The sequence below is a fragment of the Dipodomys merriami genome, unplaced genomic scaffold, assembly GCF_024711535.1.
Source record: "Dipodomys merriami isolate MVZ:Mamm:240054 unplaced genomic scaffold, mDipMer1.0.p SCAF_426, whole genome shotgun sequence".
Classification (NCBI taxonomy): Eukaryota; Metazoa; Chordata; class Mammalia; order Rodentia; family Heteromyidae; genus Dipodomys; species Dipodomys merriami.
Genome location: NW_027205893.1, coordinates 293,219 through 365,307, shown reverse-complemented (window position 1 = coordinate 365,307; position 72,089 = coordinate 293,219).

The window sequence follows — 72,089 nt, the reverse complement described above, 5'->3', positions numbered from 1 at the left end:
AACAAAACACAAAATAAAAAGAATATACTAACTGCAATATGCAGTTAGTATACAGTAAAAATGTGTAGGTCAATAATAATCATGTACTTAAAATATGTAAATATATTATTTTTTTGAGTGCCAAGACTTGAATTCAGGCCCTAGAAACAGGCCTGACTTTCTTGTCTTCCAGAATGGTGATCTTCCCCATCCCCCACAGTGCTGCAGATTTACCCAGACCCTGAGTTCAAATCCCAGGCCTGCCAGAAGAAATGACATGAATTCTAAGCCAAGGAACCTCATAATTTTTTAAAATATTTTTAATGTATGTACATATGTATGTATGTATGTATGTATGCATTCATGCATGTATGTATGTATGTATGAATGTATGTATATATGTATGTATTTTTCTTTTGTCAAGCACAGGGCTTGAAATCAGGTCATGGCAATTCTGCCTCAGCTTTCATCACTCTAGCCTGTGGTGCAGCCACTGGACCCATAGCCGAACCTGGGTTCCTGAGACTCAAAGGCTGACAAGAAAAAAAATAATTAATGAGACACAGAAAAAAAAAAATAAAAAAAGAACTGGCAACTTGCAGATGGCTACCGGTTTTACATTTTTCTTCTTTGCAAGGTGACCATCCTGCAACTGAATGACACGGTTGAAGAATGTTGGTAACTTGGCATTGCTGAAGGCTGGTGGGCTACCAGGGAAGCCATAGGCCTACATGGAAATATAGTCCCTGTGTTTGAAGCCGGGTCCTGACCCTTACCAATGGAGGGAGATCCTAAGAGTCTCCTTCCTATTCATAGGAATACCGATGGAAGATTATGAATGGCAAGGTTGAATTAGTTGTTTCTGAATACTACTATATAAATAGAGTGATTTTAGGAGGCCAATGGATTTTAATGAATATTTTGACACATTCAAAGAATACTATTAATTACATGGACACAATAGTTTCAGGACAGTGGTTGATTTAACTAATAATTAAGGATGAAAACAATAATATTAATTACATGGAGGTATACTAAATACCCAAGAATTGATAGGAATGTAGCCTATGTAACCGAATAATGTATAGACATCTCTGGCACTCTATAAAAATCAATATTTATTTGTGTACTACCATCTGCATGTCTATTTATTCTAATTTTGTCAACTCCTGGAGCTGGATCTCAAGTTCTGGAAATCCTTGTCAGCTCAATATGCCTCAGGCTGGCATACTGACACTCATCCATTCATGAATTAGGCCTTGTAGGCTGTGACTTTAGATGCCAGCACTCACAAAAATTGAATCATGGAGTAAGAAGCCCATGGTGACACATGTTTTCCTTTTCTGTGAAAGTCCTGGGTATCAGGTGTGAAATTTCATACATAGGCAAATCTATATCCTATGTAATAAACGTAATAAATATTTCATGTGTAATATATGTCAATAAAATAAATGGTAAGTAAATGAATAAAACAAAAATAAAATGAATAAGTACACTATGCGCAATATGGGATCAACATACGGGGTTCGATTTCAGGGCCTGGAAGTGCCTGGCAGCTGAATTGGCTAGAGGCTGCTGTTCTGACAGTCAGCCATTCATGAATTGAGCCTTCTAGGGCCTGAGTTAGATCCCATCACTGCCAAAAAATGTAATCTTGGAGTGGGAAGCCAAGCATGACACATGTTTACTTTTTTTTTGAAAGTGCTCGGTGACAGGTAGTATGTATAATTCAGATGCAAATCTATATGTAATATATGCAAATCTATATGTAATAGGATGTTGTAAATGTAAAAAATGTCATAGGTGGAAGAATTGTCACTACAATAAATGAAAAACAGATATAATTAGTAGTGAATCATTCTAGGATGAAATTAGACACAAAAACTATAGGATGTGGATTAAGTTTAATATTTTATTAAGTATTACCAGAATAAAAATTGCATGGAAACATAAATACCTAATAATTGGTAGTAACACATGATGCATAATTTAATAATATATAGATATCTCTCTCATTCTATAAAATATGAAATTATGTGTATGGCTATATGTACATATGTGATAAACAATAACAAAATATTGATTAATTTAGTTAATGCTTTATTAATTGTTAACTGGGACACATCATTAAATGGAGACAGAATTTAATAAGTAATAATTGGTAGTAATATCTATAATTAATAATATATAGACATCTTTATGTGTATATAATGCTTATATACATCAATCTCTATCTATTTATACCTCGTTCACTCCTGGGGTTTGGTGGTTGACTGCACACCTAGTGAGCATGAAGCCCTGGGTTCCATTCCTCAGTGCCACATAAACAGAAAACTCAGAAGTTCTGCTGTCTTTCGATCAATTGAGTTCTACCCTTGAGCACAAATGCTTAGGGACAGTGTCAAAACCCTTACTCAAGCCCCAGGACTGCCGCCAAAAAGAGGTATAATGTTCTAACTGCAACTATAAAAGGATAGGACTTCAAATACCACATGACAGAGCAAGCTAGGAGTCTGGTGCTGACAGCTGCCACCTAACCTGACTTAGCAAGATATAAACTGCTGCAACCCAGCTCCATGGGTTACCCCCATCATCTTGGCTTACCCTGGCTTACCCCTGATATACTGGCCGCTCTGGGGCTTTAATACCTGGCAGGAAGTCTGCTAGACTCTTTGAAATATGGCTCAAAGTGGTAGAGTTCTAGCCATGTGCAAATGTTATTAGAACAATAATATCCCCAAGCTTTAAGCTCAAGCTCCATGACTAATCCCCTCCCCAAAAAAATCCCACTATACTGTTAGGTGTGAACTTGTGTGGTTTGTGAAATGTTCCTCAAAGAATGGTGATATTGATTAGAGCGCCCTCAGTCTAATGAGAGCTTGTGGGACAGAGCTATGTGCGGAGTCCTCCATAGGGTACTCTGTGCTGAGTCCTGCACATGGTGCTATGTGCTGTGTACTTCACAAGGTGCAGTGTGCTGAGTCTTGCATTGGGTGCTGGGTTCTGAGTCTTTCACAGGATGCTGTGTGCTGAGTCATGCAAAGAGTGCCATGTGCTGTGTCCTTCACCAGGTACAGTCTTTAATTGGGCCCTTGTAAGATCTCCCCACTGAGATGATTATGCAGACAAGAATATTGAGGCTCAGATATGTCTCCATGACAGGGACAAAATTACGTATTACTGAAGACTAGTGAGTTGTCTACTTCAGACAATTGTTCTGTTTTGTTTTTTCTGTCATGAACCTTGAAATATGGACCTAAGCTCCGACCCTTACCTCTTGGGTTCATGATTAGCACTCCACCGCTTGGAGCCATGGACCCCATTCCAGCAGATGCCACAGCCTAGGGGTCTATAGCTGAGGTCTCTCATCCTGCCTTCTCAGGCAGTTGAGATCTGAGGACCTGGGTTCCAAATTATCCCAGACACAAAAGGTCCCATGAGCCTATTATCTCCAATTCACCACTAAGAAACCTGAAGTGGAAGCTAGGTGCTTGTCACTCATGCCTGTCATCCTAGCTACTCAGGAGGGTGAGATCTGAGGATCATAGTTCAAAGCCAGGCTGGGCAGGAAAGTCATTGAGGCACTTAGCTCCAATGGGCCACCAGAAAAGCTGAAATGGTGTTTGGCTCAAGTGGTAAGCACAAGAATTGAGCTGAAGAGTTCAAGGACAGCACCCAGTCCCAGACATCAACTCCTACAATAATAATAAAAGAGAGAAACAAACTAACAAACCTGAAGCTTAGGGCTTGGAATGTGCCTTAGGGGTAAAGTGCTTTACAAATATGATACCCTGGGTTTGATTTCTCAGGACCACAACAGTAAAAAAGGCCTGAAGAAGCTCTGTGGTTCAAGTGGGAGAAGGCTATGATTGTACAAGAGAAACTAGGTACAGTGCTCAGGTCCTGAGTTCAACCTCCAAGAATGGTGTATGTGCCCATGCCCCTGTGTGCCCGTGTGCATACACATGCACACACAGAGAGAGAGAGAGAGAGAGAGAGAGAGAGAGAGAGAGAGAGAGAGAGAGAGAGAGAGAGAGAGAGAGAGAGAGAGAGAGAGAGAGAGAGAGAGAGACTAAAAGTAATGCTGTTACCCCAAATGGTTAAACACCGGGCTTCTGCACTGAGCTCATGGTCAGTACCCTGGCCCCGTGTTCAACCCCAAAACCTAGCCACCCAGGGCCCAACTAGGAGAGGTCAAATGTTTCAAAACCTGATGAGATTCACCAGCCCTAGATGATAGGAAGCTTTGTGATATCCGATATGTGCTTGGAATTCCCAAGCTTCCAGAAACCTAGAAAAAACATCACAGGCCCATCATCATTGGTAATGAAACATTTAATTAAGTTCAGTGCCCTAGTTGTCTGCCAGCAGGACTCTTGAGCACTGTATCTGAACAGCAGAATATAGTCTCACAAAGGAAGGATAAGTGCACAGGACTTGGCCTGACACAGGGGGTGGTAAAAATGAAGGCTTCCTAGCAAACCAGAGCACTGGGGATAGAGATAGTTTGGGGTACAAAGTGACCTTTTTCTCCTGACCTTCAGAGCCTGCCCAAAATCATCCTCACTATCTGACCCAGATGGAGTTGTTTGTTACACAGCTGTACAGGAGTGAGGTCTTTTGTCTGCCTGTCCAGACAATGAGAGAGACTTCTTCCAGCAGGCCTGGGATGCAGAGAAACCCTCAGGCTACACTGGGAACAGTGAGGGGAACCCTGGATTATGCACTGTCATGAAAGCAGTCTCTGCTACTAAATCATTTTATTGAATACAAATTTCCTAGCTTGGTGCCATTCATCATAACTACTGTGGAGCTTCACCTATAGGAATGCATCCATACATACCAAAATACATGGAGATACAGGCTATTTTTGAGAAGGCAGTTCCTGGGGTTGAACTATGAGCCTAGACATTGTCCCTGAGCTCCTTTTGCTCAAGGGTAGTGCATTAACTTTGAATCACAGCCCAACTTCTGGGTTTTTCTGTGATCTCTTAGAAATAAGAGTGTCGTGGATTTTGCTATGCTGGCTGGATTCAAACTCAGATTCTCTACACCTCAGCCTCCTTAGGATCTGGGATTACAGTGAGAAGCCACAGGCACCTTCTTTCTTTTCTTCTTCATTTTTTAATCTGGACAATCTGACTTCTTAACAGGGTCATTCCAACGGTTTGAATTTATGAATTAACTACCCAATGTTCTTTATAGCTGTTTTCTCTGAGAAGAATTTTCTCTCCTCATCTTCTCCTCTCGGTCACAGGTTTGAAGCCAAAAGTTAGAAATGAGTGTCAAAAGGATGTGGGAGCAAATGTCCACAGGACACGCCAGTTCTGTCACTTAGCATTGAGCTGCAGTGAATTTGTTGTCTCAAGCTGAGAGGACCAAAAGCTGGAGCGATCCTCAAACTGTCTTCATTGCTCCTTTTGTTTATAAAATGATCTAATAATTATGAGCGTTGTGTGTCTCCAACTTTAAGTATCTACATGTTTCTCTTTTTCTCTAGTGCCTCTCGAGGTTTAGACTAAGGGTTTGTGTGGAGGGGCTCCTTGGTGTATTCCTGAAGAAAGTCGCTTGATTCCTGTTCACGAGATTGCCATTCAAATTCAGCTTGAGCAGAAATTCTGTGAGACTCTTATCTCCAATAAACCACCAGAAAACCAGAAGTGGAACAGTGGTCCAGCGAGTAGAGCTCCAGCTTTAAGAGAAAAAGATGAGCAGGATTCACAGGTCTGACCATGAAGGAAAGCCTGGGAGAAGCTTATGTCCAATTAATGACCAGATGGCTGGAAGTGGAGCTGTGGCAGTGGTAAATCCTCAGCCTTGGGAAAAACAGCTGAGGAATGCATCAGGCACTGAGTTTAAGCACTAGTATGGCCACAAAAATTTTCAGTGCCCTACCTACTTATTCTGTATACTACCTCCCTGAATGCAAACAGACCTTATGCAATGCTTCTCCTTTTATTTACTAATTTATTTTTCAGATATGCTCCTTGTGTATACTGAATCATTCTCTTCATTTCAGGCCCATGGCTTTTCTCTTCCAGGGTTCCAGCCCTAGGTACTTATATGATACACTGACGCTCTCAGCAGCCTTTATTTAGATTTTATTATGAGGCCAATGGAGGAACAGTAAGAAACCAGGCAGGAGAAGAGAAGATCAGGTTTCGTAGAAGTAACCAGTATTCAGAAAATTAAACCTGGGGATGTAAAATGGCAGCATACTTATGTAAAAAACTACCATTAAAAAAAGATGAGGGAGCTGGGAATGTGGATTATTGAGAGAGTGCTTCTCTAGCATGCAAGAATCCCTGGGTATGATTTCTCGGTAGTACATACACAGAATAAGCCAGAATTGGGACTGTGGCTCAAGTAGTAGAGTGCTACAGACAGTGCCCAGGCCTTGAGTTCAACCCAAGAACTGGCAAAGATATACCGAGGTGTTGGGACTTCATCTGTCCCACAAAAGAAGGACAGGGTACGAGGAAAGGTCAGTGCAGCGCTCACCCATTCCCTAGCCTCCCTCATCCTGGGAGACAATCAGACACAGCGGGGAGCCAAATTAAGCAGGAAGAAAAACTCGTTTATTAACAGAGAGCAGCACTTTTTAAAGCCAAAAAGGGCCGTTGGTGCCACGTGTGACTGCTGCTCACCACAGTGACTCAGGGCCCAGTGGCAGGATGCCTGCCCTGTGCCCTGAGAAGTCCCACCTGGGAGAGCATCTGTCCTGCCTCCAGGCCAGTTCAGGCCTGCCATTGTACACAACAACCCTTGTTTCCTCCTCTAACAAGCAGCTCAATAACCAACCACCATGGGAACCCAGTCTGAGAGGCACAGGCACAATGAAGGGGAAGCTGCCAAAGCAAGTGTTTGGAAAGGAGCAGAGATCACAGCAGGCAAAGCAGCCATGAGGATGTGTCTGCAAGGAGTCCTTAGCTGGGTTCAGGAAAGAGAGGCAAGCGCATGTGGGCGGGGCACTGCCATAACCAATTTGAACATCTAATAAAGCTGCCTCTGGTGGATAGATGGCTTCTGATTTGACATCGGCAAAAGAATAAGGGGCTGCAAATTCAATGAATAGTCTCTGGCCAGAGAAACAAGGTCAAACGCTTAAGTTTCTGCACTTCCAGTGGTTCCTGGTATCTCCAGCTGAGTGGACATCTTTCTGTGGCCAGTAGGTGCCACGCCACCTTCTGCGGAGTCTGTGTGAGAGATCTTGTTAGACAAAGAGCTTCAAGGAAGCATGCCTGCAGGAAGGGGGTGTTGGTTTCTTTGTTGCTTTGTATGTCCCTCCACCCCCACACACACTATAACCCCTGCTTTCACTGTATTTGATGTCGGTATAATTAGTGGAGGGGAATGGCAAAAAGCAAATCGTTTAAATAGGGATACGAGTGGACCAATTGCAACAATGAGATGTACAAGTCCTTATGTCGAAAAACGAACTTTACCACTTGGGGGGGGGGGGAAGGAGAACTCGGTGGGGGAGGTGGGGTGAGATGGGAAAGGCTATGCAGGGGAAACAAAAGAGAAGGCTACAATGCTTGATAAGAAATGTACTCATTATCTTGCCCATGTAAATTTAAACCCTCTGCATAGTATTTTTACAATAATAAAAATATTAACAATGCACATAAAAAAGAAAAAAGAAGGGAAGGCTATGTTGCTTCATGGTTCAGAGTTTTAGTTGATCTTGGCTGAGAGACAATAGCCAAGATTAACACATGATGGTGATTTTGGAGCAGAGAGAGAACTCCTGAACAAGTGTGTTTCTCATTTTCCCTCCTTTGATTCTAAGTTCTAAGACTTCAGGATAGTGCACGATCAGCATGTGTTTTTCCAGTTTACCTAAATTTCTCTGGGAACTCAGTCTCCCATACACCTAGTTGTGTATGTTATTGCTCTCCTGCATATTTTTCAATCCAACCAAAGTGACAATATGACTTAAACATTTCATTTGAAAGCAGCACCCAAACACATCTCCTTATACAAAAACGTTCCACTTTTGTCTCCAAAAGACATTCATGTTCAGACAGTAGCATAAATGGAGAGCTAACAGAATGCATTGCCCCTCTCCAAAACTCTTTGTAGCTTTGACTTCCAACACCATTCAAAATTCCAGCTTCAAAATGTCCACAGAGACTCAAAGAAAATTTTTAGCTGAGAGTTGCCATGAAAATAAAACAAAATAGGGCTGGAAAGGTGGCTCAGTGGTAGAGTACTTGCCTTGCATGCATGAGGCCCTGATTTCAATTCCTCAGCACCACATAAGCAGAAAACGCTAGAAGTGGGCACTGTGGCTCAAGTGGTAGAGTGATAGCTTGAGCGGAAATGCTGAGGGACCGTGTGCAGGCTGAGTTCAGGCCCCATGATCAACAAAAAAAAGTAAATATATTTTTTTATAAAAGCAAAACCAATTATATGCCAAGTATAAAGGCACATGCTTTTAATTAAAGCTACTCAGAGTGAAGACAGGAGGATCACAATTCTAGGGAAGCCTGAGTAAATGCACTAGACCCTATGTGGAAAACAAACTAGGATGGTCCAGGTTTAAGTGGGAGGGTGTTTACTAGGACAGTATGAAGCTTTGGTCCAAAAAAGAAGAGGAAGATAGGAAGAGAAGAAGAAGAGGAAACAAAGAGGTGGAGTAAGAGGAAGGAAGAAGAGGAAGAGGAGAAAAAGGAAGTATAGAAAGAGCAAAAATGAGGAGAAAGAAGAGAAAGGAAGAAGAGGAAGAGGTTGACAGAGAGGATGAGGAGCACCATATCTTCAATATATAATAACATAGTGTAAACATTCCTATTCCTAAACAAAAGAATTGGAGAAAAAGGAAAAAAAAGGATCAGTAACTCAATTAATGGACAAAGAATTTGACTTGAAATTTGTTAATCGAACAATGTGTAAACAGACAAAAGCATTAGCACCTGTAAAATCACTTATAAAATAGAAATGAGATGTCATTTCATACTCACCAGAATGGGTAAAAGATGTGCATTAGAAGGTTTGACAAGGATGTAAAGAAATTGAAGCTCTCATACATTGTAAAATAGCACATTCATCTTGGAAATTAGTGTAAAAATTCCTCACAAATTTAGTTATAGAAATACCAAACAGCCTAGAAACTTTGTACAGCCTAAAAACTTTGTCTATAATTTTTATACACTTAAGTTCAAAACAGCAATATTATCCATGACAGCCAAAGGATTGAAAAAAAATTCACGCTGACCAATAGGAAAACAGATCACAAAACATTTTATACTCATGAAATAGCCCATTATCAAGTAAAAAAGAGAAATGGAGAATTGATATTAGTGGAAACACTGACAACAGGCTAGATGGAAAGAGCCAGAACAAAATAACAAATAAAATAATTTGATTATAATGAAATTTTTGAATTATCAAAATCAGGCATAACAGTTTCTTTGGGGTTGGAAGTCTAAGGAGAATTCATAATAGCTGCAGACAGGTATGAGATTTCTTTGTGAATGATGAATATTTGAGAATATTCCAAGGTGATGATGATTGAATATACTTTCAGAATACAAAGAATCCCTAAATTTTATAGAATTAATTTAACAAATATAAAAATTTTCAATTACACATAAAATGATTTTTAAAAGGGATACTAGATAATCTTTAACCAGCAAAAGTGTTCTACCATGAAAGTAGACATAGAATATAGCAAAGTGGTAGAAAGCAGGAGCACGTAAAAAAAAAAATCAATGCATATGCTACAAAATTAAGAAAAATCAGAGAATAAGTGGTTGGGAGAGATGAATGGAAATGTTAAAAAGGGATTAAAGTGATCAAGATGCATTGTATTCACAAATTACTTTATTGAATGGCAACTCCTTTCTTCAACTATTCAAATAAAATATTTTAAAAACTAGCAAAAATAATTAATTAAACAAAAATAAATGATGAATAGATAAATAAAATACAATAAAAATAAACTATGGATCTATAACAATATAGGCCAGAAATTTAAAACACAGACAAGAATAAAGTAGTTTTGTTGGTGCTTCTAGATATATAAGGTAGAAAATTTTGACTACATCTAATTTATTGAGTTCTTTTGTCAATGGCATTAATTATGCCAGTAGTAAAAATAATCATGAAGTTCTGAAATGAGCAACACAGTATCTAGGATATTACTAATTACTAATGCAAAGATAGATGCAAAGAAAGATAATGCAAAGAAAGATGGAATAGTATATGTTTGTATGATTAGATAAAATGTCAGAATGATGTCTGTATGTAACATAGATATCACAGAAATAAACAATAGAAATTTAAATGTATAAGCCAGGGTATTACAACATGATTACAGCAAGTAATTTATCTTTCTTTTTCTGGAAATGAGAGAAAAATAAAAGCAATAGTGCATAGTACAACAGTCAAAAACTACCAAAAGTGGTCAAAGTCACAAATACTACTTTTAATCCTATAATAGGAAGGTAAAGTCACCCTCAAAATCACGTGTGGGAAGATAAACTAAGACTGCACTGAATTCTCTATACTCACATTTATACAGTGAAACATGACCACACATTCTTTTAATAAACTCAGCACCACCTTATGTTTATTAACACCTGCCTATGTTTTTCTAAACTGAAAAACTGGACCAACATCATTGCATTGCTATAGATTAATTTAGTGTTAAATAAATTGGTTTGCAGAGTTTAAGCAAATGGTATGAATTCAACAGTACAGTACCAGAATTGTATTCAACATACCAATTTTTAGCTTATTTTTGGAATATGATCTTGTGTTTATACTTAGGCCTTCCTGGATTGAGATCTTCCTATCAAAGCTTTGTACATAGCTGAGATGACAGACAGATGCCAACTTGACTAGCAATTGAATGAGATGTGATCATTGTTAAGTCTACAGGGAACCTACCCCCTATGCCCATCTCCTTCACCAGTCTGAACCCAGTAATCACCTGAATGTCCATTAACTAACTGTGTGTCAGAAAAGGATCCTTGGATCTGAGATTACTTCCTCCAAGTCTATTTTCTATTGTGACTTACTCATTTTAATTTTTTTCCTGAAATAGTCCAGGGGCTTAAAATAAGGATCTATGCACTCTCCTGAGCTTAATGTTGGATCAAAAGGCTAATAATCACCATATATGACAAAGCTTATATTAAAATGAAATGGTAAATTAATATATATGATAAACTGATAAGAGAACCTACTAATGCTTGTGTGTGTGTGTGTGTGTGTGTGTGTGTGTGTGTGTGTGTGTGTGTGTTTTATAAGAGCACACTTTTAATACTCTATTCACTATAAACAGTAGAAAATTATCTAGGATGTTATTTTTAGGATAGTAAGTTCTGTAGAATCGGTGACATAAGCTTCCACATTCCAGGATCTTGAACGTATTCTGTTCTTGTTTGTTGAACCATGAGCTTTGAAAGCAAACTCTCCTATATCTGAATTGCCAACAGGGAAGTAGCAGTCTAACACTACATACATATCATTGAATCTCAAGGTAATAGTTTTTTTTTCCACATCAATAAGATAATTACAAAGGGATGAACACACAACAATTAAGTATCTAGAGTGAAAGGGAAACAAAAAAGTAAGCTTTTTTTGGGGGGGTGGGTCCAGTCGTGGGGCCTGAACGCTGGGCCTGGGTGCTGTCCCTCAGCTCTTCAGCTCAAGGCTAGTACCTACCACTTGAGCCATAGCACCACTTCCGGCTTTTTTTCTGCTTATGTGGTGCTCAGGAATCAAACCCAGGGCCTCATGCATACAAGGGAACGCTCTAACACTAGGCCACCTTCCCAGCACCAAAAGTAAGCATTTTTTAACTCCATATGATAATTTCACAGGGGATGAAAGAACTACAATTAAGTATCCAAAAAAGAGCCATCACACCTTCACAGCATCCTGTTATATTGTTACAATTGGTAGCTCTTGTTAACTTCTCAGTATGCCTAATATATAAATTAAGCTTTGCCATAGTTATTATTGTGAATCTCTTAGCCTATCATAGTATTCTGTTCATTTGTAGACCCCCAAAAGATGACTTACTTCTTCTATTTAAAGACATGCCTTCAGCTTTAGTGTTCAACCATGCATTTTCAGTCTTCTCAATTATTAACAGCTCTTTTTCTGAGTATATGTTTTTTCCCCTTGTTTAGGAATTGGTACTGAATGTTAAAGAATCCAATCTAATAGAAAATGTAAACACCCCTATGCTCTAGGAGAGAGGTGTTTGTTTTTTTTTCCTCCCGGGATGGATAACAGGACCTATTAATAAAAGGCTGCTCTAGAACTTTGTGTCACTGAAACTAGTACTGCTTTATTGTTCTAGCTGTTCCTGGGGCTTGAACTTAGGGCATGAGCTCTGTTCTTATGGGATTTTTTTCTTCTACCACATGACCACAACTCCACTTTGGTGGTTAATTGGAGATAAGAGTCGCTTGGATTTTTTTGTTCGTCCTGGCTATGCATTATCCTCAGAACTCAGCTTGCTGAGTAGCAAGGATTACTGGTAAAACAACAGTGCCCACTGCTTTAAGTGTTGATTTTTATTGTTATTCTGAGCTCCAACTCCTTTCAGGGTGAAAAGCAGTCACTGGGGACTCAGTTTTGCATGGGTTTATTTGTATAGCAATTTTTAAATATTTATTTGCTCTCTTGTTACATTGTTGCTACTTTATCTTACCTTCATTTAGTATTGGTGTCTACATTTTACATTTTATTATTACCAACATATTTCATGAAAAAATGGGATTACTGCACCGAGAAATTCAAATTAGTACAGTATTAGTGGTTTGCCTCATTTGAGGAAGTTTCTCTGCCATAGAGTTCCCAACACATAGAGATTGTCTTCACTTAGAACACCAGGCTACCACTGAAAAAATGGGGCCTGACAGGAAATTGGATAGCACCAGTGGGGTATCTCCAGATAAGGGAACTCTTAGCCACATTCCAAAAACTCACACTGCCATCGTCAAGATCAAGAAACACACCAACCCGGCCCAGAGGCTTCTCTACATAGTGAGGCAGCAGTGGGGAGGTGGTAAAAATGGTGGAAAGTGTGTTCTCTTTCACAAACAAAAGGAGGAAAAGATCCTCAGATTCAGTGAGGTTGCTCTCTATGGAGGAATGCCTAGTAACTCCCAGGGCCCAGGTGGAAGAGTCATCTACACTAACCTCCCAGTAATGTTTCCCAGAGCTGAAGACTTCGTGCCCAAAAGCAGTAAAGTGGAAGGACTCTTCAGAATTCAAAACTGCATCGGGATTGTCGTGTCCAACACAGCTCCCAAGATCTTGATTCCGCGTAGCTTCATTGAAAGCAGTCTCCACCTGGTACTGGCTGAGCCTCTCTATCAATCCAGGAATGGGAGGGGCACTGAGCTCTGGCCTCAGAGGAAGAGGCAGGAAGAACAAGACTAACTCACAGCTTTCTAGGGTCAACTCTACATCCTGAAGCAGGTCTACATCTGGCTTCTGGTATGTTTCAATCAGCTTCTGATACATATTCCTCAGCTGATGTTTCTTCTGAAGCATTTGGGTTTCCCTTTCTCTGAGTTGCAGTAACATGGCTCTTCCTTCATTGATCAGTAGCTGGGAATGGTGTCTTTCCTCCTCCTGGACACCCAGCTCTAAAAACAGCACTCTAAAAACATCCTTAGTCATGCCTTGGAATAGCTTCACATACCAAATCCATCGGTTGATGAGTCTCCTCTTCTCCTGTAAATTGTGCTGGTTTTCCTGAGTCTTTTCCCATACAGCATGCATCTGCTTTGAAATCATCTCCCTCTGCTCCTCAGCAGCCCTATCTATGGGATGGTGTTTGTGAGCCCTGTGCTCCTGAGACTCGGAGCAGCTCCTACAGAGCAGGGCCCTGTCTACCTCACAGAACATCTGCTTTGTCTCCCTGTGTGTCCCACACATGTATTCCTCAGAGCTCAGAAAATGCCTGAGGCTGGCTCTTCTGGCAATGGCCACCAGGCTCCTCAGAACCACGTTGGTTTTGAGGTCTCTCTGCTGGCTTGGTCCCCTGCACACAGGGCACGTGGCTGGAGTCTGGGTCTCTTCCCAGCAGAGGCAGAGACAAGGTCGACAAAAACTGTGCCCGCACTCTAGGGTGACTGGCTCTATGAAAGTATTTATACAGATGGCACATCTCAGTTCTTTCTGGAAGGCCTGGGCAGTGTCAGGGTCCATCATTCCTAGAATCTAATGAGGTGCTGGTGGCTCACCCGTAGAAGCCTAGCTACTCAAGAGATTGAGAGCTAAGGATCAAGCTTTGAAACCGCCTGGGCCAAAAAAGTCCCCCTGACAAAGACTCTTATCTCCAATTAACCACTCCAAAATCACAAGTGGGCTGTGGCTCCAGTGGTAAATCACTAGCTTTGACCACAAAGTGGCCCAGGGACAATGCCCAGTCTTGAGCACAAAGTGACCCAGCAACACTGCCCTACCACTGGGTTCAATCCCTGCAACCGACAAAACAATACCACCACCACCACCACCAAACCAAGGAGAGAAGAATTAAAAGAGGAGTAGATTCTCTCACTCTAATCCTCACCTGGAGTATCCAAGCTCCAAATGGCCTCCTTCCTGCTGATGTAGGATCTTCAGCAATGCCTGAGTCTCAGACTTCCACTCTATTTATACTGAAAGAGGGTGGGTCCAGGAAAGGAAGTCTCTGATTGGTTGCTTAGGGAAGCTGATTTACATATCAATAGGAGCTGGAATTTACATCCTAGCAACCACACCTTTCACTTCCTCTTTCAAGGACCTACTTCTTACAATTTGTTTAGGTTATTTGAGTTAGGTGCAACGTAGGTTTGTCCAGGATTGGAAAAGTTTATTGTGTTTGTTTTATTTTGTTTTGTTTTGTTTTTTACTTCTGTGTATGTTTTATAATGGAACTATGCATTTATTGCTTTTCCACAGGACTGTAGGCCATATTACTGACATTATCCACTGTATCTTGTGGGTCTTCAAAAGTAGCTGAGTTCGTATTTCTTAACAGGTGATCATCCCATACTTTTATTATTTGTAATTTGTCAGGCCTGATGTTGGGCTGGTACTTTACCACTTAGGCCTTGTCCTCTCTGTGTTTGTGTTTGTTTTTGGAATAGAAACTTGTGTTTATTCTTAGGATCTCCTTGACTGAGTTCTTCCAATTCACAATTTGCACAAAGCTGAGATGACAAGAATTATCTCTTGCTTGAGTTGTGATCAGGATTAAATCTGCCCACAGACCAGCCCCTCCCACCTTTCCCATCACCTGCCTGATTCATAGCAGTAATCACGTGACTATCGTTGATCACCTGACTATGAGGGAACAAAGATCCTAGGCTCAGAGATCACTTCCTCTTGTCTATTGTCTATACTGACTCATCCTTTCGATGTTGTTTTTCTTGTTGTTTGTCTGTCAGTGCTGGACTTGAACTCAGGGTAGAGGATCTGTTCCTAAGCTCTTCTTCCACTCTATTTCTCTTATCTTTATTTCAAATATCATTTATGCCTTTTTATTATAAAATGATGTGGTATTATAATATACAATTTAATAACTCAATGCCGTTTTTGAGAATGATCTAAAAATTATCATAGACATAAATATACATATATATACATATAACTATATACATTGGATTTCAAGAGCACATTATCAATATTCAATTCGCTATAAATTTTATCCTATCAGAATATTCTCTTTAGGGTTATAGGTTCTCTAGTTTCCCTGGCATAACCTTTCCCATTTGTGGTTTTGTTATTATAATAAATTTTGTACCTTTCTTGCTGTTGATCCACTAGCTTTGAAAGCATAATCCCCTATCTGAATTGTCAGCAGAGAAATAGTAGCCTAACACTATGTTTGCATCTTTGACACTCAGGCATTGACTCTCAATCTTTTTTTAAATTTTTCTTTTTAAAAAAAATTTTGTCATTAGTGCTGCGGAACTCTGGGTCTGAGGGAGACCTCAGCTCTTCAGCTCAAGGTGAGCCCTCAACCACTTAAGCCACAGCACCACTTCCAGCTTTCTAGTGGTTTATTGGAGATGAGTGTCTACGACTTTCCTGCCAGGGCCAGATTTGAACTGAGATCTCAGATCTGTTTTCTGAGTAGCTAGGATTACAGGAGTGAACCACTGGTGCTGACTAAGTATTGTTTTTTACCTTCATATGATAATAACAGCGGGGATGAATGCACAATAATTGGGTACATAGAGTGAAAGACAGACACCAACAAAGAACCATCACAACTGGACAGCAAACTGTTGTATTGTTACAATTGTTGGCTATTGTTAACCACTCAGTATGCCTAATGAGTAAATTGACCTTTGCCATTGTTATTATTAATCTCTTTGCCTGAATTAATGTTCTCCTCATTTTTACCCCAAAAATTATGACTTATTTTTTCTGAAGCCATTCTTTCATCTTTAGTGTTCAACCCTGCATTTTCTTTCTTCTCCATTATTACCAGCTATTTCTCTAAGTATTCCAATTGATTTTATTTTATTTTAGTTTTAGAAATTAGTACTGAAACTTAAAGAATCCAATATAATAGAAAGTTTAACACCCCAATGGTCTAGTATAGAGGTGTTTCTGTTTTTTTCTTCCCAGGATGGGTAACAGGATCTAGTAATCAGAAGTCTGCTATAGAGCTTTGTGTCACTGAAACCAGTACTGCTTTTTTGTTCTCGAATGTACCTGGGGCTTGAACTTAGGGCATGAGCACTATTCGTGAGGGTTTGTTGTTGTTGTTGTTGTTGTTTGCTTTTTTTTCTCCTACTACTTGGACTACAGCTCCACTTTGGTGGTTAATTGAAGATGAGTCTTTTGGACTTTCCTATATGAACTGGCTATGAACTGCCATCCTCAGAGCTCAGCCTACTGAGTAGCAAGGATTACTGGGAAAACAACAATGCTCACTGAATTAAATGATTTTGTTTTGTTTTGTTTTGTTTTGTTTTTTGCTGTTATTCTGAGATCCACCTTCTTTCATGGTGAAAAGCAGTCACTGGGGACTCATTTTTGCATGGGTTTATTTTTATAGCATTTTTTAAATATTTCCTTGCTCTCTTGTTGCATTGTTGCTACTTTATCTTATCTTCATTTTTTACATGCTATGTTTTATTATATGTTACCTCCATGTTTCATAACAAAATGGGATTACTGTGCATAAAATTCAAATTAGTACAGTATTAATGGTTTGCTTCATTTGAGGAAGGTTCTCTGCTATAGAATTCCCAACGTATAGAATCTTCACTAGTAGTGGTTTATCATTGGAGAAAAAGGGTCTGACAGATAGTTGGAAATAGCCAATAGCGAATCTCCAGAGAAGGGAACTCTTAACCACATTCCAAAAACTCACACTGCCATTGTCAAGATAAAGAAACACCACAACCCCAAGAAACTTCTCTATATATTGTGTCAGCAATGGGGAAGTGGTAAAAAAAAAAGTGTAAAGAAAGTTCCCTTTCACAAAAAGAGGAGGAATACGTCCTCTGATTCAGGGAGGTGGGCCAAGAAAAGGGTTTGTACCTGAGTTCTCATTTAGGGAATTTGATTTACATATCATCTGGAGTTGGAATTTCCATCCTGTAAACCACAACTTTAACTTCCTCTTTCATGGAAATGCCTCTTACAATTTCCTTAGACAGTGACAAGGGTTGTTTATTTTGGCTAGGCAAAAGTTAAATTTGAACAGGATTGGAAAACTGTTTTTTTTTTTTCTTACCTTTTTGTATCTTTTATTTTTGTACTATGAATTAATTACTTTTCCACCATACTGTAGGTGACTTTTTATTTTGTGATTTTGAAAATTAGCTGAGCTTTCATTGTGGAGTTATTAGATGACCATCCAAGTCTTTTTATTTGTAAATTGTAATGCCTCCTGCTTGTCTGGTGCTTCACAACTTGAGCCATTTCAATCTTTTTATTTTCATCGGACTTCTAATCTCATAAAAAATACTGTATTAATTTTCTATTGGTAATGTAGTTCCCCAATTTTAATTTGTGCAAGAATTCTGAACTGATTTCAAAAATGAAGGAGATTTTAAAATAATTCATTAAAAAGCTATGAATATGGAGCTGTATATAATTCATTACTTTTGTTTAATTTTTCACACCTCAGTTGTAGAGTATGCTCAAAGGTGATTTCTACACTAATCTTTTTCTTTGAGGAATTTTTTTAATTAAAAAATATTTTAGAGATATTAAGGTTAGTTCAGCTATTTTTCTCCTTCATAAGGAATGTGATTTTAAGTTAATAAACAGAAAATCTAAGACAGATGATACATTTGGTATTTCGATCAATTTGTGTAATTACTTTTTAATTTAAATACTGAATAGTTGTTTCTGAATTTTCAATTTATTACCTGAGTCAAAGGTATATCATTACACATGCAGAATCTAATCCACTAAGTAACATATTAGTTTGAATTTTATGTTTTAATTCAACAATAATATTCAAGAGGTATCATTTCAGTAGGTTTCACTCAAAAATTATTAAGATATGCCATATGTATAGATATTTCATAATTCTATATTCTTATTTTTGGATTAGATTTCTGTAATCCATGAGTCTGTACTCCAATTGTGTTAGACTTCCTATTGTTCATCTCATATCTTTGCTTTGTTCCAGGATTTCAGCAGTAATGTTTTCTTGTTTTCCATGGTTTTTATTATTTTTTCATCTCACTATCACTGTTGTAACTTTTTAACAAACAAAAAAGAAAATTCACTATTGCCCAGCTCAGCATTCTTTACATTTTCAAAAAGCCAAGTGATGCTAGTGACATACAACATACATCATGAAATGATTGATATCATGTATACAATATGCTAATATCAAAATATTGCATAAAATGTAAAATATGTAATGTTATGAAATTAAAATACACTATTATTAAACTGTGACATCAAACATTTTCTATTATTATCATAATATAATAATATAAAACCGTGCCATCACTCTCCAACTTCCTTTGTAAAGAATTTACACTTTGTGGAAACCTACACCTGAGCCCCTTTCCTGGTAATGAATGGACTGTTAAATGTCTCTAGAATTTGGGCCAGCTCCCAGAAGCCTCTGGTATGTTTGGTTCCTCCCCTTTCTCACTCATTATAATTAGGCCTAAGAGTATGCCACCTAGTACTATGGCGACAAAGTAAGTTAGAGAACAAGAGCCCTATTCCCCAGCTGGAAGCCTCCAGGTCTTCATGCAAAAATGATCTCCAAGTTGTCATTTGTCTCAGTCCTGCAGCCATTATTGCCCAAACATGTTAGCTCAGATAGGTGCTTGAATAGCAAGCTGTTGTAGCACAATCTGCTCTGTAGTAGGGGTCCTTGAGATGCCAAGGTACCCCAGCCTCTCCTTGGGCAGTAACCACATAGTCTTCAAGCTTTAAATCTTTAAAATCTGTTGCTTCTTCATAACTTCCCTCTTCCTGAAGCCTGAGAGGTCTGAGGGTCCCTCATCCACAGGGGTCTGGATGGCTGCCAGGATCTTGTCCTGAAACTCAGGTGCCTTCATCTGTAAGAAGCAATAGCAGCTCCTTCTTCTTCTCCTTCTCCTGGAAGAGCTGGTTGACACACTCATCTTTCTTCTGATATAGCTTCATCCAGTACTTCCATCTGTTCTTTATAGAAATCTAGGGACTCTTCAATGGGGCTGATAGGTTTTGACAGCTGGCTGCATCCATGTTGGAGTTTATCCACTTGCCTCTAGTAGCCCACTTTTTCCAGGCAGCTTGTGGATGAAGCAGAATTTCAGGGTCTTCTTGGGCACTTGTGTGTCCTGCTTCCTTTCCCGTGGTTTCAACTTCTGGAGAAGAAACCCTACTGCTTCAGCTTTCTCTGTCTCTTGACTACCATATTAGCCAGGAACCCATAGTAGGTCTGTTGCTCCTGCAGCTGCTGGCTAAGCTTCACCTTCTTTAATTCATCAATGGATAAAGATAACAATCCCACCTAGTCTTTGGATTGTCTGTCCTCTAGGACAGTCACAACAAGTAGAATCACCCCCTTTCCTTTTTGCTCACTCCTCCTTCTCTAGTGAAAGCCAGAAAGCTCAGCTGGGGCCCATAGCTGCTCCTGCTTCTGTCTGGTGGTTTTAAGGCACATCACAAGTGTTGTGTAATTTTTGATGGTCCTTCTTGGTCCTGCAACTTTGTCCAGCAACTGTGTCTGCTTCTGCAGGTGCTGCAGCAAGGCCTCATTCTTTAAGGTCAGCTGCAAAGTGTAGGCCCTGTGCTGTTCACAGGTAGCTCTGAGCTCCTGCAGCTGTTCATGAAGCTCCTGAGATTCTGAGCCACTTGACTACATAACTCAGCCATCTCTTTCCATTCTTCTAACTTCTCCTCTTGCTGGTCCAGCTTCTTCCTTCACTTGGAGCGTTGAGTGCAGCACACGAGAGAGTTCCTCCTTCTTTTTCTTAGCCTGTGGAAGGCATCCTGCAGCTGGCCCAGCTGCTCTTTGATCTCTAGGTTATGCAAAATTGTGTATCTCATGGCCTCATTAATGTGTAATCTTCCCATTGTCTTGAAGAGCTTATACAGATCCCAGGCCTTTTCCTGCTGCTCCAGTTATCACAGCTGCTCCTGCTGCTTCACATTTTGGAGACTGAGGCTCTAGTTTTCCTGCCTTTGAATGTAACACTGCTTCTCACATTTCTGTTGCTTCTTCTGCAACTAATAGGTCTTGGCTGGCAGCTGTAGCTTGGTCTGAGTTCGTCCTGCAGGCTGCTGCTGGAGGGTAGCTCTGCCAACTGCCATTGAAGTTCCACCATGTTTATCTCTAGGTCAAACACTTATCACACCCATTGCTCTTTCTCATCTCTCAGTTGGTTCATCTGTTGAACCTTGTCTTTCCTCATGGACCTCTCCAACTTCAGGTCCTCTGCAACATGGTCTCTCTCCAGGCTTAATTTGGTCATTAAATCTTTCATGTTCTCTAGCTTTCTCCAGCCATGCCTTCTCTCTTATTACCTTTGTTTATCTTTTGGTTACTCTCTTGGGGTAACGTAGGACTTCTGACATATTGTTAGTTATTCCAGTGTCAGAGGAAAGGATACTAGCAGGAAAGGAACCAGAGGAAGATTCCAGGTCTGCGTGATCTTTGGTCTCACCCTTGGTTGATTTAGAGTCCACAGTAATGATTGTTATGAGGTTACCTCTTTTCAGTTTTCGTTTTGTTGGTGGTAGTGGGTCCACCAGGTCAATTCCTCTGCAGATACTCTTGCTGTTATTTCTTGCCTAAAGAAAATTTTATTGTGCATGCATTTCTGGTTTGGTTAGATATCCCAGTAATGGGATAGGGAAGGTGGAGGGGCCATGTTCCAAAGCTTTCTGAAATCACTTCTATTCTTGCAATCACCCACTTACTACAGGATCTCTGAAATTCACTCAGTCACCACATGGCACCTTTACTTCCTTCACCTGCTGGTAGTGGTATGAGCCAATAGAGGAAAATGCCAATGGTACTAGGCAGCACAGAATGTGGATGTGGCCTCGATTCTTGTATCTTATTGTTCAGCTAGAAACAGGTATGCATTGTGGGATCATTGTGATCCAGACACAGTGGGGGAAGTCACCCCATACCTGCTCTTACAGTCCTCACCCATCTACATATCTACTTGGGGAGCAGGGCATCACCAGCTCCTGTTTGCCCTGCCCATCAAACCTGACCACTTGGGCTGATAACTAGGATTAGCTCTAGTTGGGTGCCTCCACAGTTGTACTGGAGACTGCTCAAAACAATGTCGTCCATCCCACAATTACAATCACCAAGTGATCTTGAATGGTTGTTCTCAGGAATAACCACGCAGGATCACTGTCATAGTCCCTCTTAGGCTGGGACTATGGAGGGATCAGACCCAGAGCTTAGGGGATGAGTGAGTGACAGAGAGTAGAGATACTGGATAATGCATCATTTTGCAGTCTATTTCCTCATATTACAACGTGGTCCACATATTTTTACATCACAGAAATACCGTCCAAATAATTTCCATCCAATCCTCCAGACTGCAAGACTGTGCTAGTCCCATAATTCGCTGACTCCTTACTGCAAGTTTCTAATCTGGGTCTGAATCTGTTCCCCTGCCTGCCAGGTCTCTATCCCACACCTAGCATGCCATGTTCCCATAAGAGAGAACAATGGATTGAACCAGACTTTGTCTTCTTAAAAAAATTTTATTGTGAAAATACCATACAGCGGGGTTACAATTACATGGGCAAGGTAATGAGTACATTTCTTATCAAGATGTGTTGGCTCCTCCTCTGTTTCCTCTTCCCATCTCCACCCCCCCCCCCGACCAAAGTTGTAAAGTTCGTTTTTCAACATAACGACTTGTACATCTCATTGTTGCAATGGGTCCACCTGTATCCCTATTTAAACGGTTTGTTTTTGCCCTTCCCCTCCACAAATTATACCAACATCAAATACAATAAAAGCAGCGGTTATGCTGCGGGAGCGGGGCATATGAAACAACAAAGAAATCATCTTATAAATATGTTACAAACAATCACAAGAAAAAAAAACCAATTCAATCCTTATAGTGGGGTTCATTTCACCTAAAATCAACTTATCTGATCTTTTCTGCTTGTCTCAGACATATACTAGTTATTGCAAATAAGGGAAACCATGGGACTTGTGTTTCTTTAGGCCTGGCTTACTTCACTTAATATAATTTTTTCCAAGTCTTTCCTTTTCCTAACAAATGGGGCTATGTCATTCTTTCTGATGGAGGCCTAGAATTCCATTGTGCTGGAGTCTGCCGGCATTGAATGGTAATCCTGAATTAGGGGGCGAGGATGCAGAAAAATAAAGACATAAGACAAAGGATGGGGTCGGGAGGTCTGCAGCTCAAGATTACAGCCCCGTTTATTTTTAATTTTTCCTATTATATACTATTAGAAGTCAAGAGGTAACATAAGGTTACCATAGTGCAGAAAAACTAGGAAAATTTTAATAAAAACAAAGTGCAGTAAAAACAAGACAAGATCAACTGATAGAAAGTAAAACAAATTCTGTAGACATAGCAAAGCAATCCCGGGCACCTAGTGTTTTTCATGAAAGCCAGTTCCTTATGCGTGCCTTTAAGTGAGCACAGGGGTCAAGATGACCTTAGAGCTTTAGTGTGGACTCCCAACATCTCCCCCATCTTTGTTTGAAGAAGCGAACCCTCCTGTCTTAGGCTTGGTGGATCACCTTGTCTGCCTTACCCGTCATCGGGAACTTCTTCAGAGTAAAGCTGAAGGCCCTGTCTTAGGTTGGTCAGACTGGCACCCCCTCTTACCCGTCTCTGGCTACAGTTCCTCTCGGGGGAATTCATTTATATAGAGCTTGATCTTATGTAGCTGTATGGCTAAACTCATAAGAGAGTTTTGCAGTGCACGTATAATACAAGGAAGGCATAGAAAAACTATCAGCAAAAGCATTCCCACGCCAAGCAATGACATTAGCAATCCTTTAATATAAGTCAGGGAAGTGATATAGAGTTGAAATTGTTTAAACAGTTTTTTTAAGCAGTTTTTGCCACTTTAGCATCCAGAGGTAGGGCTTGTGTAGTACTATGAGGAAGCTGATTAAGATAATGGGCAGTTTGTACATTTTGTGTTAGTGCCACAGCAGCTGCCGCTGAAGAGGCAGCTAACAAAATAAAAGCCAAAACATCAGCTACAAGTAGCCCAACAAATCGATGAGGGCGCATTAGTTTTTTCAATTGTCTTAACACCTGAATGCCAGAATCTCTATACCAAGTTTTAGAAATATTTACAGGAAGCATAACAACAGATGGTTTTCTAACAATGAGTATAGATTCAGTTATGCCACTATACAAGCAATTAGTAAAAGAACAATTAGAATAGGTGACATTAAAATAATTAGCTCCTATAGAGATATTGAATGGTCTATACATAATGACATGGGGTGGTGATACACAACTCATAATATTTTTAAAAAGGGATGAATTTGGCCAGGTTATGTTGTTGAGTGCAGCCACCAGCATCCAAACATGATGTTGAGGATGCCCATTCATCCACCACAGTCCAAAATTGTACTTATTACTAAGATTAGCTCCAAACCAGTCCATTAATTGAAATTTAGTTCCAGAAATATTGGTAACAAATGGCTTCACATGCCTGTACCTTATTGGATGAGGCTTTCCTGTAGATACTACTATTTGTGAAGAATTAATGCAACGGGGTATCATATAGGATGGAGTAAAATTTGCATGAACTGGGTACCCAGTTGGTAAAGATGTCATCTGTATATTGTACATTTGATTTTTGTCTGGGATCCAAATTTTATGAGTCATGGATATCATTATAATACAGCCTGGAATGGAGCCTTTAGAGCTGGTGGTAAAGTAGAAAGGAGTTCCAATGTCTGAAGCTGAGGTATCTCCCATCTTGGTGTGCTGGATGAAGGGATCAGGTGCTGTACTGTATGCTGATCTATTGACTTGAATGAGTACTTCAACTCTCTCCCAAGTTGTAGGGTGCACAATCGGGGGATCTGGCACGTAAGCCCAATGTGTCAGGGTTTGTGTCATCAGAATGTGCCTCCACAATCCTAATGCAATGCTCAGGCAATCAGCGGGATTCATTTTCTTCCTGCGAAAAAACACAAACATGTCCTCAACCCCATGTTAAAACTGGATCGAGCCCGTGCCAATCACCTGTTAAAGGATCCTTCCACTTAACTTGGCCAATAGCTCTTTGCTCTCTTTTTTTCCCAAAGTCACTGTACTGTGGAAAGTCCATTACAATCTAAACTTAAAAATTTAGTACAAATAAAGCATGAAAAGAATATTAACAGGAGAGAAGGGGTATAATTCCCCCCTTTTAAGTTAAAAATTTGGTGTTTTAACAGCCCGTTGGCTTGTTTAACAATTTCTTGTTCTTGAGGAATATAGGGAATATCTGTACAGTGAAAAATCTGGTAAGATTTACAAAAAGTTTGAAAAGCTTGTCCGACATATCCCGGACCATTATCAGTTTTAATATGTTTAGGAAGTCCCATAAAGGCAAAGCAGTGTAGGGAATGATCAATACCATGTTTGTTAGTCTCCCGGCAAGAGGAGTAGTCATAATAAAATTAGAGTAGTTATATGGTAACATGGACAAAACGAAGCCATCCAAAAGATGGAATCAGGCAAGAGTTTAGTCTACTTTTTCCATGGTGGAGGAGGTCAGGGTAACTATGTCTATTTCCTCCCCGTGACTGTAAGGCTGTAGCAGCCGCAGCAACAGCAGGGTCTTTCAGTGTCTCCAAGGGACTGTCACACCTTGTGCTATATTTCTACACAGACTGGTTAAGGATACAAGTAATACCTAGGCTTGCCAGGCTGTGGCCCCACTAGTTTTTAAGACTATTTAGACAATAGCACAGGACAAATTACCAAGATGACAAGCTTTTTAACTAGATAGTTCTTTTAATAAAGCTGATTTTCTAGGCAGATGTAGAGGGCTCAGGCCTGCACTACTATTTTCCATGCGTTTTTCTTCTGTCTATTTTGGCACATTTTTTTAATGACTCTGGTCCCTTATTCTAAAAAGGGGATGATGGGTGAAGATTCATCATCTGTACCTTCTTCAAACTGACTCAGGTGTGTTGATCCTACCTAGCCAGGAACCTATAACCTTAGTCTATTTTAGAAGGAGATTACCAGGGTTAGATGTCATTAAGAACAATATTTTAACTTTTGACAAATGCACAGACTTTTTCTCCAGCTACAGCAGTGTAGCTTGTTTAGCACTCTGGTTTGTAAAAGCATCTTTAGGAATGTGACCCCTAGTGATCCTAACAATGCCTAAGTCACCCGTGCAGATGTTAATAGACAGATGTTAATAGAAATATACTCTCAAGTTTACAAACGATTTTCTTGAACAGATAAATTTCTTGTAGCTGGTGTTAGCTCAAAAGTTACTGTCAATTAGGGCTTTTGGCACATACAGGGGCTGGGATTTAAACCATCTCCCACATTTTATAACTTCACTTTTTAGTACTATCACAGATTACTAATGTTTCTGTCCCTACAAGGTAGGTAGTCATGGACATTAGGCATGCTTACAAACTATCTTCCCATGACATTCTGGCTTTGACCAATTTTTGAAGGGCCACACACAAATGACTCTAGGATCTGACATTTTTGCCATTCGAGCAGTGGCTTACTGCCTCTGGATGCTCCTCCATAGCTCTTGTCCCACGAATGTCTTCTCTACACTGGGATAAATGCCTCATCTGCATTTCCCTTAGCTGGTCGCTGGACTTGATCTTGGGGCCTGAGTGCTGTCCATCAGTTTTACAGCTCAAGGCTAGCACTCTGTAACTTTGAATCCCAAAGCAATTATTTTGGTAATCCTAATTTTTTCACTTTGAGGCAAATGTTAAGAACAATTTTACTTTTAAACTTTATATCCAGAAATACTTTCCTAATTTTTAAGCCTCCTATTAATCTCTTTTAGTATTTTATATTTTAGTTTTTAGTTACATTTTTAAAAAATCCTTTAAAATCTTGAGGCCAAGTGTCACTCATTGTCTTCTGGATGCAGGTTTTAAAACAGATACACATTAAAACTTTTAAACTCACTTGACAATTTTTCCTTAATGCAAGAATTACAATCACCATCACTGTGCCAAGAAGGTAAACTTAACACCTTTATGACTTTTAAAAACCTATCTTAATTGTAGAACATCATTGAAAGCAAGTCACATTATTCAAATACATTTTAACCCTCTTTTTAAGTCCAAGGGGCAGTTTTAGCAATACTAATCAGATCATCACATCATTAATTTTTTTTTTTTACCATCATGTTTCTAGTATTTACCTGTAGAGAAAAAGGACAGAACAAAGTGGGCCACTTGGCCCCTCCTGTGGAATGGGCAAACACCTAATCTCACTCTTTAGGGTAAGATGAACTGCGTTTGTGCTAAATTGTCCTCTTTCACCATGCGTGGACTCCTCCCATGCCTGTCCCACCATGTATGACCAGTTGAACTGAACTTTTGCCTGTTTACCCCTTACTCCTAAAGCTAGGTCTTTTGTTGGCTTTTACATTTTTTCCTTTTCTTATCTCTTGGTTTTTTGAATGAAAATACATACTTTTAGACAGACAGGACAGTAATGTCTTTGAGAGTGTTAAACAAACTTTTATATTTAAACTTTTAATATTTATCCCCAAATTTTAGCCAAGAGAACTAAATTCCAAACAGCCAATGCACTTTGTTAAGCCAGATAACTTGATTACAGTGAAAACACCCTTATGCATTTTAAAATACCAGATTTTTTAATTTTTTAAGTTAAAGAATCCTTAAAAGGTCATTTAAAACAATGTGAAAATTCTTTAAAATTTTTGGTAATGTCCAAACCTCATAACCTTTTGAATTTGAAACTTAAACTCACCTAATTGTTACAGCATGCTGATAATTCTTATCTTAAACATGTTCACAAACACACACAAAACACACACAGATCTTAAAGCGCACAAAAATCAATCAGTTTTATGTACATTTAAAACTGGTACCAATTCTAAAACAGAACTAGAAAAGACAACAACAAAAGGCTGAGTTGGGGGCTAATGGGCCCCCAGTTCATCCCTACCTCAGAAAACATAGAACAGAAAACACACCGAAGTAAACAAGACAAACAAGTGGCCACAAAGACAAAATCAGGTCTCAGTGAATGGGGCGACATCTCACCACCACTCACAAGTGGGACTCAAATCCACATACCAGGGGATTCGAACCCCCTCTACTCACCTCCGGAGGATTTTTCTTTTAGAATCCTGCAAACATTGACCCAGGGGCCTTCCAAGTTAGAGGAAAATTCCCAGTTATGTTGGGGAAAAGGAAAGAAGTCCCTAGCAGCCGTCCCCTCAGACTGACAGGGTCTCCCCCATATTCAGACCCCCTGGGTCAAGGCTGGAGTCTAAGGTCTTGCTGGTGTCACTTGTAGGTGGTCAGTGGCGTTTTCATCTGGCTGTGAGTTCTCCCTGCCAGCCATTTTAAGTTATTGTTAGATCCTCCAGGTTTTTTCACCCCCACCACCCCACTACTTCTGGATCCAGAGAGGGCGGAGGAGGTGGCTGTGAAGGGTAGAAAAGGGGTCAGTTTAAAGTATAAGTAAAAAAGAAGGAGCTAGAGAGAAACAGATATTGAGGGAGTGTTAGCTAGTCTCCTCTAGGCTCTCACATCAGGATGAATCTGAGAGAAGAAACATTCCAAGAATTCCAGAATACATACACACAAACATTGAGACAAAACACATTTACAGCGTGCACATTGTAGACTGTCAGACAGAAAGTGTTGGACTACAGATGGGCCCAAATGTCCGCACTAGTGGATAGTTTACCCTGATGGGGATCTGGGGGATGGCTCCAACTGGCCCAGTTGGCTGTCTTATAGTGCGTCCGGCAATACCTCTTGCCAACCCCAATACAGAACCTGCAGGCTACACAGATACCAGACAATTACAAAGCAGCAATGTTTTAACTTACAGGGCATTTGCATCATAGTGTCCCTGAATGTTTTTTGTTTGTTTGTTTGTTTTTTGCTAACTTTCTAAACTAATGGTTCCTTCCTCCAGGAACCAGGGATATACTTCCTCAACAAAGTAAAAGAAACATTCTAACTGACTCTGTCTAACTTTCACTGCTTGAGCATGAAGCACACCCTTGAGAGCCTGCACATATAACATGTGGCTGTTACCTTGCCCCATAATTTCTTACTCCCGACTACACTCTCTCCCGCTCTCTATTTCTGGATGTCCTCTTACCTTAGCTGGGTCCTCTGCCATGATCCCAGGTTTTCAGTTCCCTGTTCAGGGGCCACTTGCCGGAGCCTGCTGGCAAAAAAGGGGGATCCTGAATTAGGGGGCGAGGATGCAGAAAAATAAAGACATAAGACAAAGATGGGGTCGGGAGGTCTGCAGCTCAAGACTGCACGCAATTTATTTTTAACTTACCTTAATATATACTATCAGAAGTCAAGAGGTAACATAAGGTTACAATAGTCCAGAAAAACAAGGAAAATTTCAGTAAAAATAGAGTGCAGTAAAAACAAAACAAGGTCAACTGGTAGAAAGTAAAACAAACTCTGCAGATATAGCAAAGAAATCCCGGGCACCTGGTGTTTAAGTAAACCAGTTCCTTGTACTTGCCTTCAAGTGAGCACCAGGGTCAAGATGAACTTTAAACTTTACTGTTCACTCCCAACACCTCTCTACTACTTTTTCTCTTCCTTTCTCTACTTTTCTCCTCTTCATCTTCATCCTCCTTCTTCTTCAACCCCTCTTTCTCCTCATTCCCACCCCAGCCACCATGATAACCAGCCCTGTCTGCACCATGTGATCCTTAGACACACCCCAACACCAGAGATCAGCAGACACAGTCAGACCTGGACCCAGGCCTCTGAGACCAGAGCTAGAAGTGTTCCTTTGCCCTCATTCCTACACGGAGACCAGAGATGTGGGCTTGGAGCTGGGGAGAAGATACTGTTGAAACTGAATTCCCCATGAGGTGCTCAGAGACTCAGAGTCTGTACCACTTCCTGAGAGATGGAAGGAGGGGCAGGTCTTTGGAAAAAAAGTTATCTCAGAAGTGCCGCGTTCAGGCAGAAAAGCCTGGACCTGTGTTATATAATTTGAGAAATAAAGGACACGCAAGCCTGGTTCCTGATGGACATACCTGTCATCCTAGCTGCTCGAGAGGCTGTTTCAAAGCCAGCCCAGACAGAAAAGTCTTTGAGAATCTGTCTCTCAAATTACCAGCAACAATTCAGACTGGAGGTATGGCTTAGACGATAGATCGCCAGCTGTGAGCAAGAAAGTCAAGCAAGATTCTTTGTATGCTTCTTTTCATCTCTAGAGTGAATACAAGGCCCTGAGTTCGAGGGAGGGAGGGAAGAAGAGGAGAGCGAGAAAAAGGGAGACCTTGGTTTCAAACAAACAATGCAATTTGAATTTGTTTAATTCAGTTTTTCCCTTTCCACAGCCACCCCTTCATCCTCTCCCTTCCCCTGCCCACTCCTGCTGCCCACTCTCTTGTTGGTGAAGAGAGGGAGATCTATCCTCATGTTTTGTTTCTTTGTTCCAAAGCGTGGTAGTGATGTGGAGACTCCACATACCCAGGGAGCCCTCCCCCATCTCCTACCTACCCTTTAGCTCTCAGACCTCCCTTAATCAAAGTAGCTTCAGGAGACACACCCTACTCACATCTCCCCAAAGCCAGCCCAGTGAGCCTGCCACCCCACTCCCACCCCAACTCCCACCTGAACTCAGACTACCTTTGGGGTCCACGGGCATCAGAAAATTAGCTGTAATTGCTCTGTACTTAGCACCTTCATCTTCCCGGCGCTCAGCTGGGGCACCATGTATGCGATTTCACTCTTAATCAAGAGGCCTTACAGTCTGACTTCAGAGACTTACTTGCTCCACCATGCAGTAAATCACAGAGGCCTGGCAGAGAACTGAGACTGTATTTCACAAAAAGTGAAGGGAAGAGCCTGGCACAGGGAAGGTAGAAAGGGTGGCAGAGTTGAAGGCAAGACTAAAAGCTCGGTTGAATCCTGGGCTGCTGGGGAGGTCAAAGTAAAGAAGATCATAGATCACAGCCAGCAAAGCAAAAAAGCTCCATCTCAACCAGCAAGCAGGGCATGGCGGCTCACACCTGTCATCCCAGCTCTGCAGACAGCATCGGCAGGACTACAGTCAAGGCTGACCAGAACAAGAATGTGAGGCTCTACCTAAAAAGTAACTAAAGCAAAATGAGCTGAGGGTTCTGGTTTGCATCTGTCCTTCCAAAAGTGCATGTGTTGCAGGCTGACTCCCATGGGCCTGTGTCCGTGGCCCTTCAAGGTGGGGACGTTGAGAAGTGACAAGTGTCCCATGGTGTCATGAGGGTAGGCTACCGATGGTGGCATTTGGGGCTTTATCACAACAGGAAGAAACTGGCACCATGGCACGAGCCTGTATCCCTAGCTACTTCAGAAGAGGAGTTAAGAGGGTTTTGGTACGAGGTCAGCCCAGACATGTTAGTTTGTTAGACCCCATTTCAACCAGTAGCTTGGAGTGGTGGCATGCCCCTAGCATGCGGACACAGTGGAAGCACAATGGCTAGGAGCAGTGGCACGCTTGTGCCATCCCAAGAGATATGAGACAGCGCAAATAGTAGGACCACAGACCACTCCAGTGCAGGCATGAGCAAGACCCCACCTCGAAAATAACCAACCAGCGAGGGACAGTAATTAAACAACACAGTATATCTAATATGTCTACTAGTTTTCCTTCCTCTTCTTTCAGAGTCTTTTTGATGGTGCTGAAGTTTGAACCGAGGCTTTTTGCTTGCTTCTTGCTGACTGACCAGTGCTCTACCATTTGAGCCATGCCTCCAGCCCAGATGTTTCTTGATTACATTGGAGATGGAGCCTCATGTGCCTGGTCTGGCTTTGAGCCGTAATCTTCCAGATCTCAGCCTCCTGAGTACCTAGAATTATAGTTATGAGCTTCTTGCCCCTGGCTCTTTCTAGATTTTTGAGTAAAGTTCTGTTCTCTTGACCCTAAGGTCACATTCTTCCCCATCTTTTATTCTTCTGTCTCTTCCATCTTTTCCCAAAGCATCAGGAGAAAAGTAGAAGAAAAAGAACAAAGCTTTGGGGCTGGGAATGTGGCTTAATGATAGAGTGCTTTCCTAGCATGCATGAAGTCCTGGGTTCAATTCTTCAGTACCACATAAACAGAAAAAAAAACAAAAGTGGTGCTGTGGCTCAAGTGGTATAAAGCTAGCCTTAAGCAAAAGAAGCTCAGGGATAGTGTCCAGACCATGAGTTCAAGCCCCAAGACTGGCAAAAAGAAAAGAAAAGAAATTTCTTGCCCAGGCTGGTTTCACACTGCGATCTTCAGATCTCAGCCTTCTGAGTCGCTTGGTTTACAGGTGTAAGCCACCAGCACTCAGCACAAACACTTTAAATATAAACTAACAGACAAGTCGAGTTGTAGATTTACAGCAATGATATTACTGAGCAGCCACAGGTCCCTTGCAAGAACACCAGATGGGCAGGAACCACAGAGCCCAGCACAGCTCTCTCCACATGGCCTGTGTGGGAGCAGTTCCACTGGGACAAGAGGCTACCCTCCACTCTCACTTGCCAGGGGAACCTGAGCCTGAGGCCCTGGAGGTAGCCAGGGACTCTGCATCGAGACAGAAGGTAAAGGGCAGGTCTGTGCTAATCAAGTGTCCCATCACATCGTGTAAGACCATTTCAAACATTTGTCCAGTTATTTTCTCTTGTTTTACCATCAAGTGACCACCAACCCATGCCTCATCTCATGGGGGGCTGCTCAGGAGCAACTGGACAGGTGGTCTCCCTTGTTCCCGTCCAGTGCCACTCTGTGATCCCCAAATGACCCCCGTGGCAAGGTGCAAGGTGTGTCTGATGAGTTCTTGTGTTCTGGTTCATAACCACAACTCTGTCATCGCCAAGATTTCCCACTACAGAAAGGAACAGCAGCCCTAGGCCTGGGTCATGAGGCTGCAAGGTCCTCCACACTAAAACTCCCCAAGCAATCACATGTCTGCTTTCTTGTAAATTCCCTCTTGTCCACTCCTGAGAGCCCCAACGACAAGCAGGCATCCCATGCTTCTATTTCCAAAGGGGAGCTGGGAGTGGAAGTCAGGCCACAGTGAGCAACAAGAACCTGGCATAAACCAGCCTTCAGCCGGTGAATATGCCAATAGCCTAGTTGGCTTCTCTACCCAGGCCCAGGTGCACCACGGTGACTCTGGCCCCATGCCTCTTGTCCTCAGGCAGTGGTGCTCAGATCATCCATAAAGGCAGTGTCTACCTGAACCTCCAAGGTCTGAGCTAGTCAGCTGGGAGTCCAGGACAAACTTGCTCTCAAAAGATTCAGTTGGAAGTAATCACATAAGCCAAGTAGTGAAAGAACAAGGCCTGGGATGAGGAAGGTAAGGAAAAGAAAAGGAGGAAGAAAGGAAGGAGAAGTAGGAAGAAAGAGGAAGGGTAGTTGAAGAAAGAAAGGGAAGAAGAGAAGAAGGAGGAGAAAGCCGAAGGAAGAAAAGAGATGTGAAGAGGGGAGAGGAGAAGAGGAGAAGGAGGAGGAGGAGGTGGAGGAAGGAGGAGGAGGAGGAGGAGGAGGAGGAGGAGGAGGAGGAGGAGGAGGAGGAGGAGGAGGAGGAACGTTAATAAGCACACTATAAGATAGAGAACAAATGGAGATCTGAGCCAATCTTCCCATGTCTTGAGGTTTCAGCCAGTGACCAGAATTTTTGTGAATGTCCCCCAAGCCTCTAAGTGTGAGGAGAGCCACAATTATGCCATGTCCCCTCATCCAGCCATGTAGCCTTGGGTTCTCTCTTTCTCAGAAACCTTGTGACACACTACACACATTGGCAGAGCCCACTGTAGAGCCCACTGTAGAGCACACCATCTCCACCCTGTCCCCAACCGTCACAGCCTAGAAATCACAGCAAGTCCAATGTGACGCTTCTGCTAGCTCCAGAGTGCCCCCCTCTCGGGCCTGCTCTGATCCCCCTCCTCTTCTCCACCTCGCGCCTCCCCATACAGCCTCAGGTCCTTGAGCTTGCTTTCACAGACAGTGTCGGTCTGCTTTCCAATGCTGTGACAAGATCTAAGGAATTGAACTCAAAGGAAGAAAGGTTTCTTTGGGTTTGTCTCCATCTGTGGTTGGCTGGAGCTATAGCTTTGAGCTGAGGTAGGCAGCACCTGTGGCAGCAGAAACACAAGGTGGAGAAAGGAGAGGGGAATGGGCTGGGAAAAGTTACTCCATTCAAGGGCACATCCCCCACCCTGTGGAGGCATTAATCCATTGATGAAGGTAGCAACCCTGGAATCCAATCCCCTCTCAAGGCCCCACCTCCTGATAGCTCACTCAGCTATGAGGTTATCAGTGGATAAGCCCGTTGCTAGAGCCAAAACCCCATGATCCAATCCTCACTAAAGGTCCCGCCTCCTGACAGCCCATTCAGCTATGATATCATCAATGTATGCCCATTGGTGGAGCCAGATACTTTCTGATGAGATCCAATCACCTCTCAAGGCCCCGCCCCCTGACAACCCACTCAGCTATGAGGTCATCAGTGGATGAACCCATTGGTAGAGACAGAGCCCTCAGGATCCAGTCACCTCTCACTATGGCCACCAGCTGGGGAGCAAGCCTTCAACTCAGGAGCTTTTGGGGATATTTCAAGTACAAACCATACCAGAGGGCATCATTGTTCAAGTACCCCAAAATCCTCCACTCCACCTGGGACCCTCCTACAGTGGGGCACCCTAAATGGAACACAGTATGCCACTGTGGATAGCTGAACACAGGATCCAGGACTCCCTTACTAGAATGTTACATTTGCATAAAAACAGTCTGAGGTCTTATTATGGTTGTTGACAATCATTGTGTTTGTCTAATTGAGCTTGTAAGAACCAAGAGGTTCCCCCAAATCCTGACCAGCTGCTCTGATGGCTTTTAAAGCAGGAGCTCTTCTTGATATTCAATATAAAGCGACCATATTTCCTCTCCAGGGAGACACTAATGACAGAGAAATGTGATTTCCTGCTGCAAACTTACCAATCCTACTCCACCTCCACCAAGCCATGTGTTAAACCCTTGGTCCCAACAGTGCTCTTTCCCCTTCACCACAGTAACTACTTGCAGAAAACATCCTCCTCCATCCAGCTGTTTATTTTTTTGTAATATCGATTTGTGATACTGATTGATATTCAGCTTTGGGTAAGGAGAAAGCACAGAGAACCCCTAGGATAGAAGTGTGGCTCTGTCACGAGTCAGCTCTGTGTTTTCTGACAGTCACTTGACCTTGACTTGGACCTTCCCTCTCAATGAGAGAGGTTCCTCATCTGCACACATTTTGGCTGTGAAATTCAAGGGCAAAGTGCATGTGAACTATTTGGCATGGGGGTCACACATCTGGTGGGTGCCCAGCAATAGACTGACCATTTGGTCCAATTACTTGATGGTAATTGAAAGGGGGAAAGGGGACATTATTTCAAAGTGTTGAGATCCGTGGCCTGAACCTGGCCCCTGTCTATCTTGCTTCTCCTCTGACCCTCATTTTCCACTCTGCTAATGCAAGGTAACAGCAACAATATTATGGAAGTAGTGAGAGACTTCTATGACAACCAAATTAAATGTCCAACCATAAAACATACCTTCTTCGTTATGTTACTTTTATGGCTCCCCACTCAGAGTTCATCTCCTCTGTGGCCTGTCACTTCTAACATCATAGGTAATGGTGAAATCCTTTTTCTCTCGGCTTCATCTCCATGTCCCACCAGTCTGTAACTGAGGAAAAAGGAGTTGCCACATGATGAGAATCAATCTGACTCTATTTTCGGTTCTATATGATGAATATAAATGATTGGAAAATTAAAAAGACCATTAGGCTATTAAAAATAACTTCCAAGAACCATCTCTCAATAAATTATATTCAGTCTTAAAAAACCCATCTGCAAAGAATATAAATGGTAATGCCAACCATCTGAGAAGTCAGTAATCAGATATAATGGTCAATTTCTCTGATATTATTGTCTAATTAAGCAATTTGGCTTTCGTGGAGATTGTATGTAACTGAGTCAGTATAGTCTAAAAGGGATGTAGAACTGATTTCTTTTGAGCTAAAGACAAAAAAGGAATATTAAAACTTTAGTACAAGGAAGAATAGGTTACAATTTATGTTTTCTGCTCAATTGGCTGCTTTTCCAAAGCATAATTCAAGAGTTAAAAAGAAGCCTGACAGATGAACTGTGAGGGGACCGGGACTCCATGTAGAGACTCCGACCCTGGGTAGGTACCAGTGCTCTGCATGGAGGACAGGTCTTGAAGCCAGTCTCAAGCAGATACCAAAGGGGCCTGACATTCATTCAGAAGTATGGCTGTAACCAGGAGAGGAACTTGAGACAGACTTCAGTCAGCACCGTGAGCCTCAGAGTGATATAACAGAAATGATTTTAAATAACAGCACTTCCGTTGTCACTTTTCTTTCTTGGATACTTCTCCTTTTGGCACCAATGGATTTGTTGCTGCTGCTGCTGCTGTGGAGACAAATACAGGAGAAAGCTCATGGTTTTGATCCAAGGTTCACCAGTTCGACAACTCTGGGCCTGCACTGAGGCAGAGCATCATGGCAGCACATGAGAAACTGTGCAGGGGGAAGCTGCTCACCTTATGGCCTGGGAGCAGAGAAAGACAAGGAGGAGGAGCAGGAGGAGGAAGAGGAGAGGGCAGGGAAACAATGAGAGCAATGAAAGCTTTCTCCATCGGCTGGTGGCCCAGGGAGGAGGAGGGAAGAGAGGAAAGGAAACATGTGGTTTAATTCCATTTTGGGTCAGCCGTGCTGCTGGCCCCAGGCCAATGAGTTTTACTTCTGACCACACTGAGACAGGTAGAAAGAGGGAGATTAAGAGCTCCAATGGAGACACCACTTGGTGGCTCTCACTTGTATCAGCCTACAGCAAAATGACTGGGTCCCCCACATGCATAGCCAGAAACTGCAACACTCCCTCTGGCTGGAAAGGATAGTGGGACCACTGGGCCAAGTACAGTTCCCTGCATCCAGGACCTTTAAGGCAGCCTGGAGTGTCCTGCTATGAGGTATTGGAATGTCTGAGCTAGCTAGCTAGCTGTGTGAGCCTGCAGGAAGGTTACAGCCAGCACCGACAGGAGCTCACTGCTCACTGGCCATTCTGGAGCTCCAGCTACACTGGCTCATCCTTGGCCCCATAAAACAAAGACACATGCACTCACCTATTTACACATGAGCAAAGACAGGTACAGAAAGATTCCATATCTGCCTAAGGCTGCAACAACTGGATTCGAACTGGCTGGATGCCACAATGAGTGCTTCCTGCTAAAGCCACACCTGCTGAAGTTATACCATTGCTGAGGCCCTACCCCTTGCTGAAGCCACACCCCAGCTGAAGCCACACCTCGTGCTGAAGCCACACCCCTAGCTGAAACCACACCTCCTGCCGAAGCCATACCTACAGCTGAGGCCACACCCCCTGCTGAAGCCACACCCCCAGCTGAATCCATACCTCCTGCTGAGGCTATACCTACAGCTGAGGCCACAACTCCTGTTGAAGCCACAACTTCTGCTGAAGCCACACTTCTACTAATGCCATATTATCCACTGAAGCCACGCCTCTAACAAAGGCCATGCCTTTAGCTCATCTTCAAGCCACCCTAGAACTATGGAGCACAACAGTAAGGTTTGTAGAGGAAAGTACAGCAGTTTCTAAAAGTCTTCCACTTTTTATCCAAACTCACAGCGATCTGCGAAAATGAATTACATGATAATTGGGCAGTATGTGTTTTCTGACTGGTAATTGTTGTAATTAATTCAGCCTCGGTGAAATGCAAGGAGTTAAAAAAATGCCTGGAAATAGTTGGAAACCCATTGTATGAGGGAAACACTCATCTTAATACAAAGTACTTAACCAAATATGACGTCTTCTAATAAATCCTCCTTATGCGTTTCCAGCTGCATACGCAGCTGTCAGCAGAGCAAGAGCACTGCAAAATTGCTCTACATCTCGCTCTAATTTCCTCTTGGTATGGGGAGCTCGTTTGGCGATAACCCTTCCCTCTGGGCTTGGTGGCAGTATTTCCCAAGAGGGCTCCATGCAAGGCCCAGGGCCACATGCTGCCTCATCGAAGATTCTAGAAACATCGGCTCTGACAGTAGTTTGGGGAGATCTGCCAGGAGAAACACTGTGCTGCTGTCGGGCAGCACTGGGTTCAAACCTCTGCTCAGTCGCCCAAAACTGATACTCATTCTACCAAGGAGGCTCCTGACTTTCAGACATAACCACACAGCCCTCTCCCAGGACCGCTGCTGGGATTTAGATTTGCTGTTCCAATGCTATTATCAGGGTCTGAACCAAAGATGACCCCAGAGGCTCATGGGACAAAGGCCTGGTTCTGGATGATAGGGTTTTGAGAGCTGACTTAGTCATAAGCTCTCATATTTATCCCTGGGTAACACTCATGAGTGGACACTGGAACTGAAGCCCTGTTGGAGGAGGGCGTAGTCACTGTGGAGTATCCTCCCAGCGTGGGTCTTTTTCCCAGAAACAACTTGTCTGCCTCTACTTCCTGGCCGCCAGGCAGTGCGCAGCTCAGCTTGGCCCCAATGTACCCCTCATCACAGGCCTAGAAATAAGACAGTAGAGCTTGCCACCAGCATCCAATTACAGCCACCCCCTGCTTAGCTGCTTTTTGTCCAAAATTTGTTCACAATTGGTGAAAAACCAAAGCCACGATAATCTGCTCAGATATACAGCTAAAACAAAAGGCAAAAAAACTTTGTGTATTATATTTTTTTTTTAGCATTTCCTTTCCTCCCGAAGACCACTGTTAGAGTGTGAATGGGTGAATGAACTGGTCTTGTTGGCCACACAATCACTGACAAGATGGAAACTTCACCCTATAGAAAAAGTCATGAAAGCAGAAAGCACTGGGCATGTGGCACAAGTAGTAGAGTGCCAGCCTAGCGAGCTCAAAGACCTGAGTTCAAATCCCAGGCCAAAGAAGAAAGGAAGGAGTGAAAGGGAGAGATAGAAAATTTGGTTTTATCACCTCTTTTGCCTTTTCTGTCCATAAATCCGCATTTAGATGACAGAGGCGTCTAGACACCTTGAATCCAGAAAATCCCCCTTTCTGAGAAGAAATCCCCCTGGATTTGGGAGGAGTGCATGAGGCAGTGATGAGGTACAGGAGTACCGGTTGCTGAGCTCCTGGGCAGGTCAGCGTTCCTGGTCACAGCAGGGATACACCTGCTCTGTCCACCCCAGTGCTAGGGTTGGTGTCTGCAACCTCACTGACTCTTGACAGAGACTCTGGAAGGTGGGGACAAAGGCCGGTCTTCCATGGCAGGGGAGAGGCTAGGACAAGGGAGAGACCTCTCCAGAGGACACAGCCCAGTACCAGTGAGAAGTGTACATGGCCAGCAAAGGGCCCATCAAAAGGGAGTCAGGATTCCTGAGGCTACACGGCCTGTTCCCTAGTCCCCTTGGCCAAGGTTCCCCGAAGAAGCAGAGCCCCTCACCAGTGTGGGATAGGATGGTGACCTGCAGTGACCCCTAGGCCGGAGTGCCAACACAGGACAGTGACCTACAGTGACTCCTAGGCCTCATGGTGTCCGGAAGCCTTGGCAGGGGGCCAGTCTAGCTCTACTAACTGCACATGAGCAGTCACAGCAAACCTGGACATGCGCAGTTGCACACCAGGGGCGTAAGTTCTACCTGTCGATAAAGCTTCCTATCAGTTCACACTCAGTGAGGGACGGTTCACCTGATCCCGACCTGAAAAATCTCAGCCAGGCCGGCGTTCCCTGCAGCCGACTCACTGTCTCTATAATAAACTCTTGAATGTGTTTTTCTCCATCATTTTCCTCACTGCACATAGCAAAGCAGAGCAAGTATGCCAGCCCAGGTCTGTTCTCTCTTTATTTTTTTAAAATTTTTTAAATTTAATTTTATTTTATTTGTGAACATACTGTACAGAGGAGTTACAATTATGTGGGCAGGATAATGCGTACATTTCTTACCAAGCATTGCAGCCTCCTCCTTTGTTTACCCTTCACATCCCTTCCCAGCCTCTCCCCTCCCCCCAATACCAATCCTTCTCATTCCCCCCTCTTCCCCTCCCCCCTGCACCAACGTTGTAAAGCTTGTTTTGGACATGACAACTTGTACTTCTCATTGTTGCAACAGGTCCACCTGTATCTCTTTAGAAAGCCAGGAATTTCTTCCTGGGAGCCTCAGGAAGGCCCCATCCTCACAACAGCTGCCTCTCATCTCCAGACAAACTAGGAGCACACCACAAACCTCACCCTCCTGCCACCAAGTCAGCAGCTGAGGTCTCACCAGATCTGAGCTGGGAGCTCCCTGGCAAGCAGGGAGAGTGGATCAGCGTATTCTTCCCCAGCTGTCTCACTTGGAGCTGACGACAGTTCCTCCACACACACTGGAGTTGTGCGAATACAGCCTGCCTCTGCAGTTGTGGCACACAACAGCACCCAGTGGGCACCAGTTGTCTCCATGGCCTGTGCCAGCTTGGCTATGGCAGAGAGAATGTGTTTTCCTCCTCCGGCTCCTCCCCCCACCACCCTGTACCTGGCTACATGTCATCTCTGTTTCTGATCAGAGATGTTCCAAATTATAGCCTGTCATATCTGCAGCACATTAAAAACAAGCTCCTCTCTCTTCCGTATCTATACATTCTCATTCCAATTGTTCGAGAGAGAATGTGCTGGAGTTGCTTCTGCTTCTCTGCATTTGAACATCATCTCTTTTCTCCACATTCCCAAAGGCAGGGTCCTTGGTTAGCATGCTGGTTAACTCTCCCTCCCTGTCTGCACCTACATGATCTAATCTGCCTGGGGCAGGCCGGTTGTTTGGCAATCAAACTTGGTGATCTAACCATTCGAAAGACAGATTAATTAAAGAAGAAAGGATTTTTCTCTCCTCCTTTCTCACCTTTCAAAGGCTTTTTGGATAAGAATCAACAGAAATCAAAATAAAGGAGTGAGACCACCACCCACCCCTGTCAACCCCCAAGTCCATCCTAGCCCCCCCACAAGAGTGTGCTATTGACATTCATCTGCTTAGCTCCCATCTGACACCAAAAGTCAGCCCTCAGCCCTGGGGAATCAGAGGGACAGGAAGAACTTTGAATAGGATATTTATGAATTCCTCTGATACAAGCACAAAAGAGAAGCCGGACAGCTTCATTGATTTAAACATTAAAATTACATGTGCTTTTTTTTTCATTTTCCCAGAGGTGATAATGTTTCTTATTTTTAATGTAGATTGAAATCTCAGAGACTTTCCACCAGCTCCTTGTGGTGATTACGAAAGATTAGTGATAACACATCTAATTAGTGTAGAGACACATTAAAATCAATGGCAGCAGTGTGGAGAGTTAAATTGATGGACTCAGAGTGTCCAAGCCAAGATGGGCCTGCAGGCTGGGCTTTGCCAGGCCCCAGGCATGCTCCTGTCCCCAGGCTTTGTGGAGGCCTTCCAGGCTCCCAACAGTCCTTCTACTGCTTCCAATATCTGCGTTGCTGGAAATGCAAGGAAGAACAGAGCCCCGTTCATTGCCAGAAGAACACAAGCCAGGCCAGCAAGTGTCCCATGCTCAGAACCACGTGCTAGAGAGACCCAGGTGGTCTCCAAGGTCCTCCAGGGGCTAACCCCCCCCACCTTGACCCAGGGGTCAGGAGAGCTAGGGGGATAGAAGAGGCCCAGGGCCTTCTCTGAGAGTAAGGATAGATGCGGACCTGAAAGGCTTGCTCCAAGACAGCTGTGCTCTAACTATGCCACTTGTGGGAATGGCTGAACCACAAGGGCTATGACACCACTCATGGGGACAGAGCTCTGGCTGGTCCTCAGATGCTCCCCATGGTATCCCTGGGACTTTGGGCCTGCCCAACCTGAGAGGAGGTGGACGTAAGGTCAACAGCGCCACCGTGTGTCTGTAAAGAGCAACATCAGACTCTGACCAGATCAACATGGTTTTTCAGTGTAAGAGAGATAGGAACTTCAAGAGAGGGATCCTAACTTCCTGAAGGAAAATGTGTTTTAATCAATTGCTTAGGGGAAATGAGAAATAAACTCAAGAATCTGGGGGGTGGTATGTCACACCTGTAATCCTAGCCACTCAGAAGGCTCACATCTGAGGATCGAGCTTCAAAGCCAGCCAGGGCAAGAAAGTCCTTGAGACTCTTATTTCTAGTGAATCTCCAGAAAACTGGAAGTGGTGCTATGGCACAAGTGGTAGAGTACTCAACTTGAGCTGAGGAGCTAAGGGACAGTCATGGCCCAAAACTGACAAGAGAGAAAGAGAGAAGAAGGATGGAAGGAAGGAAGGAAGGAAGGAAAGAAGGAAGGAAAGAAGGAAGGAAAGAAGGAAGGAAAGAAAGAAGGAAGAGAGGAAGGGAGGGAGGAAGGGAGGTAGGGAGGGAAGGAGGGAGGAAGAAGGAATTCAACAGAGCTATACTAATAAAACAAATAACTCATAACTGCCATGTGTGCCATTTACCCCTGCTGGCCTAACACTGAATATCCTCCTGTCTCTACCTTCTGAGTAGCTGAGACTACAGCTATATGTCACCACACCTAGCCCAGAACCTGCGTGTTTGTGAGAGCTTTAAGAAGATAACAAGGAAGAAGTGCGATTTGTACTGTGAGCTCTTCACTACATTGTCCTGTATAATCTGTGCCTAAAGAACAGAGCAATGCAGTGGAGATGGCTGCTGGGTGCTTGTACCTCACACCTGGCATCCCAGCTACTCAGGAGACTAAGATCTGAGGACCTTGGTTCAAAGCCAGCCCAGGCACTTATCTCCAATTAGCTGTGGCTCAAGAGGTAGAGCACTTGCCTCGGGCAGAGACAGCACCTAGGCTCTGAGTTCACTTTTCTTATTTCCAACTAAAAAGTTTAAAATGTCTGAGGAAAGCTGAGTGAGAAAGACAGCGTTTGCCTCTGCAGCAAATCCGACTGAAGTGCATCCTGTGTCTCTGCTGACAGGGAGAGAACGATGGCAAACCCAGTCAGTCCTCTCCCTACTATCTTCTGTTCCTTTCTTTAAGTGGGGGCACTTCCTAACCTCCGGCACTTCTCCTGAACAAGGATGTGTACTCTTCAGGCTCTGAAGCTTGCCTGCCTGCCTGAATGTGTCCCTGGGAAATGAGCCACAAAAGACTCTGGAGGAGCAAATGTTCCTGCCTGTGGCAGGTGGGAACACAGGGACAGGGAGTGCTCTTCTCTGTTGTGTTTTAAAACACAAGAATTTTGCCATCATTACAGGACCAGATGCTAATGTGGTTCATGGCCGAGGTTGGCCTGAGCAACCAAGATCTTGGCCGGTTTCAGGATGAGGCTACAAACCAGCATCAGGAGAAAACAGGGCATGGTGTCAGTTTTTAAACAGGCCAGAGGATAGATGTCTTGTGTGGTGTTTTTTTTATGAAATTGAATATTTTTTAAAAGCATATGCAGGGCTGACCATGGTGACTGACTCACCTGTTATTCCAGCTACTTGGGAAGTGGGAACAAGAGGATCAAATTTCAAGACAAACCAGGACAGAAGAGTCTGAGTCCCCCATCTTGACCAGTGGCTGAGTGTGGTGGTGCACATATGTGTAATCCCAGCCAAAGAGGAAGCACAATGGATAGGCATGGTTGTACACACTAGGCATCCCGAGCAACACAGGCAATACGTGCAGGAGGACAACCCAGGCCAGGCCAGGCCAGGCATAGAGTGAGACCCTACCCGGAAAATAACCAGTGCACAAAGGAGCTGGAGGCCCCTGGCTTAAGTGGAAGAACACCACGTCTAGCAAGTGTGAGGTACTGAGTTCAAACCACAGTGCTGGCACACACACACACACACACACACACACACACACACACACACACACACACACACACACACACCTACACCTCAAGAATAAGTTCTGGTGTAATTTTTGGAATGGAAAGAAAAATAAAAAGGGGGAAAATTCCTAGCCTTGACTTCAATTTTTCTACAAATTGGTCAAAAAGAATTGCAATTACTGCATATATAGGAAGTGGTAGAAACAAATCTTTCCTTTTAATACAGACCCAACCCCCACTGCAGATGCACAATAAAATCTATGTGGAGGCAAAAAAAGCCATCCATTTACATGGCTGTAAATCTGAGTATTGTTTCCTAAAGGAGACAGGAAGGGAAGGCTCAAGGAAATAAAATTTATTTAGAGATTAATGTGGGTCCAGAGATTTGACATTGTTCATGCTCCACAACATTTGTTCCAGCTAACATCAGTGAACTCAAGTTTCCCCATACACTTTAGGGTGGCCTTTGCTTGAAGTGTTTGCCCTGCCTCTTTGGGAACACCAAATTTATAGTAAATGCGTCTTGTTTCCATTTTTATTTCCTTAGTTGGAAACATATTTTCCCACATCTTGGAAACTGCAAATTACCATTTGTGTCTTTTACCCACTATTTTGACAAAGGTAATCAGCCTTCATCTTATTGATTTGTAAATGCTCTTGATATATTATGATCACACTTGATTTCTATGATGGATGCTACAAACGGATGACAGCCCAGATCTTGCTAAGCTATTTTTTTTTCTTTAGTCTATGCTGGTGATTTTCCAAACTAAAAGTTTTTAAACATATTAAGTTCTCAAACTTACCAATCAGGGGTTGAAGGTGTGGCTCCATCGGTAGAATGCCAGTCAATGAGGAAAGTGCCAGGTTCTAGTCTCAGTCTCAGACTTAAAAGAGAAAAAGAAAGTTACCCATCCATATTTAAATTTCATGTTGGACTAGAACATAAAAGTAAGCACATATATTGTTCCAAGGTTTCTATGCTTACTCATATATATATATATATATATATATATGAATTATATGTACATATATATGAATATATACGAATTAAATATATTAAATATATACAATAGAATTAAATTAAGAATAATATTATGTCTTTCTCAGGGAAACAAGTAGCCTGTGGAATGAGTCAAGCTCAGAGGACAGATGTGGAAGTCAGATCTAAAATGTGACCATCCCTGAAGGCACACACTGCACTACAAATGCACTTCCACAATCGCACTGCTTACGCAGGGAGGATTTCCACGGTGTGACTCCTCTGAACAATGAGCTGACAGTCTTCCAGATGAAAGCTGCAGAGCTGAAATATGTCCTGTCTGAGGGGCTGGTACGAGGGGAGGTGGCAGACAACGTGAGAGGGAGGGTGAGCACAGATCATTCTGGAACCCCACTTGCTCCTCAGCCCCAGTCAGCATGTAGAGCCTCTGAGGCCATCCATGCCTCAGTGGATCCTTGAGAGTAAAAGGTGGCTGTGACTGTGGCTGTGGCCGTGGAAGTGGCTGTAAGTCCATCAGTCAGGTAGGGCGGCTGTACCCACAGGGTTCAGCTCCATCTCCTCCCCAAGCACCAAATAAGGCTGTGGAAAGCCAACCAAGCCTCCCAGTCATTCACCCCTACCTCAAAGCGATGGGAAGTGAAGAGGTCTGAATTACATCCCCATTCTGTTTCCAGGGAGATGAGGAATTCTGCAGGCAGGGTGTTCTGTCTGTCCGAAGGAATTGGGGGTGTCCCATCCCAGCATCCCAGAAGCAACATTGCTCACTGCTGTAGAAGATCTGGGGGTCACAGCCTCCTAGACATAAAAGCAAAGAATCTTGGAGCTCCATTCACTTGGGCCTCCCAACCTAGAAGCCAGCCTTGTGGAAGCAGTGGCCATGTCAGGCCAGGCCAGGCCAGGCCAAGCATGGACACAGACGTGGAGGGTCCTTGCACCCCACCATGCCATCGTCCTTCTTGCATGGAGGGTGAAGGTCGTCAGGAAAGCAACGTGGAAGTGCACCTTGTCCCTGTCTCTGCGTCTCATGGCTACAGGACTGGAAAGCTGTATAAACTCAGTGTCAGGCCCTGGCTCAGATTACACTCCTGCCATCCCAACTGCTCAGGAGGCTGAGGTCAGAGGATTGCAGTTCAAAATCTGCCTCACCAGAAAAGTCTGAAAAACCTCATCTCCAGGATAACTAGCAAAAAGTGGGGCCAGAGACACGGCTCATGTAGTAGTGTGCCAGCCAAGCAAGAGCAAAATCCTGAGTTCCAAGTCCAGCAGCCCCAAAGAAGAAAAAAGAAAAGACAAAACACCAGGACCATTCAGAGAGTGGTGAATTACTTTCCCAGAAAGTGAGAGGCCATGAATTCAAACCCAAGTCCTGTCAGGAAGGAAGGAGGGCTGGGTCACATTGGACAGCAGGGATTTCCACTCTCCTGATTGCCTCAAGGTGAACACAGGCGTGGGGGGACGAGGCCACACTTGTCCTGATAATCCCACATCTCATTTTCTGCCCCATTTGCAATGCAGGTTTGCAGGTGTGTGAGTGAGCAGGATGCCTGTACTCAGATTTCTGGTCCTATTATGTAGAATGCATGATTCCAAGCCAGGAACAAGGCTTAGAGAAGATGAATGCAGACTTGGGGTTCTCTGAGTCATAAACCTGCTTGGGGGAGTCATGTCCTATGGTTCTGTGCTCATTTCCACCTCTCCTCATTTCTCTCCCAATTTCGTTATGATTTCCTTTCGGGCCCTGTCCCCTACTGGGCCTTAAACGTCATGCCCGGCTCTCATATTTGTTACTGTGAGTCAACAGCGGAGGGGAGGTGTTGAGTCCCGGCCTTGAACTCATTGGATACGGTCCCCAGAAAAATATCCCTCACTGAAAACCAAGCTTCAAAAGTGTATGGGGTGTCTCTCTGTACCCAGGGTGACACTGGCCATTTCCCAGGTCTCTCAGCATCATGGCATCAGGGAACCCAATGGAGAATGTCAGCAAGGCTGTGATAGGTGGGTGGAGGACCCCAGCCGACAGAGCCATCACCTCAGGGCAATTCACTGACTGATCCACAATCCAGGCTGCTGGGCTGGCTTCTGTCTCTCTGAGCACATGAATACCAGCTGAGCTTTCTTCCTGCAGCATCTCCGTGCTGAGGCTGGAGGGGGGGGGCGGTCTTCATGCTTGCCAATTCATTTGTTAGATTCACAGCAAACACCTCACAATTCAAATTTCCCGCAGATCTCTCCTACTGGTTGACCCGTGGCCTTGAAAGAAGGAGCTCGGTGTTGTCCAGACACAGTTGGATGAGGCTTCCCTGCATGATAGAGAACAGTATTTTGCTTCTTGTTTTGAGCAGGCTGATCTACCCCAAAATGAAAGACGAGGGGACCCCTGGGAAGCAAACCCTATTAGTGGTGACAACTTCACTTGTTCCATCTGACCTTGCCTAATACACCCCAAAACACACAGTAGGTCTACTGACTCACCCTTGACTAGCATAGCCAGGAGCACACAGTAGGTCTATTGGCCCACATGAACTGAACTTCCCAAGAGCACACAGTGAATATAAAACATTCAAAGACACACAAGGACATAGTATGCCCAAGCCCACACTAGGTCTATTGGCTTATCCCTGAATAATATACCCAAGAGCACACAGTGCGCCTACTTCAACCAAAAACACACAGTAGATGTTCTAACCTGCCCTTCACACCCAAAAGCACACACTGGGCCTAGTGACCAAGCCTTTCTTAACACAACCAGGAGCACACAATGGGTCTCAAATGCATAAGAAAGAGTACACAGTGTGTCCAGACTGGAGGCCAGCCTTCAAGACTGAAGACCCTACACCATTCCTGGGCCATGTGTGGATGGGTGTTCGGGGTTTTGAAAACTCAATGTAAGTGCTACTCCAGGGGTGAAAAGGGCCAGGAAAGCTCAATTCCTCCAATGCTCAGTGGAGCCACTTCCCTGCTCTGTGTCCAAGGGGAACTCTTCCTCCCGGGGGTCCGGCAAGGAGCAAGCACCCCCACCCCACAACCTAACACATACGTTCCCAACCCATACCACCCCAGCCTCCCTAACCATCTCCCCATTTTCCAGCCAACTCCATCCTTGCTCTGATAGCCCCACCACACTCCTAAACCATTGCAGGATCTCCAAAACAGAGTGGCCAAAGGTTTCCCTAACACCTAGCCATGAATATCCACCCATGAGCCCATTAGAGATTACGAGAAGCCCAGCCATATCCAACTCCACACTGCCCGCTGCACTTGGCAGCATACTCCTCCTTTGTCGGTCTGGTTTCACCAGCTGACCCCGGCCACCCCTGTTTGCTGGGACACATGGGTGGAGAGGAGGCCCCCCTAAATTTATAAAGCCAAGATCTGAGGCTCCTGGAGGGCCCTGCCCCTCCCTTCCGGGAACCCAGCTTGGCAGTCCCCGCTGCTAGATGGAGGGTCCCGTTGCCTTGACAACCAGCACCGAGCTGCTATTTCGGGACTTTTTCTCTCCATCCTTGGAGCCCCATGAAAGCAGGAAATGCCATAAGGCATTTGTGTGAGTGTGTGAAATTTTCAGCAAAGTGGCATTAATAATGTCATGGGGTACCTCACCATCTAGGGCTCTCCCAAGATGGGCAGGCAGAGACAGGATGCCAATGGCGACATTTCACCCAGCCTGTCACCTCAAAAGGCACTACTAATGGCGACAGCCAGGCAGTGTAGTGGGAGTTTGTTCCTGGGGGAACTCCCGGCCCCCATCATGCCATGTTCTGTCATAATCAACAGCTGCTATGTGCCTGGTGAGCATCGTACAGCAGCACCATCTAAGCCTGGGGGGCAGGGGGTTCTTCAGGACCCTCATTATAAGAACATAATTTCCACACAGTCCCTGGGAAGAGAGGCAACTGTGCCTTCCTCCACACACTCAGCCATCACCTGCCAGTCTGGAAGGAGCCCCAGGGCCCCACCAGGAACAGCGAGATGCACAAAGCTTTGTCCTGATGACACCCAATGGCCCATAGCACTAAAATGGCAAGCCCATCCAGGCGGCAGGGGAGTGGGGGCTGGGAGAGGCTGGGGACACAGGGATCTGCGGGCCAGCTGAGTAGCAATGGTGACAGATAAGCCATGTTGGTGTTAGAATCGATTTTCATAACGGCTTTTGCATGATCCTGTAATACTTCTACAATCACTCTGGAGTCCAGCATGCTGTTCTCACCATGTGACGTGTGTTTTCCAGCTCGCTGTGGCTCTGCAACAGACTATCCCAAGATGGAGGGTTGCTATGGCTTGAACAGGTGGGGAGGATAGGGGGGAGAATGTTGCCTTTTAGAGGCAGAGCCTCCTGGATGGTAATTAGCTTATGAGGACCCTCCCTCATGGATGCATTAAGGCTGGCCTTGGAGTAGTGTGGGTCCCAGAAATGGATTTGTTCGCAGCCACCGCTGCCCACTTACTTTGCTCTCAAGTAGTGGATATGGACAAGGCCAGGTCAAAAGGGTGGTCCATTGTGGACACATGGAATGCCTGATGGGCAGCATCTCCTGCACTCCAAGTTGGCACATGCGCTCAACATCACAGAGTTGCTAGCTCTCCTCTGGTGGCTCCGGGTAGAGTGTGGTCCCCAGCTCCTTCCCAACGGGTCCCATAGGCCACCTGGGCATCCTCATAACATGCAGCCAAGGACATTTGGATGATTTTGATAGCAAGATATAAAAGCTGCCATTGTCTTCAGATTTGGGCCCAGAGGTAGGTCCGGCACTCCATGCACATCGTCTATTCTTCATAAATTTCCAAGGCTCAGACACATGGGAGCTACCAGAGAGCCCCCTCTTTCCATGGGGTTCATCTTTAGTCAGTGTGATCACCTTTAATCTAGGAATCCCCTGCGAGAGCTATCACCCACGAGGAACCTTCTCTGGGCCTCTTGCCAGGGTGACACCCATCAACTCATTGTGCCCTGCTCCTCTCACCATGCCAACTGAAGAGCTGAGCTGAGAGTAGTTTTTTTAAAAATCCCCAGGGTGACACTGCTAGGAATGGGTGGAGTCGGGATTAGTCTTCCCTGCAAGTGTCCAGGCGACTCCCCTCCTCTCCTTTCCCCATAAAAGTCTGTCGTGGAGATTGCTATGGCTGGTTGTCTGTGCTGACATTCGCTGCCCCCATTTTCCTGCTGCCCTCCTGCCCTCCTGTACGCCTTCCCCCGCCCCATCTGTGCCTCTTGAATCTGCTCCAAAGCCTCCCATTTGCCCTTGATTCTCAGGCCAAACTTCCTCCCAAGCTCTCCCAGCATCCTCCCAGCAGGGCCCCTACAAAAACACCCATGGTCCGCCCAGCCATGTGGAGGCCTGGCATACCACCTGCCATGTGGTGGCTCACCATCAATGTCAGCCTAGCACCAACACATCTGCCCCAAGCCCTCACCAAAAGCCAACTTTGCTGGCCTTGAATTCAGACTTCTAACCTCCACCTCATGAAGATCTTTTCTATTGCCCAAGCCAAACTGCCTAGCTGCGCACTTTTCTGTCATGACAGACTGCCCAGGTCCCAGGGTCCCAAGAGATGCCCTCCCCTAGGGAGAGTCAGACATCTTTGCCCTGCAGCCACCACCATACAAAGCTAGCATGAGTTGAACCAAAAGATTTCAAAAATCAATGCCTTTCCTTGATTCTCACTGCATCCCTCTTACAGGAATGTAAAAGCTATAAATGACTTATGAATGCATTTATGAGAGGTACAAGATGCAGATAAGGAAAGCTATCATATTTACTAAAATCCATAAAGCAAATTCAGGATGTAATATGACGTCTCCAAAGTGTAACAGATAATTTGACACAGTTCTGCTCTCTGTTGATCTGTTTCAACTCTGAAATTGCATGCATATTTTAAACAGTCATTTACTGGGTGCCAGTGGCCCATGCCCATAATCCTAGCTGAGATCATGGCAGCCCAGGGGGAAAAGTCTTTGAGAAGCTATTTCCAAAACAGCCAAAACCCAGGCTGGAAACATAGCTCCATTAGTAGAGCACCAGCTTTACAAGCAAGCTGAGCAAGTGCAAGTTCTTGTGTTCAAGCCACTTAATAAGGAGAGAAATCAGAATGTGATGCCCTTTTTGTATAAATACTAAATTATGAAAAGATTAGTCACTTAGTTGTAAAATAAATACTGGATTTTTTATAAACTGTTGGGAGACAGTGCATTATCAATCAGAAAACTTTGAAAGACGAACCTCATCCACTTGTAGGATAAAATCAACATTACATATAGGTGAAGACATACATGTAAAGTGAAAAACCACAGGCCTAGTGTAGCAGCACATGCCTACAATCCCAGCTATATGGATGGCAGAGATAAGAGTATCACAGTCCAAGTCTGGTCTCAGATACAAGCATAAGACCCTAGCTGGAAATCAACTAAAGCACAAAATGCTGGCGACCTGCCTGGCAAGCACAAAACCCCAAGTTCCAACCACAGAAAGCCTTTCCAATAAAAACGTAAAAACCAAAAACTCCAAGAAGGTCACAGGTGCCATTAGGGAATTAAACAAACTTTCTAAACAATATTGGAACTCCTCCCACCCTAAAATTAAAGATATACATATATGAATGATGAAAGGAGTGAAGTCGATTGACTTGTCTGCATGAATAACCCCTTGGCATAACTATTTTAAGATAATTTTAATAATTAAATATATATGCCTACTTAATTATGTAAAAATGTAGAACTTCACCATGTAAGAAGGACCTAAAGGAAGGTGATTTGGGTCTGGGAAGAGCTTTTGTATACAGATGCGGGACACAAGGTGAATAACTAACTTGCAAAGAGCTCTGGGTAATTCACAGGAACCGCTATACTTCATAGGGTAAACATGGAGTTGGGCAGGAAATGGGCTGGCACACGCCACTAGTGAAAGAGATGTGAATTCCAGTGGAACTCTGTGTCATCAGCACCTAGAATACACTGACACCCACGGAGGAAGAAAGTGCTGCCCCACCTACAAGGTGCTTCTATCTCTGAGAAACGCCACCACGTGGCATTCTTCACAACATTAAAATTAAGTATCTTGAACCCAGGATTTCCGCTTTGAGAAGCCATGACACAGAACTGAAAATAGTAATGGATTTCCAGCCACCTTCTTTCTGTGGTGACTTATGCACACAGAACAGATTGTGAAATGAGGAAGCAGAACACATAATGGTCCATTCAGAGTGTGAAGTAGTATGCAGTCTCTATAAAGGAAACATCATACTCTGCCCAGATGGTTAAAATGTAATTTCTCACACATTTTGTCTAGGTTATACTCAACATGAGATTTTTATCTCAACAGATAATAAAATAGAGCTGCTCTTGGAAAGGTCACTGATCATTGAAGACCCAAATAAGGTTTCTTTCCCCTCCCAAAAATATCTTGTCTGTTAAAAAGGGATCTCAATCCAGTCAGAATGACCATCTTCAAGAACACAACAACAAATAAGGCAATAAAGGGACATAAAAGAGATTCATAGAGGGAAAGAAGAAATCAAACTATCCCATTTGCAGATGATATGATCTTATACCTAAAGGACCCAAAAAATCCATCCCCAAGCTCCTACAGCTGATCAACCACTTTGGTAAAGTAGCAGTAAACAAAATTAACCCACAAAACATCAGTAGCTTTTCTGTATGCCAAAACAAGGTACAATCAGAAAGGGAAATCATGAAAACAACTTCATTTGTAATAGCCTCAAAAACAAGTACCTAGCAATCAAAGACCTATAAGATCTTTACAATGGAAACTATAAAAATCTGAAGAAAGAGCCAGGTACAGTTGGCTCACACCTGTAGTCCATGATACTCAGGAGGCTAAGCTATAAGAATCATGGTTCAAAGCCAGCCTGAGCAGAAAAGTCTCTGTTGAGACTCTTATCTCTGATAAACCACTCAAAAAAGCCAGAAGTATTATTGGGGCTCAAGTGGTAGAGAACTACCTTGAGTACAAAGAGGCTCAGGGAAAGTACCCAGTTCCTGAGTTCAAGCCTCAGTACCAGCAAAAAAATTCTGAACAAAGAAATCAAAGAGGACACAAGGAAATGGAAAGATAGTCTATGTTCATTGATAGGTAGAATAAATATTGTGAAAATGGCCATACTGCTAAATTCAAAACAATACCCATCAAAATCCCAATGATGTTCTTTACTGAGATAGAGAAAATTATCCAAAAATTCATATGGAACAACAAAAGACCTAGAATATCCATAGCAATTTGGGGGGAGATGGAGCAATGTGGTGGTATCACAATGCCAGATTTCAAGCTCTACTACAAAGCCAAAAAAACCAGCTTGGTATTGGCACAAAAATAGATCCAAAGTTCAATTGAACAGATTAGAAGACCCAGAAATAAAATCACTATAAAGTCATCTGATATTCAATAAAGGAGCCAAAGACATACAGTGGAAAATACATCGCCTCTTCAACAATTGGTATTGGGAAAACTGGGCAGCTATATGAAGAAAACTAAAGTGGATCCCTGCCTTTCACCATGCACTAACATCAGTTCAAAGTGGATCAAAGACCTCAATATCAGACTCAAAAACTGAAACTACTACAAGACAGAGTAGGAGAGACATTAGACTTTCAGGTATAGTCAGGAACTTCCTGAATAGAGTCCTAGGGGCCCAACAGATAGGAGAGAGACTGGACTACATGAAAATAAAATAGTTTCTGCACAGTTAAGGACAGAATCACCTAGAAATACAGCCAACCAATTGGGAAAAGATCCTTACTAGCAATACATCAGACAAATGCCTAATATCCAATATATACAAGGAGCTCAAGAAACTAACCCCTCCCCAATCTAGTACACTAATCACTAAATGGGGAAGGGAGATAAGGACTGATTTCTCCGAAGAGGTGAGAAGCGGAGCACCGGTGACTCACACCTGTAATCCTAGCTACTCAGGAGGCTGAGATTGGAGGATCATGGTTGAAAGCCAGCCCAGGTAGGAAAGCCCATGAGACTTTTACCTCCAATTTACCACAAGGAAACTGGAAGTGGTGCTATGGCTTAAGTTGTAGAGTACTTGCCTTGATCTGAAGGGCAGTGCCCAGGCCCAGAGTTCAAGCCCCATGACAGACAGAAGAATAAGGAGAGGAGGTGGAAGGAAGAGGAGAAGGAGGAGGAGAAGGAAGAGGAGGAGGAGGGAGGAGGAGGAGGAGAGGGGGGAGGGAAGAGGAGGAGGAGGAAGAGGAAGAAAAGAAGAAGAAGAAGAAGTTCCGGGAAGATGGCGGAGGAGAAGCTGGAATCTGAACAAGCTCTCGCATAGAAAGCAATTTTAGAGTTCTAGTGAACAGTCCTAAGCCAGAGAATCACACCAAGTGTGCCATCACAGGACAGAGAGTTAGACAAGAGAGGGGAAGCCAAGGAAACACAGCAGCTGCCGCTACGGCGGCAGGGTCGCGGTGGCGACCACCACCTCGGGGTCATACCTGAGACACAGAGAGTCCGGGACGAAGGAGCCAGACGCTGCGGACGAGCGGATTCTACTCAACACCAACAAGAACCGACAAGGAGCAGAAATCTTCATCCTGCTGTTTGCAGACCAGAGACGACCCAGGATCCAAGACTCGGCGTGAGTACAAGCCCGACATCCTCACTCATTCTCAGGAAGCAGAGGAGGGAAGGCTACCCCTCCCCCCCCCCAGCACCGGTGATCTCCACCTTGGATATCGTCAATGCTCGGAGGAGCTGCTAGCTCCAGCTCAGGCCTTGGAATAAAACGAGTCATTTAGCAGGTCACAAGAACTTAACGGCGAAGTGACCTGCCAGACTCAGCACCATCCAGGGAAAAGTCACCCAGCTCAGGCGCCAGCCATTGGAGTGCCTTGCCTCACTGAGTAACCAGAGCCAGAGGCTGCTCCTCCCTCTAGCAGCCACCACAATCAATTGAAAAACAGAAACCCTGAGAATGGCTCCAGGCTGGGCTCTGTGAGCTTTATCACAAAATAGCCCCAGGGAAAAGCTACTGTTTGTTGAAAGGCCTCAACTCTACCCAGAACCTAGCCCCATCACCACATCCCCTCTTTAGTGACTCTCAAAGCAGATCACCCTCCCAGAAAACTAACCTGGGAGGGGGATCTCAAAATCTTGGGTAAAGCAGAGCATTTTTCTGCCTCTTCCAACCAACCGACTTAAGAAACCAATCAAGCCACAGGACCTCAAGCTGACCAGAGACTCCAACAAGAGACTGGTTAGAGGCAAAAGGGAGATACAGGATTCTTCCCACTCCTCCCCCTCCCCCCAAAAAAATCAAAAGACTTTTTTTTTCTTTTTTTTCTTCTTCTTCTTTTCTTTTTTTGCTTCTTTTTTGTTTTTTGCTACCTCATATATATATATTTTCCCTTCTAAAACTTTTATTAATCTTTAATTTTTGCCTCTTCTGAAAAAATAATTGTTTTCCAGTAACTTTTTTTTTCTCATCTTATAATTTTTATTTTAGGAATATGTGAATGAGCGTTTTCCTTTCTTTTCTTGTCTTCTTTCTCTTATTCTTTCTTTCTTAATTATCTTTTTGTTTTTTGTCTAGCTCTACGGAACTTCTGATCTTTTCTTCTCCCTTTCCCATCCTTAAAGTTTTTCACATCTCCTCTATGTCCCTCCCCTTCTCGGAACATATTCACATTCCTCTCTAAATAGACGGTCTTTTAACTTCTAAAATAACATTAATTTTTACGTTTCTATTTTTTTCTGGTCTCTCTCTCTCTCTACTTGCATCCTACCCAACCCATTTCCTGCATTGTGATTAGGACATATTTAACTCCCCCTGTGCCTCCCCACACCAATCTATTCCTATTATTTACCCACATTTCTCCCTAATCCTAATAATTTCTGGTTTTCCAAATTCTTTTCTGCGGTTCGAAGTACTTTAACATATAGTTGTTTGATGTTGAATAGATGTATCTGTTGAACTAGATTATATCTGTAGATTATTGACTGTACAAACGCAAACTTTGGTTGATGGTTGCCTTAAGATAGTGTTCTAGCATAAAACTGGTGCAATCTTCATCTCAAATGGGACGAGTAAGCCGGAAAAACACAAGAAAAATGGCAAATTCGGGTATCTCAATTCCCAATCTTGATAATCAGGGATTAGAACAGATAAAGAATAATCCAGAGGAGAGTTCCCAAATAGCTCTACAAACGCTAATAGCAAACATGATAAATGAGAAGTTTGACAATGTACAAAGGACTCTGTATGAGCGTGATAGGGAGAGAGAGGAGGCATCCCAGAAGTTTATACAGGAATATCATAAGCGTGAGGAAGCTACTCAAAAAATGATACAGGATTTGCATGAACAACTTGAGAATGCTCAAAGAGAAAGGGAGGAATAGCGTGAGCAGGCAGAGAACACTCAAAGAGAACTGCAGGATTCCCACGAACGGGAAGAAAGAGAACTGCAGGAATCCCACAGACAGGAAGAAGCTAATCAAAGAGTAATTCAGGAATTGAGAGACCAGTTAGAGAATACACAAAGATCACTAAAGGCATTCATGGAATCCATTAACAAAGAGCTGAAGGAAGTCAGGAGGACCACAAAGGGAATGCTGAATGGAACCCAACAGAAGGAATGGGAGTCCAAAGAAACCATAACCAATCAACTAAGTGATTTGAGAACAAACACTGAACACTAAATTAAGGAAGTAAAGAAATTCATACAAGACCTAAAACAGAGCTTCAACAAAGAACTTGAAGCCATCAAAGCTGACCAATTAGAAGGAAAAGAGATAAAAAACAAAGTAGAGAGTCTTGACAGCAGGTTAGACCATGCAGAAGATCGAATCTCAGGGATTGAAGACAGCCTAGATATTATAGAGAAAGAACATACAACCATCCAAGACAAGTCCAAGAAATATGATAGGTCTATCCAACACCTGGAAGACACCATCAGAAGGCCCAATCTAAGGATAATGGGTATAGAGGAGCACCTAGAAACAGAAGTTAATGGTCTAGGAAATTTGTTTAAAAGGATCCTAGCAGAGAACTTCCCAAACATACAAAAAGATAGGCCTATTCAGATACAAGAAGCTTTTAGAACCCCAAATAGACCAGACCAGAAAAGGACATCCCACTGTCACATTATAATCCACACAGGATCAACCCAGACCAAGGAAAAGATCCTTAAAGCTGTCAGGGAGAAAAGGGTAATCACCTACAAAGGGAAACCAATTAGAATTACCTCAGATTTCTCAGCAGAGACAATCAAAGCAAGAAAAGCCTGGAATGACGTAGGCCATGCCCTAAAAACAAGTAATTATCAGCCAAGAATACTGTACCCAGCTAAACTCTCCTTCATAACTGAAGGCCAAATAAAAACCTTCCAAAGCAAAGAAATATTGAAACAATACATCTCCACCAAACCAGCCCTGCCAAAGATTCTTAAAGATGTCCTACACATAGAAAACCAACAAGACCGCAACAAAGGCCAAGAAACTGCACCCAAACTGAGAATCCAAGAACCTTAGGAAGAACCCAGTTTTCGCAGCCCCCAAGAAGGTGGATAACATGGCAGGAACTCCCAAATACCTCTCAGTACTATCTCTTAACGTTAACAGACTGAACTCTCCAATTAAGCGACATAGACTGTCTAGTTGGATTAAAAAACAAGACGCTTCAATCTGCTGCCTGCAGGAGTCACATCTTGCCCGTAAAAACAAACATATTTTCAAGGTTAAAGGCTGGAACAAAATCTACCAAGCAAACGGCCCTCATAAACAGGCGGGAGTTGCAATCCTAATATCAGATAAAATAGACTTCAAATTAAAATTCGTGAGAAGAGGTAAAGAAGGTCGCTACATACTAATTAAAGGATCTCTCCTTCAGGAGGATATTACAATTCTAAATATCTATTCGCCAAACAATGGAGTACCCAAATTTATCAAAGAAACACTAAGTTCCCTCAAATCCCATATAGATCCAAAGACATTAATTGTTGGGGATTTTAACACACCACTCTCCCCACTAGATAGATCAACTCGGCAAAAACTCAACAGAGAAACTGCAGATCTAAACAGCTGCATAGATCAACTAGACTTAGCAGACATTTACCGAACATTTCACCCAGCAGCATCAGAATACACGTTCTTCTCAGCAGCACATGGAACGTTTTCTAAAAGAGACCACATTTTAGGCCACAAAGCAAACTTGTGTAAATTCAGAAACATTGAAGTTATACCTTGCATTCTCTCTGACCACAAGGGAATAAAATTAGAACTCAACACCAAAAGCCACCAAAGAAAGTCCGGTATCACATGGAGGCTGAACAACACACTGCTGAATCATGAGTGGGTCATGGAAGAGATTAGAAAGGAAATTCAAATGTTCATGCTTTTCAACAAAAATGAACACACAAATTACCAGCTCCTCTGGGACACAGCAAAGGCAGTACTCAGAGGCAAGTTTATACCTCTGAGCTCCTACATCAAGAAATTGGAGAGATCGGAAACTAACAATTTAATGACACATCTAAACCTCCTTGAAAAAGAGCAGCAAGATAAACCCCAATCCAGTAGACGGAAAGAAATAATCAAAATTAAATCAGAATTAAATGAATTAGAATCCAAAAAAACTATAGAAAGAATCAACAAAACAAAGAGTTGGTTCTTCGAAAAACTTAACAAAATTGACAGACCCTTAGCAAATCTTATCAGAAAAAGAAGAGAACACACCGAAATTAATAAACTCAGAAATGAGAATGGAAGCATCACCACGGAAACAACCAAGAATCAGAACATTATGAGGGAATACTTCTCAAAACTTTATGCTAATAAGTTTGAGAACTTGACAGAAATGGACCTTTTCCTAGCAAATATTGACATGCCAAAACTAAACCAAGATGAGTTAAACCAGCTTAACAGGCCCAATATCAAGCATGGAAATAGAAACAGCAATAAGAGACCTCCCAGCTAAGAAAAGTCCAGGACCAGATGGTTTTACAGCGGAATTTTACAAGGCCTTCAAAGCAGAGCTCACACCAATACTCCTCCAACTCTTCAATGAAATTGAAAGAGAAAGCTCACTACCAAATACATTCTATGAAGCCATCATAACCCTCATCCCAAAACCAGGCAAGGACTCATCAAAGAAAGAGAACTATAGACCCATTTCTTTGATGAACATTGATGCAAAACTTCTCAACAAAATTTTGGCCAATCGACTTCAACAATTCATCCAAAAAATCATACACCATGATCAAACAGGATTCATTTCAGGGATGCAAAGCTGGTTCAATATACGCAAATCAATTAATATTATTCATCACATCAACAGGAGCAAGAATAAGAACCACATGGTTATCTCAATAGATGCAGAAAAAGCATTCGACAATATCCAACACCCCTTTATGATGAAGGTTCTGGAAAAATTAGGAATCCATGGAACATTCCTCAATACAATAAAGGCTGTATATGACAAACCTACAGCCAGCATTATACTTAATGGGGAAAAACTAAAGCCATTTCCTCTTAACTCAGGAACGAGACAAGGATGCCCACTCTCTCCTCTTCTCTTCAATCTAGTATTAGAATGCCTAGCTACAGCAATAAGACAAGATGCAGACATAAAGGGGATCCAATTACGGAAAGAAGAAATAAAACTCTCCCTCTTTGCAGATGACATGATCTTGTATTTAAAGAATCCCATGGACTCCACTCCCAAATTACTCAAGCTGATTCAAAACTTTGGCAAAGTAGCAGGTTATAAAATTAACCCCCAAAAATCAATGGCTTTTCTATATGCCAACAATGAGAAAAGTGTGGCTGAAATTAGGAAAGCAACTCCATTTGTAATAGCCCCACAAAAAATAAAATACCTAGGAATTAACTTAACCAAAGAAGTGAAGGACCTCTATAGAAAACTTTAAAATCTTGAAAAAGGAAATCAACACAGAACTTAAAAAATGGCAAAACCTCCCATGCTCCTGGATTGGAAAGATTAACATCGTGAAAATGGCAATACTTCCCAAGGCTATCTACAAATTCAACGCGATACCTATCAAAATTCCACCCTCATTCTTCAAGGAAATAGAGGAGGCAATCCAAAAATTCATATGGAACAATAAAAGACCCCGAATAGCAAAAACGCTCCTCAACGGAAAGAACACTGCTGGAGGAATATCAATACCAAATTTCAAACGCTACTATAAAGCCCTAGTAATCAAAACAGCTTGGTATTGGCATAAGAACAGACCTCAGGACCAATGGAATAGAATTGAAAACCCAGAAATGAACCTATAGACCTATAGCCATCTAATCTTCGATAAGGAAGCTAAAACAATAGAATGGAAGAAAGACAGCCTCTTCAGTAAATGGTGCTGGCAAAATTGGTTAACTACATGTAGAAAACTAAAGCTAGATCCTTATATATCACCCTGCACCAGAATCAACTCCAAATTGATCAAAGACCTTGAAGTCAAAGCAGACACTCTGAAAACATTACAGGATGGAATAGGAGAAACCTTAGGTCTCCTTGGCTCAGGTCGAAATTTTCTGAATAGAGACCCGGAAGCACAACAAATCAAAGAAAGGTTGGAAAAATGGGATTGCATACGGTTGCAGAGTTTCTGCAGGGCAAATGACATAGCTAGCAAGATCAATAGAAAGCCCACGGCCTGGGAGAAGATCTTTACTAGCCATACAACGGACAAGGGTCTCATATCTAAAATATACTTGGAACTCAAAAAATTAAACCACCCAACAACAAATCCTCAAAGAAACAACTGCCCAATAAATAAGTGGGCGAAAGACTTAAAGAGAAACTTCTCTGAAGAAGAAAGAAGGATGGCCAATAGACACATGAAGAAATGTTCAACATCCCTAGCCATAAAAGAAATGCAAATCAAAACAACATTGAGATATCACCTCACTCCAGTTAGAACAGCAAAAATCAAGAACTCTAACAACAACAGATGCTGGAGGGGATGTGGACAGAAAGGAACCTTACTTCATTGTTGGTGGGAATGTAAACTTGTTCAACCACTTTGGAAAGCAGTATGGAGGTTCCTCAAAAGACTTCACATAGATCTCCCCTATGATCCAGCAATCCCACTTTTGGGCATTTACCCAAATGTTTACAAACAAGACCACACTAAAGCTACCAGCACAACTATGTTTATTGCAGCATTATTTACCATAGCAAAGATATGGAACCAACCCAGATGCCCCTCAGTAGATGAATGGATCAAGAAAATGTGGTATATATACACAATGGAATTCTATGCCTCCATCAGAAAGAATGACATTTCCCCATTTGTTAGGAAATGGAAAGGCTTGGAAAAAATTATATTAAGTGAAGTAAGCCAAGCCCAAAGAAGCATAGGTCCCATGGTTTCCCTTATTTGCAATATCTAGTATAGGTATGAGTCAAGCAGAAAAGGTCAGATAATGTGATGTTAGGAAAATGAACCCTTAATATGTATTTTAATATTTCGTTTCTTTCATGCATATGTTTCTAACGCATTTATAAGATTATTTCTTTGTTGCTTTGTATGTCCCTCCCCCACAGTGTAACCCCCGCTTTCACTATATTTGATGTCAGTATAACATGTGGAGGAGATGGGGGCAAACAATTCGTTTAAGGATTCAGGTGGACCTGTTGCAACAATGAGAAGTACAAAATGTCATGTCAAAACCAGCTTTACAATGTCGGGGGAGGGAGGGGGGTATAATTGGGTGGGGGGAGGGGGGAGGCTGGGAAGGGAGGTGAAGGGTAAACAAAGGAGGAGGCTGCAATGCTTGGTAAGAAATGTATGCCTTATCCTGCCCATGTAATTGTAGCCCCTCTGTACAGTATGTTCTCAAATAAAATAAAATAATATTTAAAAAGAAGAAGAAGAAGAAGAAGAAGAAGAAGAAGAAGAAGAAGAAGAATAAGAAGAAGAAGAAGAAGAAGAAGAAGAAGAAGAAGAAGAAGAAGAAGAAGAAGAAGAAGAAGAAGAAGAAGAAGAAGAAGAAGAAGAAGAATTAGAAGAAGAAGAAGAAGAAGAAGAAGAAGAAGAAGAAGAAGAAGAAGAAGAAGAAGAAGAAGAAGAAGAAGAAGAAGAAGAAGAAGAAGAAGAAGAAGAATTAGAAGAATTAGAAGAAGAAGAAGAAGAAGAAGAGGAAGAAGAAGAAGAAGAAGAAGAAGAAGAAGAAGAAGAAGAAGAAGAAGAAGAAGAAGAAGAAGAAGAAGAAGAAGAAGAAGAGGAAGAAGAAGAGGAAGAGGAAGAGGAAGAGGAAGAGGAAGAGGAAGAGGAAGAGGAAGAAGAGGAAGAAGAGGAAGAAGAGGAAGAAGAAGAGGAAGAAGAAGAGGAAGAAGAAGAAGGAGAAGAAGAAGGAGAAGAAGAAGAAGAAGAAGAAGAAGAAGAAGAAGAAGAAGAAGAAGAAGAAGAAGAAGAAGAAGAAGAAGGAGAAGAAGGAGAAGAAGGAGAAGAAGGAGAAGAAGGAGAAGAAGGAGAAGAAGGAGAAGAAGGAGAAGAAGGAGAAGAAGGAGAAGAAGAAGAAGAAGAAGAAGAAGAAGAAGAAGAAGAAGAAGAAGAAGAAGAAGAAGAAGAAGAAGAAGAAGAAGAAGAAGAAGAAGAAGAAGAAGAAGAAGAAGAAGAAGAAGAAGAAGAAATGGTAAACATGGCAAAGAAACATGGAGGAAATATTCATCATCCCTGGTCATAAAGGAAATTCAAATAAAAACAACCCTGAGATACTATCTCACCACAGGTAGACGGGCCAACATTTTGCATTCCAACAAGAAATGTTGGAAACAGAACCCTACTGTACTGCTGGTGTGAATGTAAACTAGTACAACCTTACTCTGGAAAGCAGTCCCAAGGTTCCCAAAAAACTAAACACAGATTTCCCCTCTGACTCAGCCATTCCACTCCTGGGCATCTACCCTGAACATCATGAGCCAGGATATGATAAGGACACCTGCACATCCATGTTCATTGCTGCACTATTCACATTAGCCAAAATATGAAACGACTCAGATGCCCACAATAGATGATGGCATCCAAAAAATATGGTACCTATACAAAATAGAAATTTACACATCATTAGAAAGAATAAAATAATGTCAGTTGCAGGAAAATGTCTGGAACTAGAACAAATCATGTTAAGTGAGGTAAGCCAAGATCAGAGACAAATGGCCCCAGGTTCTCCCTAGTATGTGTTTTTAGTTTTTGACGATTCAGTCTTCTTTTCCTTATGTATGGTATATTCACGTGTATGTCTTTGCAAGAGTGTGGGAAGGGCACAGAACTAGAGGGGAAGAAGGTGACAAGTGCAATAGTGGAGGGCACTAGACACTGGTGAAAGTGAACTACGCAACTCTCGGGTGGAGACAGAAGAGAGGGACCGGGAGAGAGCAAGGGAACGGAAGACACTGTAGGAAAGGAAATGTACTTGTTACCTGACTCATGTAATCAGAATCCCACTGTTGATCATCTCTAGAAGAACAGTGAAGTAAATTAATGTAAAATAAATAAATGAATTTTAAAAGATGTAGGATTTAGAGGCACTTCCACTGGTCCCAGTGGAATGGGCAAGGCACCGTGACCTGTGAGGAAGGGCTAGACCAGAAGTTCTTCTGTGTGGGGCTGCGTGGGGCCAAAGATATGGGCCCAGGCCACCCAACCCAAACGTCCGAAAAGCCTCGTCTCTATTTTATTTTATTTCTTGTGTGTATGTGGTGTGTGTTCATACTTGCATGCATGTGCATGCACACATGAACAAGTCCTGGTGTTTACTCTCCCTGAGATTTTTTCACTCAACGCTGGAGCTTTGTTATTTGAGCCACAGCAGTACTTTGGCTTTTTGGTGGATAATTGGAGAGAGGGGTCTCATAGACATTCCTGCCCAGGCCAGCTTCAAACTGAGTCCCCAGATCTCAACCTGCTGAGTAGGTTGGATTACAGGCATGAGCTTCTGTGCCTAGCTTCATCTTTCTTCTTTGCAGTTTTTCTTCTCACAAGTATTTGTAACAGCAATGGTAGCACTCTAACTCGGCTCCATGTGCCCAGCCCAGCCTAGCACCGAGTCCAAAGCCAAGACCTCAAGAATATTTGTTAACTGACTGGAGGGTGAGGAGGAGGTCCCAAAGCAAAGCTTTCAAGGGTATCCCTAAAACCAGGCAGGTTGCAGAGCAGGCAGGAGGCACTGTGGACAGTAACACTTCGGTCTCAGCAGGGCTCTTCCATTCTGCCAAATCAACTTAATAATGAAAATGTCTATAATGGGGGCAAGATGGTGAAATGTAATGAACTCTCTAATTGAGATCTAGAACTTTAAAAGTAATCAGTGGCAGGGTAAATTGTCCTTAACAGGAGTGCTGGAATAGACCAGGCAGCGGCTGGGAGGGCAGAGACCAGCTGGGAGGGGATATGTGTCATTAGCATCCCTTAACCTGTGCACAGGTGCCTCCCACAAGGCTGGCACCCTCTTAGAAGGAGCTTTAACAGAAGACCAACACAAAGCAAGAGAGAAGGGTGGATTAGCTAGACAAACAGATAAGACAGACAGATAGATGGATTAGAAAGAGAAGACAGATAGATCAGGCAGACAGATAAAATAGACTCATTAGATAGGTAGATAGGTAGCTAGGTAGGTAGGTTGATAGATAGGTAGGTAGATAGATAGATAGATAGATAGATAGATAGATAGATAGATAGATAGATAGATAGATAGATAGATAGATAGATAGATAGATAGATAGATAGATAGATAGATAGATAGATAGATAGATAGATAGATAGATAGATAGATAGATAGATAGATAGATGGATGGATAGATAGATGGATAGATAGATAGATAGATAAAGATAGATAGACAAATGAGCTATTCAGGCAGACATTTCCTCCACAAGGAGGCCCTGCTTCAGCCCTTGGGTGAAGCCTGCAGGTCTAGGCCTCCGGACCTCCAGGCCTGTGATTTGCCCTGGCCCCACGGACACCCCAACCCAGCAGCCGCAGGAAGTGATTGTTAAGTGGGCGATCAGTGATCACAAGCCAGCTGGCGGCAGATGGCCTCTATATTTAGAGGAGGAATTAATGTGATTAAGAACACATCACAGGCCAAGAAAATGAGCACAGTGAGGGCTCCAAATGGTTCCCAAAGGAGAAATAAGGGGCAAAGAGAGCCTTCGCTTGTCCTGTGTTGTGGTTTGCCATGTCTCCCGAGACCACTCCTTGTCTCGGTCCTGGCACCCAGGGTGGGTCGGCCTGTGTGTGCACCCCAGGATGAAGATGGGGTCTGGCTTTGCTGGCCAGGGACAGGCAGGGAGATGTGTGTATGGGATCCCAAAGACCTGGAACTTGAGCACCTCCTGTCTCTCCCTCCTGATTCCAGACTTCCAATCTCCAGGAGATTCACCACCTTCTCCCACTCTACCATAGTTGGCAATGGTACCCCCTGCTAACCAGCCCCCACACACCCCTCCAACCCTCTGCCTCCTGTGCCCCCACTGTTCTAATCACATCTAAATACCCAGGGCTGGCCCCGCCTGCAATCCTCCCACCTACAGCTCCTGTGTATCTGGGTGATAGGCATGTGCTACACACCTGGCTTGTTTCATTGAAATGAGGTCTCACAAACATTTTTTTGTTTTTGCCTGAGGTAGTCTTGACCCATAATGTTCAAACCAAGAAGCATCTGGGAGGCCAAAAGTAAGTGTCCAAAGATGGAAGCTGCATCCTGAGGTTGATGCAGGAATCAGATGGCAAGGTGGGATGCAGGCTCACCCACAACTGCTCAATTCAAAGACCCCAGGACACATTCAGTCTCTGTGTTTATGTGAAATCATGGCACAGTGGGCCCAGTCAACTCCAGATGCTTTCATTGTGTTCCAGATCCCTAGGAGAAATGAAAAAGCTCTAAGGTCAGTCATTATTTGAGATGCATCTGTTCTGATTGGTGGAAACTTCTCCCTCACACAAGTGTGCACACTCACCCAGGCACATGTTCGCACAGAGCCCTGTCTTTTCTTGGGAGAGCTGTGTGTCCCATTATTTAGCTTAGGGAAGAGCTATGTGGCTTCGAGTGGAGGATATGAAATTGAGGGGCGAAGGGCCAACACTGGGATGCTGTCAGCTGTCAGCTGCTTCCGGTGCAGATATTACCCCGCCATTGCTGAAAACAAAAGACCTCAGCCTGCCACGTCTCCATTTGTCAACCTGAACCTCTGATAGAGCCAGAAGGCCCCATCTCTGAATTCTTCATTCTCCAAGAAGCCCAGGCCTGTTACGTCCCAGTGAATGGAGTCATGACCACAGGCTGTGTGGCTCTCCCACTGCCACATGAAATTTTCACAGCAGGGAGCAGCAGGCAAGTATTGCTCAGGACGACAAATAGAAAATTCCACAAGTCTGGGAGATAACCCTCCTCTACCTGAAGGAGAAAGGAGAGCCTGTGAGTCTAGGAAAGTTCTGGATCCAGGCGGAAGCAGCTCCTCTGTCCCCGGTGGTGGCAGGCACACCACACACCGAGCAGCCATCCCTGGGCCCCTGGCAGCAGAGCTTCGTGATGCACAGGACCCACCTGTCTCACAGGACCCCGATTTCACTCAAAAGCAGGAGGAGACAGCACTTCCCACAAGGTATCACTGATAAAACAGTTCTCTGTGCAATGGGAATTTTGTTTGTTTTCCTTTGTGCCAATCCTGGGGCTTGAACTCAGGGCTGGGCGCTGTCCCAAAACATTTTCATTCACTTTCACAGCTCCACTTCTGGCTTTTTGTTGGCTCCATGGAGATAAATGTCTTGAGGAGTTTCCTACCCATACTGGCTTTGAACCATGATCTCAGCCTTCTGTAGTAGCTGGAATTACAGGTGTGAGGCACCAGGGCTGGGCCAACATGAATTTCAGATCTCCTCCATCTGACAGACAAAGTGGGAGGGTGCGGTCTCCACTACAAGAAACACTTCTGTACCATGGGGCCTTGGCCAGGAGGGGTTCCCACCCCTGAGGTGTGGAAATGGGGTGCTGACATCGACAACCCAGCTCCCCCCTCCCACCCTGGCTGTTTTGATCATGAAGACCCTACAACACGGTGCTGCATACAGAGCCAGACACCATAAAGGTTCAATGAATCACAGCTTTTACTGCCATGGCACTCTTCCCTCATCAAATATGGAAAAGGGCAAGAAAAATAAACAACTCACTGGTAATCTCTCTACAAAAATAAAAACTTTAAATTAAAAGAAGAAGAAGCCCGTGATGTTAGTGCATTGGTAGCATGTGGCTAGGACCGAGCTTGGGCTCACTGATCGGTGGAGGTCCCTGTCAGGTGCTCGTTGGGTGCCACGTGGAGCCCGGTTGCTCAAATTCCCCCGACTAACCCATCGACGTTTTCGTTGCCAGCACAGACACGTGGGAGTGATGGACCCTGAGCCAGTCCACAGACAGGGGGTGGACCCAGGATTAAGAATGGACTACCCTCAAACAACATCCCTCATACTACTCCAGCTCCCCATCTATACCAGAGGCAGTCTGGACAAATGGAAATCAGTCCTCTATTCTGGCTATGGCTAACAGGAGTCACTAGCTTTCAGGCTAAACCACTCTAATTTCCTGAAGATGAATTAAAAACTTTATAAGAAATCAGGAAGTAAGCCACAGAAAATACTCACATCCTTCCATAAAGAAAAACAGACCACAGAACACCTGTAACACCTACAACAATTGGAATTCACAGCTCATCTTCAGGTAGAGCTTGTTTAATTTCCAACATCTTAGTCAGTTTCTAAAACCTTGGCAGAATGTCAGAGGGTTACGAATTACATTAGAACAAGCCATAAAACAAGCTCTCAAGGGAGGTAGGGATCAGGAGGATTTAAATTCAAGGCCAGTGTAGCAAAAAAGAGGATTCCCCATCTCAACCAATAAGCCAAAGGTAACTGCATTCCAGCTCCTCAGCAATCACAGGAGGGAAGATCTTGCTCTGAGTCCAGCTGTAAGCAAAAACAAGAGATGCAATCTAGAAAAGAAAGCAAAAAAAGCATGGAGGGAGTGGCTCAACTGGTAAAGCACTGCCTAGAAGGGAAAGGCCCGAGTTCAAAACCCCAGCAATAGCCAAAAAAAAGAAAAAGTCACATCTTGACCTGCTGCCCTTCATAGAATGAGTCGTGTCATACAACGAGGTCTTGCTAACTTGCCATCCCCACAGCTTTGGAAGGGGACAGTCCTAGTCTGACCATCAAGTCCTGTCCAACATGCCGGTGTTGGTGCTGCACAGCCCTGAAGTTGTGGACATGGGTTTCCAGACATGACCACCTCTAAGCTCCCGGAAATGATCGAGGGTCCTTGGACCCTCAAGGCCATTAGTCCTTCATTATTATGCCACCTTCGCCCTTTGCCTTCACTTTGTATTAGTAAGCCTGCTCCCACTCGTGTCTCCTCTCCATCTATCCTTGAATTCTTTCTAGAACCTTCCAGCCCCTCTGACCTGGCAACAGCTACAGCTGCCATACAACATTTCCACACTTGATCTCTAAAACATTTCCTTAGTCCTCCATCCTCTGCTTTTTCCAGTGTTGTACAGAGCAGTGGAGAATTCCTGAGGCCCATGGTTCCAGAAAGGGTGGACACTGATAACAGGCCATGGGCTCTAAAGTTCTTAGCCCATGGCAGAGCAACAGAATAAGAGAATTCCTGCTGAGTTTCCTCAGCTTGGAATTGTGTTAGGCAAGAAATAATCCTCAAGCTGTGTGCCAGTAGCTCATGCCTGTAATCCCAGTTACTCAGGAGGCTGAGATCTAACGATCTCAAACCCAACCTAAGCAGGAAAGTTCATGAGACTTATATCCAATGAACCACCTAAAAATTGGAAGTAGAGCTGTGGCTTACCATGGTAGAGCACTCGCTCTGAGCAAAAAAATCTCAGAGGAAGTGTTTAGGCCCTGAGTTCAAGCCCCATGATGGACAAAAATAAGAAGAGTCCTTAGTTGGAGGAAGCCACTCAGATTTTTGGAGATGTTTCAACAACTTGTTTGATGATTCCTTTCACAGCTGGCTAGGGAATCTCACTTCCTCAATTCACTCCCTGCACACCCTCCCACATGCACTCTGCCCTTTGCACATGCACTTTGCTCTGGCTATTGGGCCATCAGCAAATATAAACAGAAGCTTCCAGGTGAGAAGTCTTCCACCAAGTGAACACACTTAGATTAGCCAGCCAGCAATCAGCACTAGTGTCAGACCAATGCAAGAAGCCGTATTGGAAAGCTGAGCCTCAAACCAGCTCCCAAGTGAAGTTAGCTTTATGCCCACTTTTGGTCCTCAGCTCCACCCATGCCCTGGAGTTCCCGCCCTACAGCTGGCCACTACCTCTCTCCACCCAGACCCACCTGAGCAAACACCCACCTCACTTCCTACTCCCAGCCCCTCCTGCTACCTGAATAGGGACTGATGCCATGTGTTCCCTCTTCGGGGAAATATGGCTTCTCTAATACACCTTGTAGTAATTTTTCTCTTGTGCCTGCTTGCCTTTGGGTGGTCCCCTGGAATGGGCATGAAGGATCCTTTCAAGCAGGACCCCAGTAACTCCCCAAACACCCAAAATTTATGTCCACACAATACATGAGTCAATAAAAGGGATACCAAACCAGCAAAAATAAATAAACAAAAAATTTTAAAAAATAAATAAACAAAGAAGAAGAAGAAGAAGAAGAAGAAGAAGAAGAAGAAGAAGAAGAAGAAGAAGAAGAAGAAGAAGAAGAAGAAGAAGAAGAAGAAGAGGAAGAAAGAAAGAAAGAAAGAAAGAAAGAAAGAAAGAAAGAAAGAAAGAAAGAAAGAAAGAAAGAAAGAAAGAAAGAAAGAAAGAAAGAATGAATGAATGAAAGAAAGAAAGAAAGATAGAAAGATAGAAAGAGCTGGAGATTGTTGGGAGCCGACAGTAAAGTTTAAAGGTCATCTTGACCCAAATGCTCAATGTGGGGCATGTACAAGAAACTGGGTTACTTAAAAACCACCAGGTGCCTGGGATTTCTTTGTTATGTCTGCAGAGATTGTTTTACTTTCTACAGTTGACCTTGTCTTTTTTTTTTATTGCACTCTGTTTTTACTGAAATTTTCCTTGTTTTTCTAGACTTTGGTAACCTTATGTTACCTCTTGACTTCTAATAGCATATAATAGTGAAAGTTGAAAATAAATGGGGTTGCAGTCTTAAACTGCAGACATCCCAACCCCATCCTTTTTCTTATGTCTTTATTTTTCCGCATCCTCGCCTCCTAATTCTGGATTCCCTTTTGTTGCCGGCAGGCTCTGGCAGGAGATAGCTGCCACTTTTCAGTGCTGAGCATTTAAAAATAAATTTTAAAGCAAGGGAGGCAGGTAGGCTGCTGGGAGGGGGAGGGCTGCAGAGGGGAAGGAGGGAGGGACGGGTTTTTGGAAGGGCAGACAGCATAGATGGGCCATCAGGAGCTTCTCGCTGTCGCATCCAGGGTGGCTGCCAGCGCCACCAGGGACCCATCTTCCACTAGAACAGGATGCTGCTAATTGGTGAGGAATCTGTGCCTACCACCTAAAGAGCAGAACAAATTCTTTGTCACCACATGTTTGGTTTTTTTTATTCCTTCCAAGGGAAAGACATTAATTCTCAAATAACAGCACCACACTGGGCCTCCCCAAACCCACAAGCACAACAGGAGACATCTTCATGGAGATGCAGGGGATGGGGAGGGAACAATGGGGTGGCAGGGGCTCTGACCCTTTGTTCCATCCTAGTCCATCCATGGTTTCTGACCCCTGGGGCTCTGAGCCTGTAAGGACCCTGGAGAAGCTCGGGGGCTGGATGTCCAGTGTAGGGCTGCATGCACCGGCTCCCCAGCACTGTGACCAGATCCCCGTGTGGGATCATTCACCACGAGAGAAGGTTTAGTTTGGTTCACTGCCACATAGGTTTCCATTTAAGGCAGCAGTCCCATTGCTGTGGGTTTACCTGTAGCAGAGAAGACTTCTTACCTTCTTACCTCATGGCAGCTAGAGAGAGAGAGAGAGAGAGAGAGAGAGAGAGAGAGAGAGAGAGAGAGAGAGAGAGAGAGAGAGAGAGAGAGAGAGAGAGAGACAGAGACAGAGACAGAGACAGAGACAGAGACAGAGACAGAGACAGAGACAGAGACAGAGACAGAGACAGAGACAGAGACAGAGACAGAGACAGAGAGAGAGAGAGAGAGAGAGAGAGAGAGAGAGAGAGAGAGAGATAACATGGTCCCAAACACCACTCCTCCTGGAGATGCTTAAATATTATATCATGTTCTTCTGGCAGCTCCCAGACTGAGGACCAATCTTTCCATGTGGGGGCCTTTGGAGAATCTTCTAGACCCAGACTATAGCTGAGAGTCAGCTCACTTGGCCCTATTCCCTTAGAGAGTTCCCGCAGGCCCCTCTCCCACCTTCAGGGAGGAGGGTTGATCACCATCTCCTCTGTCCATGATCTCGGGGTTTAGTCGAGTTCTGGTCACTGCCTGTGTCCTCCGCATCCATATTCAAACAACCACCATCCTCTGCCTGGCTGAATGGCTCCCCATCAGCATGTCTCTTCTTGTCTAGGGACCAGGGCAAGAACGGACCAGGTAGACCCAGGGACAGACATGGCAGAGCAGGGCATCTGGACTCAGCCTGTCAGTGCAGTGCTCTGCCCACCCTCACAGGTAAGGCCTTGTTATCTGCCCTTGCATGCTGTGGTGATGTCTACTGCAGTGTCCATGGCAATGGTCCGGGGCTGAGCAGTGTCCGCAGCCATGGCAGAGCCCGCCAGGCCCAAAATCATCACATTCCAGTCTTGGCAGAGAAAAGCTGCCCACCTTCCTCCCAGGCAGAAGGGAAGCAGACACAAAGGAACCCTGGGGTGCCTGGGTCATGGGAGGCCATGGGGGGAGGTCCTCTTCACCTCCCTGAACCAGGAATACAACACCCCCCCAGACTAGCTGGGCACCAGTGGCTCACACCTGTAACTCCAGCTACTCAAGAGGCTGAGATCTCAGTATCATGGTCCAAAGCCAGCCTGGGCAGGAAAGTCCATGAGACTCCAGAGAACCAGGAGGACAGAGGCTGAGCTCTAGTTTAGGGGTTCAAAACACATGTGCAGCCAGGTGCCAGTGGCTCATGCCTGTAAGCCTAGCTACTGAGGAGGCTCAGATCTGAGTATCATGGTTCAAACCAGCCTGAGTAAGAAATTCTGTGAGACTCTTATCTCCAATTTTCTGGTGAGAAAACTGGAAGTGATGCTGTGGCTCAAGTAGTAGAGTGCTAACCTTTTGTCGGTCATGGGGTTAGAACTCTGGGCCTGGGTTCTGTCTCTAAGCTCTTCCACTCAAAGTTAGCCTCTACTACTTGAGCTGCCCTCAATCAAATTGAAGATCCTCTCACCTTTCCTCCCAAGTACTGGGATTGCAGGCATGTATCACTGCACCTGACTGCTTTTTTTTCTTCTTAGTGAAGATACAATATTTGTACTTATTTGTGGGGTACTGTACATAAGCCAATACACACATATGATGAGTAATTACCAAACTGTCATTAATCCACATCTCCATCTCCTTAATCCCCTCCATGTTGTGACCCTCCAAACTTTCCCCTCCACTCATTCTGAAAGAGGTGAGAAACTGTCATAGACAACAGATACCAAAATCGACTCCCAAGGATGGAATTGTCAGAAAGTTCTAGAAGAAGTCCATATCCAAGGTAGGAATCTTGAGAATGTTCTGGAAGAAGT